Below are 72,089 nucleotides of genomic sequence, written 5' to 3'. Positions count from 1 at the left end.
AAAGCATGGCTCCCAGAAGAAAATTAACTTTATTACTCATAGGAGCCTCTGGCTTTCAGTCATGCAGGGATGCCAGTGCGGCTACAGTACCCGCTCGCAGCACTAAGCAGAATTCGTAAGTACAGCCTGGCACTTTGCAGTGCATCTGTCACGGACGTCTTCCTTTGTTAGGTGACTTATGACAGGTTTGGGCCCTGTGTCCCACTTTGCCTTGTGAGACTCTGGAGATTAAATGTATTTTCCTTTCTTTTGGTGCATCAAAGATTAATGACAGTTTTCCTTGCCAGCAGCTTCTGATTACTCCTCCTCAGGTGCTTCCAGTTTGTGACCACTCCCATCCCCTATTTATGGTCACATCTCTAGGTAGAGGGTCGTCAGTTATTCTGATTCCATTTTTAAGCTAGGCCTGGAGGTGGAAGGAGCTGCTAGAGCCCTTGTAGTCAAAAGCGGTGTAGGCTGTAGTCCTGAAGTTGGACCTTTTCCATGTTGATAGTGATGACTAGTGTCTGTTGCCAGCCATCTCACTAGCCAGGGTGTTTGCAGGGCTAGTGAGAGTTAAGGTATCCATATCGGTGATGGGTTGAAACACCTCATATAGGGACGCCAGGGAGCTCAGGAAACAGGTTGAGGTGAGTACAGGAGGTGTCCACTCACCTCTCTCCCTAGCTGCAGGATCCACCGTTGTTATAGTATCCCCGGTGTACACCTTGTTTGTTGTGTGCTGGACAGCCCCCTAGTCCATATGTGACAGCATCAGTGCAAAGCTGGCTGTCCGTCAACGTACCGAGGCATGCGCTCAGTGGCTGCTCACTCTATCCTGAGCAGTGACTGTAGCCATGGCACTGTATGACTGAAAATCAGTGGCTCCCAGGAGGTATAAAGTTCATCTTCTCATGGGAGCTGCACTTTCAGTACAGCGGCCAAGCACCTTTCCGACACTATCATAGTGCAGATTAACCCCATTTCTGCAGGTTAACAGCGTTATCTGATGTATTTAACATTTTATCTACAATAAGACATTTTTTCAGGAAACCACTTTAATGTTTGGGAAGAAGTTACAAATACAATTCTGATGTCAATGTAGTAGGTTATCAACAGATTTTCCTCTATAAGCAAACATTGATTTCATATAGTGACCTTTATAAACTTCAAAATTGTCTTCATGAAAGATTCCTCCAATCAATACACTTTCTAAGTCTTTATATCTCTCTTTTGCTCGTCTTATCAGTTAGTCACTTGTGGGATGGACACCCGTGTTTATTTGCATGCTGAATGAGAAAATGAGGATCAAAAAAGTACCTATTATGATTTTTAATTTTTTTTTTTTTTTTTTATAGCTCTGGCTTTACTCTTCTGCAATGTTTCTATAAATTATGTTTAGTGAAGATGATCATATTAAGGCACAAAGTGCTGTAATAATCGCTTGTGTGGGAACGTAAGTGACAAATGCTTTATTGGAAATGGCAGTGCTCAAGAACCAAGAGAGAGCTGAGATTTTTACATGGTATATTGTTGCGTAATTGAAATTAAATCATACAGCCTGTATTTTAAAAAAGCATAAACACTGAAATGTCATTTGGCACGCTCATAAAAGTAAATGCACATTTTACATGAATATATGCAATTTTTATTCCTGCAGTGTCTTAATGTACTACTAGTCTCAAGGGACATTTTACAAGCCAGGTTGTAATCACATATCATGCGCATACCAAGTCATAAATGTGTCTCTTGGGCTTTAGATTTTCCAACCTGATGTATGTACACATCCTTAATGTCCCTTTTATAGTATGATATATGATACAGTCGTGTCGTAACTTTCTATTATATTTATCTCAGCTTGTCTACCTAAATCATTAGCATTTATTGAAATGTGGAACTTGTAAGAAGTCAAGGAATTCACGTGGAGTAATAGTTCTGATCATTTACTACGTGTCATAACACAGCATGTTTTTACTTGAAATATTTTGTTATAACTGTGAAAAGATTATTGTGTAGCAATTGGAATATTTTTTCAGACTAGACATAATGTTTACTTAATGCCAGATGTAGTCTGATTCTGCAATATGAATGGAAACTTTATGAGAAAAAGGTGGTAAAAGTTAACAAGGTACAATACACAGCAGAATATTTCTGTCAATATCTGAAATGGCAGTGTGGGTTTAGCAGGGTTACAAATCCTAGTTTCATGTACACCGTACACCGTTTGCAGACAGATCTATTATCTTAAGCACAAAAATAGGGTGTTTGAGTATATATATATATATATATATATATATATATATATATATATATATATATATATACTGTATATTAGTATAGGGGAGTGCAAAGGTGGCTATGATGCCTCATCTCACTCCTGATGTTTTACAGGCAATCTGTCAGCAGGATTTTGCTACCTTGTCTGAGATCAGCATGATGTAGGGGAAGAAATCCTGAGTTCAACAATGTGTCTCTTAAGCTGGGTTTACACACTGCAACATCTCAAACGACATCGCTGTAACGTCACCGGTTTTGTGACGCAATAGCGATGTTGTTTGCGATGTTGCAGTGTGTGAAACCTATCAGCGACCCGGCCCCTGCTGTGAAGTTGTAATCGTTACAAATCGTTCAGGACCATTCCTAGGTCCTTTGTTTCCCGCTGTGCAGCAAGCATCGCTGGAAAGTTTCAGTGTGTGAAAGACTTTGCAGCGACTTTGTTAGCAACTTCCCTTTCAAAAGGCTGCTTATCAACGTCCCCAACAACCAGCTAGGTCGCTCTGCAGGTCCGGATCGCTGTTGCGTTGTTGGCCAGGTTTGCCTGTTTGACTGCTCACCAGCGACTTAGCAGAGACTTAGGGAGGTCGCTGTTACGTCACAAAACCGGTGACGTTACAGCGATGTCCTTTGCGATGTTGCAGTGTGTAAACCCAGCTTTAGATTACTGTGCAGTGAAAGATTTGAGACATTGCATGTAGCTGTGCTGAGAGAGTTACCCCCGCCCACACTGGACTATCACTATATATTTCTATAGACAAAAGCTGCTAATCACAGAAGGAGGAGGTGTCTGACTACAACTCACATGCTGCTGAGACCTACTAATGATAAAGATAAGAGGCTTAAGCTAACATAGCAGGAAAACAAAAGCAGACTGAGCATGCTGTCTTCAGATTATATTGCAGAAAAATGCTGACAGTCCCTTTAAGGGGCACTTTGCCACATAAGGAAATATTAATGTTATAAAGGACACATGGATAGAGATGAGTGAAGCTGAGGTTCGGTTTTCGAACCGAACACCAGCTAAAAAAACAGGGCTCAGGTTCAGAGTTCGGATGCTTTACGTGCAAACTTAACTTGCGCGAGCAACGCTGTGCTCAAGTATGCTTTGTGCTCAGCCCTGTGCGAGCTGCTTGCAGTGATTGAACGGCTTGACCTGGGGGTAACAACAGCATGGTCGGATGTACTGTGCACCAAAAAAAAGTTTGAAAAAGCCTGCCCACTCTACTCCAGAAGTTATCTGTTTATGGCTGGCTGCATGTGGGCGGAGACTCAAACTGCCAATCAGTGTTTCCGAACCTCATCGTGCAAGGTTTGGTCATGTAGTGGTTCGGTTCGTTTGCGGCCAGTGAACCAAACCTCTATAGGTTCGCTCATCTTTACACATGGGTGGTGGGTAGTTCTGTTTCAATTTTTCCTTAAACAAAAGAAATCTAGTTGTTCATTTAACGAATCCCTTAATGCCTGTGTTTTTATTTTCCTTTTTTAGCTTCTCTTCAGCCCCTAGTAACCACCCATGTGTTATGTTATGCTCTCTGTGTGTGCCTCTAGAGCAGTCCAGTCCTCAAGGCCCACCAACAGGTCATGTGATAATTCCATCACCTGTGCAACACTAAGGAAATCGAAATCCTGAAAAGAAAACAACTTCTGTTGGTGGACCTTGAAGATTGGAGTTTAATAACGCTTCTCTAGATAACATTTCCAACACTAGTGGACCCAGACAGAAATGGGCCCCTTTGCAGTCCAATAGCTCATCATAATGCACAATTCCACATACAGGTGTAAATTGGCCCCCTTTTCATTTAGGCATCTTGTTGCACCAATGATGTTTGCGCCTCAGACTTCCAATGAGGCAAAACTGTATCCACCCCACAGCTCATACACGTCAACTTTCAGTGACCGCTTACTTGACCTATAGAGCACCATCTACAGACTCCTTCATAGTTTAAAGATGAATTAATCACTTCATACAGTTTTCACTCCTAACATTATCCTCAATTCACCAATTATTTGCTATCGTGTTTCTCCTGCACCCAGTAATGTTACATGTGCTGACCTCACCGGCTCAGTGTATTGCAGGGTGACAATGAGACATATAATGTATTAATTTATTATGATACAATCTAGCAGTCTGATATATTTATTATTCTCAGTGCAGCTTGCTCTTGTAAATGAAGCACACACATCAAGCAGCAGGCACATCTCAACATAAACTATCTAGAGGAAACTGTTAGAACCAGGTCTTTATGGTCAAATTGTTGCAAAGAAGCCAACAATGAGAACCCTAAACAAAAAGAGGAGTCTTGTTTGGTCGAAGCAACGCAAGAACTGGACTTTAGATCAGTGGAAAACTGTACTGTAGCTTGATGAGTCAAAAATTATAGCTGTTCGGTACTACCCGCCATGTCTTTGTGAGAGGTAGAAGAAGTGATGGTTTTACCATATGTGGTGCCCTGCGTGAAGTATGGAGGAGGAGGTGTGATAGTATAATGGGCCTTGCTGGTGACACTGCTGGTGGTTTATTCCAAATTCAATGCACACTTACCCAACATCACTACCACAGCATTCTGCATTGTTATATCATCTTGTTTGCACTTAGTGTGACCATTTTTGTTGCAACAGGATAATGATCCAAAACACATTTCCAAGCTGTGTGACCAAGAAGGAGAGAGATCCATTGCTGCATCAGATGACATGATCTAAACAATCAGCCAACATCGACCCAAATGAGAGGGTTTGGGTTGAGTTGGGCTGCAGAGTAAAGGCAAAGAAGCCATCAGCACCTCTGGAGTTAAAAGCCATTCCAAGTGACTACCTGATGAAGCTGCTTGCGAGAATTCTGAAAGTGTGTAAAGTTGTTATCAATTTAAGGTTTAACACATATTCTGCTTGTTTCACATGTCTCATTTTGGATTTGCTGCCTTCAGTCTAAATCTATAATGTGTGCTTTTCAATAAGAGTAACAAAACCATTGCATGGACAAGTGTGGCCAAACGTTTGACTACTGTACATACAGTATATCATAAAAGTGAGTACACCACTCACATTTATGCAAATATTTTATTAGAAATTTTCATGGGACAAACGCTGAAGATATGACACTTTGATATAATGTAAAGTGGTCAGTGTACAGCTTGCATAACAGTGTAAATTTGGTGTGCCATCTAACTAACGCAACACAAATCCATTAATGTCTTGACTGTTGGCAACAAAAGTAAGTACACCCACAAGTGACAATGGCCAAATTGTGCCCAGAGTGTCAATATTTTTTGTGGCCACCATTATCTTCAAGCACTGCCTTAATTCTCTTGGGCATAGAGTCCACTAAAGCGTCACAGGAGCCACTGGAATCCTCTTCCACTCCTGCATGATGGCATCATGGAGCTGGTGTATGTTAGTGACCTTGCACTTCTTCACTTTCAATTTGAGGATGCCCCACAGATGTTCAATAATGTTCAATTTCAGATCGAAACTGTCTGTTTTTGTTATATGTCATGTTCATTTTTGCACCTGTTCAGACTGCATGTTGGGATTGCCGTCAGGTTTTTTTTTTTTTGTCTAGATGTTCAATAAGGTCTAGGCCTACCACCTTTACCCTCAATTTCTTTAGCAAGGCAGTGGTCGTGAAGGAGGTGTGTTTGGTGTCATGATCATGGTGGAATACTGCCCTGCTTCTCAGTTTCTAAAGGGAGGGAATCATGTTCCACTTCAGTATCTCACTGTACATGTTGACATTTATAGTTTCCTAAATGAACTGTAGGTCCCCACAGCTGGCAGCATGCAGCCCCAAACCATGACACTCCCACCACCATGCTTGACTGTAGGCAAGACACAGTTGTCTTTATGCTCCCCACCTGGTTTCCACCACACACACTTGACACCATCTGAATCAAAAAAGTTTATCTTTTTCTCATGCCTGATGAAGAGACCTGAGTAGTCTCGAAAGCTTGCAATTATTACCATCTTTTCAGTTAGCCATTAAAAGGTATCAACCACTGAGGACTTCAGTTCTTTTAAACAAAATATTTTTTAATCTTTTTCTCATCAGACCACAGGACATGGTTTCAGCAATCCATGTCCTCGGTCTTGTCTTCCGCAAACTGTTCACGGCCTTTCTTGTACATCATCTTTAGAAGAGGCTTTTTTCTGGGATTACAGCCGTGCAGACCAATTTGATGCCATGTGAGGTGAATGGTCTGATATCCCCACCTCTGCAGTAATGCTCGCAGTACTCATATGTCTATTTTTAAAAGACAACCTCTGGATATGACACGAGGCCTATTCTGAATGAAACCTATCTTGTCATACTGCTGTATGGTCTTAATCACCATGCAGCAGCTCCGTTTCAGTGTGTTGGAAATCTTCCTATAGACTAGGCCTTTTTATGTAGAGCAGAAATTATTATTTTTTTTTTTTTTTAGACCCTCAGAGAATTATTTGCCATGAGGTGCTATTTTGAACTTCTAGTGACCAGTATGAGAGTGTGTGAGAGGGATAACACCAAATTTAACACTCTCCCTATTCACACCAGAGACCTTGTAACACTTACGTCATCTTTTGGATTCAATACTCTTTCTTGATATACTGTATTTTTCGTACTATAAGACGCACCGGGCTATAAGACACCCCCTGGTTTTAGAGGAGGAAAATAAAATTTTAAGCAAAAAATGTGATCATGACACACTGTTATGGGGCGAGGATCTGCTGCTGACCCTATTATGGGGGTAATGTCCCCAAATTCTCTACTAAAGTACCCCATCTTGGTAATGATCCTCCTGCCTTGTATATAATCTCCATCCTTATATATATATGTCCCTCATCCTGGTATAGCCCCCATCCTGCTATATACCGCCATCCTGGTATAGCCCCCATCCTGCTACATAGTATTTTGGAAATCCACTTTTGGCTTTCAACACTGATTGAATCCTTCAGATTAATGCATGTCTCAACGAAAATTTCAGCCCAGGTCTCTTCAACACAGTCTCAATGTTGGGGCATACTAGTCAACTCACTTGGGTATGTATACAGCTTTTTGTTCAATTCTGTACACAAGTGTTCAATTGGGTTGAGGTCTGGGTACTGTGGGGGCCAATCCAGCACTTCTACTTCATTTTCATTAAACCATTTCTTCACCAATCTTTATGTATGCTGCAGATCATTGTCCTCCTGGAACACTATCATCCTTTTCATGCCCATGGTACTTGAGTACCTTGTCTTGTAGGATAGTCACATGTAACTCAGCATTGAGACCACCGTCGATCTTGGTCAAGTATCCAATGCCTTTGCTTGTGAAACACCCCCATATCATCAGTCTTCCTCCACCGTACGGGACAATTTCTTAGTCGTTAGCCCCTTTTTCCCTTGTTTTTTCCATACCCATTTGCAGCCATGAGATGAAAGTCAATAGACTAGGCTCTAATCGCTTCAATTCACCCATTTCTGATCTTCTACTGTTAACTTTTATTACTTCTTTGCAAACTTGAGACAATGCTTATGATGACATTGAAGTTGAAGCTTCTTTACCATTTTCTCAGGTCACCATTCCAGACATATACACTGTGCGTCACATGGTGCTTCCATGGATATCACTATTACAAATCATATAAGCCGCCTCTACTGCCAAGTTTGTTATGACAGAACTTATAGACCTTAATATGAGCCGACTTGTTGACTCCGATATTTTGCTTGGATGGCCACCTCTTGGCTTTGAATGGATAGACTTCATGTTGTTTTCTTCCAACTGTCATGACCTCACATGATGCAGTTGGGCAATTTCTTGGCTGAAGACCATTATCGATGAGCTGGATGATGCTGTTTCTCTTTTCTTGTGAAATCTTCATGGCTCCTCCTTTCAAACCAGTGGCTTTTCACTTGGGAATAAACCTAATAACACAGTGAGCTATTATGGCATGTGAGAGCAAGTTATAATTTGTAGTATACAGGAAAAAATAAATTCCACCACCAGGAACAAAACAGTAAAAATGCAGTAACCTGACATAATCTGCATAATTAATCATATGCTAAATAGTTGCATGTCAAATTTATGTATGAGCCAAGATGATTGTCTATAAAATGAAGTTAAGGCTACTTTACACGCTGCGATATCGGTCCCGATATCGCTAGCGTGGGTACCCGCCCCCATCTGTTGTGCGACACGGGCAAATCACTGCCCGTGCCGCACAACATCGCGCAGACCCGTCACACATACTTACCTGCACGGCGACGTCGCTGTGACCGGCGAACCGCCTTTCTAAGGGGGCGGTCCGTGCGGCGTCACAGCGACGTCACTAAGCGGCCGCCCAATAGAAGCGGAGGGGCAGAGATGAGTGGCCGGAACATCCCGCCCACCTCCCTCCTTCCTCATAGCGGCCGGGAGGCAGGTAAGGAGAGGTTCCTCGTTCCTGCGGCGTCACACATAGCGATGTGTGCTGCCGCAGGAGCGACGAACTACATCATTACTGCTGCAGTACCGATAATCGAGAATGGACCCCCATGTCACCGATGAGCGATGTTGCACGTTTTTGCAACGATGCAAAATCGCTCATCGGTGTCACACGCAGCAACATCGCTAATGCGGCCGGATGTGCGTCACAAATTCCGTGACCCCCAATGACTCCGCATTAGCGATGTTGCAGCGTGTAAAGCCCCCTTTAGTCTCAGGTTCGAATCTGAAGTGGATGGTGAGATATGGAGCCTGAAAGTCAAAAGTTCAAAACATTGCTGCACTTTTGCTTATCTCTGTATTAGAGATTATTCCAAGCATGAATACCTGAGTCAGTGTCCCCGATATAAAACTGAACCTTTAAGAAAACAGTTAAAAACGTATGTCATTGATTGAGAAATTCTTCTCAAATATTGTCTTCAGAGAAGATGTTTAAAAATGTTAAGGTGAATTTGTCAGCAGGTTTTTGCTATTTAATCTGAAAGCAGCATGAAGTAGAGCCTGAGACGACCCTAATCTAGGGATGTGTCACTTATCAGGCTGTGTGCTGATGTTTCCATACAATTAGTGTTTCATCAGCAGGCGATTATCACTAGAGGACTAGGTCTCATGTTCAAACTCGTCCAGCTAAGCAGTGTAACTATCCCACCACTCACTGGTAGCCTCTTGAAAAATGTACAGTGCAGAAATCTGCCAATTAGTGGTGTGGGTGAGTATATTTACGGCTTAGCATTCTTACCACTGCTACATGTACAACGGAGAAAACGGATTCTAACCAGATTATGTCAAGCAGTCCAGTAACTTACACATCATGGAAATCGGGCCCTCTGTCCCTACATCATACGGCTCTCAGATTATATAGCAAAAACCTGTTCACAGATTCCCTTTAAATGGCATTTCAACAAATTTTGTTTGATTAAAAAAGATGTCTGATGGGTATCTTTTATTACTATTTTTTTAATTATTTTTTTAAAAAAAAGCTCAGAATGGCATAAAAATAATTAAGATTCATCTCAGCAAACTCCCTGCTGCTCCTTTTCTCAAGCTGCCTGGTTTGCCAATGGTCTCTACTTTCTGTCACTGGCAACAACAGTGATCTGTTACAACCAGTTATTTATGTTTAGAGTAGCTGCTTGTGATTGCAGCCAGATTTGTTTTCCTCCAAAACACTCTGACATTTCAAAGAACACATCATTTAAAGAGGCAGCCGGGAACAATAGAGAAACACTGGACTAGTCCGGCGCTGTCCTCGACCGGATTCTCTTGGTTGCAGGGGTTTAACAGATCTCTACATACCTACACACATGGAAAAGCCCTGTCAGTCAACTGAAGCTGGGCAGTGAGAATCCAGCCGGGTCTACATTGGACTCATCTGCTTTCTTCCTATGGTTCCCAGATGGATTTTTAAACTATATTTCCTCTAAACTACTCCAGCCTGGTTGCCTATGGTTGGAGAAACATGACAACTTTGATGACTGTCTTGGAGATGTCAGGCTCTGTCCACATTGCAGATTTTGGCATTCCACCTAATGGTTTCTCTGGTGCCTCTGATCAATATAGGCAGACTCGGGCATCTACCTGCTGAGTGCTCAGTCATAGTCAGGCCAGCAAGAGTTAACCTCTGCTAGCCTGCTTGTTAGGCTCCCTTGATCACATGTTGTGAGGAAGACAATCAAATCTGCTCCTCTCATATTTAATCTGGATGAAATCTTCTACCTATGCCAGCTATAGGTTATACTGTGTTTGTCTGTGTGTTTTGGTGTCCCAGACTATCTGAAAAGTGTTGCTTTTTACCTGGAGTGATTGTGGAGTTTATCTGTCATCTTGTTTCCTCCCTGCTCTTGTTTTCTTCTTTATTTTTTATTGTCTTATACCCCTATGAGTACATGCTGTGTGGCAGAGTTTTAGTTTTCCTTGTCTGTCTATTTTTGTGGGTTTAATCTCACTCTTGTCCCGAGTCGCCTGGGGGAGGGGTCATCAGATCAGGGCTGCCCAGGAGCAGGACCAGGAAGGAGACTCAGGTATCTCCACCTTAAGGTGTATCCCTGAGACTAAAGGCCGCTTTACACGCTACGACAGTGCTAAAGCGATGTCGTTGGGGTGACGGAATTTGTGGCGCACATCCGACCGCGTTAGCGATGTCGTTGCGTGTGACACCTATGAGTGATTTTGAATCGTCACAAAAACGTTCAAAATCGCTAATCGGTGACATGCCCCCCTATTCCCAATTATCGTTGCTGCTGCAGGTACGATGTTGTTTGTCGTTCCTGCGGCAGCACACATCGCTATGTGTGACACCGCAGGAACGAGGAACCTCACCTTACCTGCAGCCACCAGCAATGAGGAAGGAAGGAGGTGGGCGGGATGTTACGTCCCGCCCATCTCCGCCCCTCCGCTTCTATTGGACGGCCGCTTAGTGACGTCGCTGTGACGCCGAACGAACCACCCCCTTAGAAAGGAGGCGGTTCGCCGGTCACAGCGATGTCGCTAGGCAGGTAAGTAGTGTGACGGGTCCGCAGCGATTTGCCCGTGACGCACAAACGATGGGGGTAGGTACGCACGCTAGCGATCTCGCTATCGAGATCGCAGCGTGTAAAGCAGCCTTAAGGATAGCATAGGGCCCCCTAGCCTGAGAGTCTGTTTATGAGCCCCAGTTTCCTGTTATCCCTATAGTCATCATGACAGTTATTCAGTCAAATTTAGACATAAACGCCATCCAACTAGAGTGTCCTAGTCCTTTTACGAAGTAGTATCATTTCCAGGGTGCTGCCAAATAGAAAGTGTTGGCATTGGCTGCCAGGCTTTTTAGTAAAAATAATTAGTAGGTAGTATGTGTAAGGCGGCGCTCACATCAGCGGTATCGGATCCGTCATAAATGCGTTTCAGTTCCTTTCATTTACAATGAACTCGCGGCAAGATGCGGTGACATGCGGTTGTGTGCGGTATACACAACCGCATCTTTCCGCGAGTCCATTGTAAATGAAAGGAACTGAAACGCATTTATGATGGATCTGGTTTTGTGGCAAAATACTGCTCATGTGACCGCGGCCTAAGTAGTTTGTAAGTTTTAGAACGTACTGTTTGATAGGGGAGTAAAAGTCTAAGAAAAAAAAAAACTAACGTTGGGACTATGTCGTTATATAAATTGTGGCCTTATATTATAAAATGTTATAACACTTTGCAGTAGATCGAATCAAGCTATTTGCAGTATATAAATTATATTGACTATATTCAGATTATTTATTTTTTCACATCTATTTAGATGCATGAAATGATGAGAGCGTCCAGGCCAAGTGACAGCAATATGGAAATGGATATAATGTGTCAAGCTCCTAATTAATTTAAGCATCAATCAAATGAGCATTATTAGTGACCAGTCATCATTGGGGTTATTGATTTCTCATGTCAGCATTGTTTGCTTACAGAATTATTGTCGATCATTTATTATTTGTACACAAACAATGGTAATACAGATGATCAATACCCTTGATGGAACTGAGAGCGCGTGATAATCATTTGTGTGAATTCTAGAGGTTAATGAGCATTTACTATCAATATTATCATCTGAAATGCAATTTTTGAACTTTTAGCCTTTTGGTCTGGTTTGTAGGGGATGTAAATTAGTGACTGCATTGGCTTTAGTTCATTTGCTGCAATCTTTTATTTAGGGTTCACTATTTTTTATGTTGATTGCTTTGAATGGATCATTAATTATCTCCACATTCAGGTTTACATCTCTCATTATTTCTTGCTGGAAACACACTGCAATAAATGGAATATTAATGCAAGAAATAACAATAGCTTAGAACTACCGAGGAGATTGGCCCATACCTTATTGTCAACTCAAGGAATATTTTTTTTTTTAAATTATAGCAATTTAGGCATAATGTGTCAAACGTGTTATGTACCTAGCTAAAAATAAGTTAAATGGCATAATTGCAAATCTTCAGCATTTGATATTTAATTGGACCGGAGTTAATACACAGTTATGGGCAAAGCTTTACAAAAAACTACCTGGATTAACATTAATTTGGAGCCAATGATTTGATTATATGGTTTATTTTAACTGTAAATCAAAAATAACATAGAATTAAATTAAAGTGAACCTGTCAGGTCCCCTATGCACCCAGAAACATGAGCAATTCTGGGAGCATATTTCTAATCCCTGCCTAACAGTCCCTGTATATACTAGCATAGATATAGAGATCTTTAGAAAAAGTATTTCTATAGATCCTTTATGATATGCTAATGAGCGAGGAGACTAGTCGCAAGGTTGTTAGTTCTTGCACTCATTCCGCCCTCTTAGCATGGTAGCATGCCCACAGGGGCGTGCTAACATGCTGTTCAATGTCCATTGCCTAGCATCATCAGCGGTGACGCGCATACTTGTGTCTGTTGTCACTGCATCAGAAGCTGGGCAGTGCGCATGCTCAGAAGTCCCAGAACTTCCGTCCATGCGCAGTATGAAGTCGGGTGTATGCGTCCCGGCTTCCGAGAGGTCTAGTGCGCATGCCCGGAAGTGAGGTGACTTCTGATCATGCACCCTGCCTGGCGCCTGATGCAGTGACAAAGGACACAGGTTCGCGTGTCACCATTGATTACACTAGGCAATGGAAATTGAATAGCATGTTAGCACACCCCTGTGGGTTTGTTAACCTGCTAAGAGGGAAGATTAGTCACAGGGAAATAACGTCCTTGCGCTCATTAGCATATCATAATAATCTTTAGAAATACTTTATCTAAAAAACTCTTTATCTGTGCTAGTGTACACAGGGACGGTTAGGCAGGGATTAGAAATATACACCCAGAACTGCTCGTGGCTCTGGGTGCATAGAGGACTTGACAGGTTCCCTTTATGAAATTACTTGTTTCCAATTACATGATAATTGCGGATATTGATAAAATGGACATATATTTATGTGTTCTATGTAAATTGATTATGGGTTTATGCAAAGCCATAACTTGAAAAATTCATAAGCCCCAATGTGATGTCCCACTAGCCATGTGTGTCATTTATTACAACTCATAATAGATATATATTCAGGCTGGCTTACTTAAATTCCCCTGTAAGGTGACCATTGACATAAAGGTTTTGCTCAATTTTACTTTAAACATTAAAGTCCATCATAACATTACTTATTGTAGCATGGTGTACAATAGAAAAAAACTTTTATTTTTATGACAATCCTTTATGGTCCATTAATGACAAAAAAGGGGGCAGGCAACAGTTAAAAGCAACTGTGGCTCATCATTCCTCTCTCCATTGTCGGTCCATGTGTCTCCACATAACCCAGTTCTCTCTGCTCTACTTTGCATTGGGTTACTATAGTAACCTGGTGTGGACCCCTTGACATAATTTTTCTAGGCCTCTTGGGCCCTCTAAGGTGATTGTTCACTGCCTGAGCATTCAAGTACTGGTGCATACATCTACCATGAGCTTTCAATACTCTGACCACTTGAATAGCCCAGCTCTGCTATGGCCATACTAGTGTGCACTTATTTGCTGTCCACACACTCAGATCTGCTACCACAAGGCAGTTGTTTGTTCATCTCCACTGTTACAAGTTGCTGTCTGAACAATCAGCTCTACTGTAAAAAAAAAATAAAAATAGCTGCCTGCCAACTTTTCTCGATTGTACTTGTCCATGCACTGAGCACCGCTATACAAAAAAAGTGCCTGTTTCCTCTCTCAACTCTGCTGTTCCAAGGCACTGCGCACATTCCAATTTGCTACAATAATATACACTGATGTGAAAAATAGTAACAATGTTTTGAACTTTTGACTTTCAGGCTCCATATCTCCCCATCCACTACAGCTCCAAATGTGAGGCTGCCTTCATTTTATACTACATTTTTAGACTACCTTCGTCTTTGACCTACAACTATCATATCATATATATGATATCAGAATCATATATATTATATGGTTAGTTATGTTACTGTTTTGCTCCTGCTGATGGAAAAATTGACTTGTTACTTCATACTACAAATTGCAACCTGTTCTCGCATTCCCTAATAGCTCAGTGTGTTATTAGGTTGATTCGTCAATGAACGGTTACTTGTTCGAATCAAGGAGCCACCATGAAAAAGATTTCCCAAAAAAACAGCATCATACAGCTATATTGGCTAAATTGTAAAATTGCCAAACTGCATCATGTGAGTGCCATGACAGTTGAAACAATACGAAATAAAGTTCGTCCATCCATTCAAAAGCCAAGAGATGGACGTCCAAGTAAATTATCTGAGTCACCTAGTTGGCTCATCACAAGGTCTATCAGTTCTGGTGCAACAAACAGCAGTGGAGGGGACCTGTATGGTTCATAATAGTGAGATCACAGACACCCATGGAAGCATTGTGTGACACACATTACACAAGTCTGGAATACTGGTCTAATAAAAGGTGAAGAAGCCTCGACTTTAATATTGTAATAAGAAGCGTTGGCTCGAGTTTACAAAAAAGTATGAAAAATGCACAGTAGAAAATTGGAAATGGGTGATTTGCAGCAATGAGACGAACGTCAATTGACTAGGCTCTGATGGGTGCAAATGGGTCAGGAAAGCTACAAAGGAAAAAGGGGCTAACGGATCAAGAAATTGAAGGAACTGTTAAGTTCAGTGTAGGAAGCCTAATGATATGCTGTTGTTTTACAGCCAAAGGCATTGGATACTTGAACAGGATCGATGGCATTCTCAATGCTAAGCTATATGTGAGTATCCTACAAGACAAGTTATTTTGTACACTCGAGTATTATGGGTATGAAAAGGACAACATTGTGCTTCAGCAGGAAAACAGCCCAAAGCTTATGTCGAGATTTGCAAAGAAATTATTAAATGATAATGAAGTAGAGGTGCTGTTTTGGCCTCCACAGTCCCCAGACCACAGCCCAATTGTACACTTGTGGGTAGAACTGAATTAAAATCTGTATACATAGCCAAGTGAGTAGACCAGTATGCACCAATATTAGGAAAGTGTAGAAGAGACCTGGGATCAGATTTTGGTTGACATGCCTGAATCTGTTCAAGACCATGCCCAGAAGGATTCAGACAGTGTTGAAAGCCAAAGGTGCATTTACCAAATACAAACAAAATAATAACATTTAACTTTTCATAGCAAAACAGTAACAATGCAGTGACATGACAACTATCTGCATAACTAATTATATGCTAAATAGTTGCAAGTCAAATTTATGTATGAGAAAGCCAAGATGATTGTCTATAAAATGAAGGTAGTCTCATGTTCGAAGCTGTAATAGATGGTGAGATTTGGAGCCTGAAAGTCAAAAGTTCAAAACATAGTTGCCCTTTTGCTCATCAGTGTAGCTTTCAACAGTCCCAGATTTAGGGCTTTGTCCTGACTTCCACTTTCATCTCATGATGTCTTCATCACTCTGTAGAATCTCCTCTTCTGGTACACGGGGCCGATATGTCTGCTCTGTTCACACTTAATTCACACACATCTCTTCTTTGCTTGTGATTTGGTCTCACTGGGAATCAAACCCACGACCTGCATCATTGTAGGAAGTACCATATTTTTTGGACTATAAGACGCACTGGACCATAAGACGCACCCTGGTTTTAGAGGAGAAAAATAAGAAAATAAAATTTTAAGCATAAAATGTGGTCATGACACACTGTTATGGGGCGAGGATCTGCTGCTGACATTGTTATGGGGGTAATGTCCCCAAATTTTCTACTAAGGTACCCCATCCTGGAAATGATCCTCCTGCCTTGTATATAATCCCCATCCTTGTATATATGTCCCTCATCCTGGTATGCCTCCCATCCTGCTATATACCCCCATCCTGCTATATACCCTCATCCTGCTATATACCCCCATCCTGCTATATACCCCCATCCTGCTATATACCCCCATCTTGATAAATACCCCCATCCTGATATATACCCCCATCCTGCTATATGCCCTGTATTCTACAAACTACAAAAAACCACAGATTTAAGAAAGGAAAAAATATTATATGTGATCATATCTGTCAATCTATAGTTCCCTCTCATTGTAGTGGATGGGGTAGATTAGAATAAACTCCATGAACATATTCATCAAAAAATGCGTACAAAAAAGTACACATGCAAGGAGTGCTATATTCAAATATATATTTTTTTATTTTATTTTGCAAAAGGTCAAGTATACAAGCAAACATATAAAAACACAATCATGTAACATGAGAATGACGGTATTTTGTGGGGGACTCCTATAAGATGGGAGTAATCACGTGTCCAGCATTAAATGTATAGATGGTAGTAATAAACGACCATCATATATAATGTGATGTGGCAGTAAGTGTCAATAGGTGGAATAGTCCAATTATGACATCATGTGCTTATGGGCAATTCATTAGTAACCAGAACAATGAGGGATTATAGTATCCTACCTATGGAAACGCACACAAGCACAATAAGTGATATCAAAGGTAAAGACTGGTTCAATAAACTACAGCATGTTTAGGGCGAGTCATCAGACTGTAGGACGAGTCGGCTTATTTGTCATTGTGCCCAGCATTCAGACCATCTGATTTTTTCCCTATGGGTGAGTCACCTTATGCAGGATACTTAATCCTTTTACTATCTATGGGTATCTGATGACTCGCCCTAAACATGCTGTAGTTTATTGAACCAGTCTTTACCTTTGATATCACTTATTGTGCTTGTGTGCGTTTCCATAGGTAGGATACTATAATCCCTCATTGTTCTGGTTACTAATACCTAATGAATCGCCCATAAGCACATGATGTCATAATTGGACTATTCCACCTATTGACACTTACTGCCACATCACATTATATATGATGGTCATTTATTACTACCATCTATACATTTAATGCTGGACACTTGATTACTCCCATCTTATAGGAGTCCCCCACAAAATACCGTCATTCTCATGTTACATGATTGTGTTTTTATATGTTTGCTTGTATACTTGACCTTTTGCACAATAAAATAAAAAAATATATATTTGAATATAGCACTCCTTGCATGTGTACTTTTTTGTACGCATCTTTTGATGAATATGCCCTGTATTCTGTGGCACAGAAAAAATAAACGTGTATACTCACCTTTCCTCCCTCTAGCAGCATCGCTCGTCCTCCTGTGTGTGTCAGCAGCAGCAGCGCCGATGACCTATGTGGAGCCGGTCACCAATCCCTGCAGCATCGCAATGTCCTCCTGGAGAGCGGTGAGCACAGTGATGACGTCATCACTGTGCTCATCGCTCTCCTCACACATCAGCAGGCTGGCAGACAGAAGGACATCGCAATGCTGCTGTGAACGACCGGTGAGTATACCGTACTTATTCACTGCCACCCCGCGCTGATGATGATGCACGGGGGGCAGTTAATATAGCCACACGTGATCACTCCAGGCTGTAGTTGCCAGGGGTGATCACGCTGGCTGGCTCGTTACTATTCACACACCCCCCACCCATCATCGCACCCACCTGTCAGTGTGGGCTTCAGCTCTGAGAGATGATGGGCGGGAGGATGCATGCAAATGAGATGAGCGGGCTCATGTGGTCACGGCAGGCGCTGATACAGCCTGCGCATTCCGCCGATGACCTGCTCCACCGCAGCACCCTCATTCCTTGCAGCCCTACATTCAGACTTTAAGGGCGCTCTCACACATCCGGCTTTTCGCCGGTTTGCTGGTTCCAGCGCACAACAGTACAGTGTATACAGTACAGTGGCAGCGCGACAAGCTGCGGTCACATGCTGTCATGTGACTGGAGCATGTGACCTGGAAGTTACATTGCTGCCACTGTACTGTATACACTGTACTGGCATGCACCGTAACCGGCAAACCAGCGAAAAGCCGCATGTGTGTGAGCGCCCTAAGACGCACCCTCAAATTTCCCCCAACATTTGGGGGAGAAAAGTGCGTCTTATAGTCTGAAATATACGGTAGATAAAACTATGAACCAGAGCCTACACTCACAGGTATCAGCTCATATGTGTGTATTTCTATGTTCCTGTATTCTAGAAAAAAAGTGTTTTTTTTCCTTTAAAATTAATAAAAAATGATGAAAGTACATTATATTAATGTTTTGGTTTTTTTTCAAGTAATAAACATAAAAATCAGAAAATTATTTGGACAAATTTCATGTCCCTGTCATCCTAACATCCCATACAATGCCGTGATTCAATTAAATGGTGAAAAAAATGACGTTATTAATTTTTCTCCTATTAAATCCATAAAAAAATGCAATAAAAATGTTACACCGAGGTCGTGTTCACATATAAATACGTTTTGTTTTTTTTTACTTGGTTTCTGCAAGTATTCGCATCAAATCTTACCTGATTATTGTAATTTTGCTGAGTTTTTTATGTGTTTTCCCCCTTATTAGATGTGTTCTTGGTGCCAATGTGAAGCAGCGGTTTAATGCTTTTTTAATACCACAGAAGAGATTTGATTCTCACTTAAAAATGCAGGTGTTTATTTTTTCAGGCTCCAAGTAGAAACTTCTAGAGAAAAAAAGCACTAAAACCACACAGTTCAGCATTGTCCAAAGCAGGAGCTTTTATGAAAATCATGTCTATTTTGCTTTCATATATAGGCCGTGTTCACATGTAGCGTAAATGCTGTTTTTTTCCAGCTATTTTTGCACAAAAATTGTGCTGTGTTTAACTGTCCAAGCAAAAGGTGTGACTTGATAAAAACGTTACGTAGTTGCTGCTGAACTTGCGTTTTTTTTTTCCCTAGAGGCTTCTATATAAGCCTGAAAAAATGCATGTAAAAAACTACAGTTACTTTTTTAAATCCATAATCTCAAAGCTCTTCTGCACTATACATACCACATTAAAATGCAGCTTCACATCTGCACCAAAAAAAGTTTCAATAACGGGGAAGACTGCAAAAAAAGCAGCACAAATGAAATAAATAGAGAAGACACCTGCAGAAACCATAAAAAAGACGTTTTTATGCAACATGTGAACATGGCCTTACAGACACAAAACAATGTGTTTATAGTGAAGCTTTCATAAAGATGAGAAAGTTATAGATGCTATGACTATGAATGAATGAACAAAAACTAAATCCATAGCTCCCAACTAGAGATGAACATGATGCACAGATGGCTATTCAAAAGCATGCCGGGGATAATGGAAGGTAAGAGAGCTGCAGGCCTCCCGTCCAGCTGCTAGGTATCACTGGCATGGATGCTGGACCAGAGCCCCATGAATCAATTCGCTCATTTCTTGTCCTAATCTGCCCAGATACAGCTGGACAGTCCCGATTTGGCTCTACTTCCTGCAGTCTTGGCCATCTGATAAATCTTACTCATTCCTACCGCCATTTCTGACATCTCCTCCTGCCAGGATAGAAAGAAATGGTATGTGGGTGTTGCTGGGGTATGGTCAAAATTTGCAGCAGCATGCATAGTGCGCTTCATAGTTTGTCCCTCTTTCTGTTTTATAGGAGTTGTGTGGCATGCAACATGGTAACTGCCTTTAGTCTTAGCTGCAATGTTCCAAGGCACTGTCCACACACTCGACTTCTGTCTCAGGTTTTTCGTCTTTAGGTGTTGTCTGCATATTGCTACAACAAGGTTCTTGTCTTCCATTTTTGCTCTGCTGTTTCAAGCTGTGGTCTACACACTAGGCTCCGCTCTAACAATGTGCCTTTCTTTTGTCCCATCTTTGGTGTTCCACGGTGCTGTCCACTCATTAGGCTCCACCACCCATCTGTTGTCTCAGGCCTGTTGGACCATGGTGCTACTACAAAGTGACTATCTACAGTAGATGACTGTACTGTTCTGAGCGGTCTGTTCTCATATCCAGCCTTACCAATTCTCCCTGTCCACATACCTTTCAGCAAACCCAGCACCACAGCCGCGTGTTTCTCCAAATGTAAACTGCCTGTTTCAGCTCCACTACCTCTACACCTCTAGTCCGTGCTGCTCTCCCTGATGTCTTTGGCGAAATTTAGACTGAAATCATGTTGTGTAAAGTGTCTGTTTAATGTATGCTCTGGAATAGCTCTGAGGCATAAATGTCATATGTATCCCCATGCCTCTATTCACATGACAGTTTAAGATTGCCATCAGTATACTTTTTCAGCTACATGTGAAGCCAGCTTTGTTGTTCCATCCTATAGAAAAAAAAAATAGTGGGGTATTAATTTTTTTTGGGGGGAGCATTGCAGTTTATTGGCGATATACACCATGGTATGGCTAATCATTAGCATCAATTGTAGGTATACGTCTGAAGCTAATAGCTCAGATACAGATCTAGTCCTCATTTTGCATTCATAACTAAAGATCTGGACTTGTTTTGCATTTCACAAGTCAGAGAAGATTGACAGGTCTTTAAAAATCAATACATATATCCCTTTAATGCATTTGTTTAAAGATGATGGTGCTGTCATCCTTTCACACTTGTGACACATTTATGTGACTTGTAACCAGAATGTTCCCATTGTGCTGATATTCACGCAGCACCTGTCATAGCCACTCACGGCTTCTGCTTCTACCGACGTGTCAATAAGTTGGCCCATAGGTAAACTCCAGTGCAAAAACAACTGTATACTCTGAACTCCATATACAAGAATCTCTTTTTATGCATAATATTGATGCAAACTTAATCTGATCATTTTCAGGTTCTTGAATATTAACAGACATCATATTATCGTGTGGAAAGAGAAGTGTTTCCTCATTGTGAAGTGATCCAAATTTGTTACAAGGAAATGCCACCGGTTTACTAGTGAATACAATATTTGGCCGCGGTAAATGTACAGTCCGAACCAAAACGCCTGTAGTATTTTACAGCATGATAGAAACACATAGGGTAATCTTGAAGTGGGCCCTAAAGATCTCGGAGATTGTATTATTTTTACTTTGCTCGACAAGATGTTGATTTATCTGGAAGAGTTTGAGGTCTTTCGAGTTGCTTTGTGAGCCGCATTGAATTGAAGTCCCATCTGGCACTGAAGTGCCATAGAAAAAAATTGTAGGTATAATTGACACAGTAAACCTGTCAAATACATAGAAGGTCATGGGAAATATCAGCCATGATATAAAAGGCTAGTTGTGCTTGACTTTAAGTCATGTGCACTGGGACAGAATGTGTAGTACTTAATGGAAGAGAGATCATAATATCCAGGTATAAAATACACCAATATCTACAAAAGGCTACTGTACTGAAATACTGCTCCCTGGGCATACAAAGAACAGTGCATCTTATTTATTGAGGAACAAACCAGGTAATAAAACTTGCAATGTTCTTCTTATTAAATCTGTTCTATTGGAATCTATGTAGGATTAAGGCTGGATTCATAATTTGCATACATTAGATTTTTTCGCTAAAAATCTGCAGTGAACCCCGCTAGCTGAAAACTGCTACCCTTTTCACTTGAAATAAGCTTGCCCTAAAATAAAGGGTACATTTACAGTCTTTCTGCCCAATGTACGCCTTATACATTATATTGGAATATTGGGTAACCCATATATTTTGTGTTCTTGCCTTGTTCTTGTGTTCATCTTTTTTATATCCCGTATTTTGATATGCCTAATTTTAACATGAATTAATACAAGTATTGCTGTCTTTGTATTACTTTGTCTTTCTAATCTACTGTTTGGTATAGGTTTATACTGTACTACTTAAAGAGTAAATCAACAAGTCTACAGACAGGTGCTCTTTTTCTACCACTTGCTCACCAGGTAAATAGGCCCTAAAATCATGGAAATACCATAGGTACAAAGTAAAAAAGGAATATCCACTCGCAATGTCCTATATAGAGACTCAAGGGGGCTTTACACGCTGCGACATCGCTAATGCAAAGTCGTTGGGATCACGGAATTGGTGACGCACATCCGGCCGCATTAGCGATGCCGTTGCGTGTGACACCTATGAGCGATTTTGCATCGTCGCAAAAACGTGCAAAATCGCTCATCGGTGACATGGGGGTCCATTCTCAAATATCGTTACTGCAGCAGTAACGAAGTTGTTCCTCGTTCCTGCGGCAGCACACATCGCTCCGTGTGACACCGCAGGAATGAGGAACTTCACCTTACCTGCCTCCTGGCCACAATGCGAAGGAAGGAGGTGGGCGGGATGTTACGTCCCGCTCATCTCCGCCCTTCCGCTTCTATTGGGCGGCGGTTCAGTGACGCTGCTGTGACGTCGCTGTGATGCTGAACGAACCGCCCCCTTAGAAAGGAGGCGGTTCGCCGGTCACAGCGACGTCGCCGGGCAGGTAAGTAGTGTGACGGGTCTGGGCGATGTTGTGCGGCACGGGCAGCGATTTGCCCGTGTCGCACAACAGATGGGGGACGGGTACCCACGCTAGCGATATCGGTACCAATATTGCAGCGTGTAAAGCCCGCTTTAGTAAAAAAAATTGAAAAAAATATACTTTAAAAAATCATCAAATAAAGAACAAAGAAATGGAAAAAAAAAATAAACTAATACATATATGTATGTAAAAACAAAAATATATATAAAACAAAATTACACACATTTGGGATTGTTGTGTCCGCAACAAACCGATCTATAAAATTGTCATACTACTTAACCCCTTCAGTTAACATGGTAAACAAACAAAAGTAGCAAAGACTAGAGTTGAGCGCGGTTCGAGGTTCTCCAGTTCGCGGTTCGAGTGATTTTGGGGCGGTTCTAGATCGAACTAGAACGCGAGCTTTTTTGCTAAAATTCGATAGTGCTAGATACGTTCGAGAACGGTTCTAGCAGCAAAAAGCAGGGCTTTTTACAGCTACAGTGTGCAGGAGCCATCACTGGCAGCCTGCCAGAAGCTGGTAACCAAGATAAACATCGGGTATCCAAGCAAAGCGCTTTGGTTAGTAACCCGATGTTTATCCTAGTTACGTGCAGGAAGCCCACACTTCCCCGCTCAGCTCGCTCCGCCCCCTCCTGCCCGCGGCATGTACACACGTACACACACACACACACACTCTGCACACTGCGCTCTGCACACATGGCCCCGCTCGGCTTACCTGCGGTGATGAAGTCCCGCCATCCCGACCTCAGCGCTGTCACTGTCCTCCATGGCCGCCGCTTGTCACATCACCTTCTCTCGCTTCCGACCCGAGACTGACTAGCGGTGACGTCACGGGCCTCTTGCGATACTTGGCTGTGAAGGCGGCGGTCATTGAACTCAGTGACAGGTGCTGTCAGTCTGCTGGAGATCAGCGCAGGTAATGTACCTCGCTGACAGCAGCACTTGTCATCCCCTGCAGTGACCTGGGCTGACCTATTGATGTTAGCTCAGGTCACTGCATTGCTCTCCCAGCCAATGGGGAACATTCTGCTCTTCATTGACTGGGACAGTGTGGATCGTCATGGCAACCCCTTGGATTACACCAGACCTGGATTTGTTTCTCTTTCTAATAAATTGGTTAAAGAGGGAATGTTTTGGGGAGTGTTTTTTCAAATAAAAATGTGTTTGTCGTCTATTTTTTTTTATTACTGACTGGGTTGGTGATGTCGGGTATCCGATAGATGCCTGACCTCACCAACCCCAGGGCTTGATGCCAGGTGACATTACACATCTGGTATTAACCCCATATATTACCCCGTTTGCCACCGCACCAGGGCGCGGGATGAGCTGGGGCGAAGCACCAGGATTGGCGCATCTAATGGATGCGCCACTTCTGGGGCGGCTGCGGCCTGCTATTTTTAGGCTGGGGAGAGTCCAATAACCATGGACCTCCCTAGTCTGAGAATATTAGACCCCAGCTGTCTGCTTTACCTTGGCTGGTGATCCAATTTTGGGGGGAACCCTACGTGTTTTTTTTAATTATTTATTTAATTTAAAATAACAGCGTGGGGTGCCCTCAGTTTTGATTACCAGTCAAGGTGAGGTTGCCAGCTGTGGTCTGCAGGCTGCAGCCGTCTGCTTTACCCTAGCTGGCTACAAAACTAGGGGGAACCCTACGTCATTTTTTTTTTTTTTTCCATTTTTTTGGCTAAATACAAAGCTAAGCACCCCTTAGTGCCACATGAAAGGCACCAAAGGGTGCAAAATTACAAAATGCAGGAGAGTGGGACATTACATGTCTTTCTGCCATTATAATGACAGAAAAGACTGATATGAAGTGCACAAGCACAAGAAAATCACCAGAGCGCTCTACGCTGTGAAAAGCAGTAGAAAATGGCACTGGAGTGAACATGTGACCGCCTCATGTAGGATGAAGCTATGGATCCTGGGTATATTTATGCATTTACCCTCCTTCAGTTTTTTTGCAGTACACAAAAAAAACGGAAGTCACGCGGATGACAAATGGACCGTCTACGGAACGGAAACGGATGCCACACGGATGCACCCGTGAAAAAAAACGGACTGTTTTTTGCAGACCACAAAAATGGATTGGTCGTGTTAATGTAGCCTAAAGCGGGCTTTACACGCTGCGACATCGCTAATGCGGAGTCGTTGGGGTCACGGAATTCGTGACGCACATCCGGCCGCATTAGCGATGCCGTTGCGTGTGACATCGATTAGCGATTTTGCATCGTTGCAAAACAGTGCAAAATCGCTAATCGGCGACACGGGGGTCCATTCCCAATTATCGTTACTTCAGCAGTAACGAGGTTGTTCGTCGTTCCTGCGGCAGCACACATCGCTGCGTGTGACGCCGCAGGAGCGAGGAAACTCTCCCTACCTGCCTCCCGGCCGCTATACGGAAGGAAGGAGGTGGGCGGGATGTTACGTCCCGCTCATCTCCGCCCCTCCGCTGCGATTGGGCGGCGGTTCAGTGACGTTTCAGTGACGTCGCTGTGACGCCGCATGGACCGCCCCCTTGAAAAGGAGGCGGTTCGCCCGTCACAGCGACATTGCCGGACAGGTGTATGTGTGACGGCTGTGGGCGATGTTGTGCGGCACGGGCAGCGATATGCCCGTGTCGCGCAACAGATGGGGGCGGGTACCCACACTAGCGATATCGGGACCGATATCGCAGTGTGTAAAGTAGCCTTTATTCTGATCTGCCGTTTATAAACAGCAGGCAGAAATAAGTGAATAGCGCCCCCCGGCGTCAGAAAATCTCCGGGGTTTCAGGGCTAGCTGAGACCCTGGAGATCATGATTCAGGACGTTTTTTCCGGTTCCCGCTCACGTGATCACAGGTATACACCGTACACCGATGATCACGTTACAGTAAATGACAGCGCCGGTAAAAAATTATTTATCTCCCATCTGGCATGAACAAACACTTCTTCTCCACTTCTCCACTTCTTCTCCACTTCTTCTCCACTTTTTCTCCACTTTTTCTCCACCTCTTCTCCACTTCTCCACTTTTTCTCCACCTTTTCTCCACTTTTTCTCCATTTTTTCTCCACTTTTTCTCCACTTCTCCACTTTTTCTCCACTTTTTCTCCACTTTTTCTCCACTTTTTCTCCATTTTTTTCCCACTTTTTCTCCATTTTTTTCTCCACCTTTTCTCCACTTTTTATCCACTTTTTCACCATTTTTTCTCCACTTTTTCTCCACCTCTTCTCCACTTTTTCTCCACCTTTTCTCCACTTTTTCTCCACTTTTTCTCCACCTCTTCTCCACTTTTTCTCCACCTTTTCTCCACTTTTTCTCCATTTTTTCTCCACTTTTTCTCCACTTTTTCTCCATTTTTTCTCCACTTTTTCTCCACTTTTTCTCCATTTTTTCTCCACTTTTTCTCCATTCTTTTCTCCACTTTTTCTCCATTTTTTCTCCACTTTTTCTCCACTTTTTCTCCATTTTTTTCTCCACTTTTTCTCCACTTTTTCTCCACTTTTTCTCCACTTTTTCTCCACTTTTTTCTCCATTTTTTTCTCCACTTTTTCTCCACTTTTTCTCCACTTTTTCTCCACTTTTTCTCCACTTTTTCTCCATTTTTTCTCCATTTTTTCTCCATTTTTTTCTCCACCTTTTCTCCACTTTTTCTCCATTTTTTTCTCCACTTTTTCTCCATTTTTTTCTCCATTTTTTTCTCCATTTTTTCTCCCCTTTTTCTCCCCTTTTTCTCCACTTTTTCTCCACTTTTTCTCCGTTCTTTTTCTATGGTCGGTCTAACCATTAGCTCTGCCATGCATAGTGTAGCTCTACACCTACTGCACATGTTACTTTATGATTGACATCTCTTTCGTACCAGAGCTGTCTAAGCCTACTCTGACCCCATATTTGTCATTACTATATTGTCCTTGTACTGTATTATGACATTTGTATCATGTGTTTCATTTCTTGCTGTGTTGCAATTTTTTTGCTGCATCCCAATTGTACCTCTACATTGTTCGAGTTTATGTTATTGTTCTCTCACTCTTATGTGATACTGATTATTGTCATTTTTCATGATTACATGCAGATAAGTCCAATCTGACGAAGGCTCAGGCCGAAACGTCATTTGTAACTTGTTTTGGACAAAAACATATATGCTTATGAAAATTTTTTTTTTCTTAATACGGACCAATAAAGAGTGATTTTGCATTACTATCCGTTGTGACTTACCGCGGAGCGCTACGTCATTTTTTTAAAGATTTATTTTTACAGCACTGTGATGTCCAGCAATCAAAATACAGGGAAGCCCATTTTGTTTTTAGTTATTTAAATAAATAATTAAAAAAAATATATATGGGCTCCCGCTGCATTTTTTGTATTGCTAGCTAAGTGTAATCCAAGCAGCTACTGGCTGCTAACCCCCACTGCTTGGTGTTACCTTCACTGGCAATGGAAAATCCAGGGAAGCATTTTTTATTTTTTTTGCCAAAAAAATACAAAAAAAGGACGTGAGCTTCGCCATATTTTTGTATGCTAGCCAGGTATAGCAGGCAGGTGCTGGAAGAGTTGGATACAGCGCCAGAAGATGGCACTTCTATGAAAATGCCATTTTCTGAGGCGGCTGCAGACTGCAATTCGCAGCAGTGGGGCCCAGAAAGCTCAGGCCAACCTGTGCTGCAGATTCCAATCCCCAGCTGTCTAGTTGTACCTGGCTGGACACAAAAATAGGGCGAAGCCTACGTCATTTGTTTTCTAATTATTTCATGAAATTCATGAAATAATAAAAAAAGGGCTTCCCTTTATTTTTGGTTCCCAGCCGGGTACAAATAGGCAACTGGGGGTTGGGGGCAGCCGTACCTGCCTGCTGTACCTGGCTAGCATACAAAAATATGGCGAAGCCCACATAATTTTTTCAGGGGGCAAAAAACTTCTGCATACAGTCCTGGATGGAGTATGCTGAGCCTTGTAGTTCTGCAGCTGCTGTCTGTCTGTATGGAGAAGTGAAGACAGCAGCTGCAGAACTACAAGGCTCAGCATACTCCATCCAGGACTGTATGCAGAAGTTTTTTGCCCACCAAAAAAATGACATGGGCTTCGCCATATTTTTGTATGCTAGCCAGGTACAGCAGGCAGCCACGGGCTGCCTCCAACCCCCAGTTGCCTATTTGTACCCGGCTGGGAACCAAAAATATAGGGAAGCCCGTTTTTTTTAATTATTTCACTTATTTCATGAAATAATTAAAAAACAAATGACGTGGGCTTCGCCCCATTTTTGTGTCCAGCCAGGTACAACTAGGCAGCTGGGGATTGGAATCCGCAGCACAGGTTAGCCCGAGGTTTCTGGGCGCCTCTGCTGCGAATTTCAGTCCGCAGCCGTCCCAGAAAATGGCGCTCTCATAGAAGCGCCATCATCTGGTGCTGTATCCAACTCTTCCAACAGCCCTGGAGCCGGGTGGCTTGTTGGGTAATCATGAGTTAATACTGGCTTTGTTTTACTAGCCAGTATTAAGCCAGAGATTCTTAATGTCAGGCACGTTTGACCCGGCCATTAAGAATCTCCAATAAAGGGTAAAAAAAAGACACCACACAGAGAAAAAATACTTTAATAGAAATAAATACACAGACACATTAGAGACTCCATCTTTATTACCCCCTGTTAGCCCTCCACGATCCATGGTCTTCTGTCTTTCTCGTTCAACAAATGCAGCTCTGCTCCATCACTGCTGCATGGGGGAAGACGCTGCTTCCCGTGGAGCATTCACTTCGTGAAAGCTGCACGAGAAGCAGCGTGCAGCCTTCACTCTGTGAGTGATCAGTGCTGCTAGCGGTAACAGCGGTAACGCTGACAGACGCTTTACCATAGCAACGGTGCTCCCGGAGCCGCGGTTAGCGGTGATTTCACCGCTAACTGCGTTGCTATGGCAACGGTGATCTCCGTTAATGACCGGCTGTGTCAGCCGGTCACTAACGGAACGGGGAGTCGACCGTGTGCTAGAACATGTCGCCGGTACACGGCGATACACAAATGTGCACCGTGTACCGGAGAGATGCACTCGCAGGTCCTACATGACGCGTCATAGTCATGTGACCAGTCTGTAGCCAATGAGATAATAGCCACGTGACTGGTCACATGGCTATTTTGACGTCACGATAGGTCCTGCATCTCTGCTGGCAGTGCCGGTCACCGGGAGGATTCAGCGATCATCGGATGGAATAGCGGCAGGAGACAGAGTGCAGGAGGGATCGCGGGGACCGGTAAGTGTTATGGCAATGTTTATTAACTGTATGTGTACATTTATAATGCATTTTATGTGTTTGTGATTGCCTCCCATTATAGCCTATTGGTTCGAGTTCGGTTCGTCGAACGTTCGACGAACCGAACCCGAACGGGAGCTCCGTTCGGCGAACCGACCTCGAGCCGAACCGCGACCGGTTCGCTCATCTCTAGCAAAGACTATATTGCTTCATCATACAGCTGACAAAAAAAATGGGATAAAAAGCGATCAAAAAGTACTCTTAAAACGACATCTTGTCCCACAATAAACAAGTCATGATACAGCTCTGTTAATGAAAAAATAAAAAACCTATAGCTTTTAGAATACAGCAATGCAAAAATATTTTTTCCTATAAAATTGTTTTTATAATGGCAAAACATAAAATAAAAACAATACAAATGTGGTGTCATTGTATTCGTAGTGAGCTGAACTACAAAGCTGTCTTATCACTTTTCCGACATAGTGAGTGGCATAAAAACAAAAAAAAATAATTCCTGAATCATTGTTTCTTTTTGATTCTGTTTCTCAAGAAGCAAAACAGAAAGCGATTAAAAAATATTGTGTACCAAAATGCCACCAATAAAAACTCCAACTCATCCTGCAAGAAACGAGCCCATCACATGAAACTGTTAGCAGAGAAATAAAGGAAAACTATAGCCTTCAAAATCGGGTGATGCAAAAATCCTTTATTTTGTAAATGAGTCTTTTAGTGTGACAGTTGCCAAACCTAAAAAGACCTAAATAAATCTGGTATCACTGTAATCGTACTGACCTAACAAATAAAGCTGCCTTATCACTAACAGTCATGGCCAAAAGTGTTAGCACCCTTGAGATTGTTCCAGAAAATGAATGTATAAATGAACACGTTTATTTATTTTGTGTGTATTGGAACAACACATTAAAAAAAATAAAAAACAGAGAAAAAAAAGGCAAATTGGGCATAATTTACCACAAAACTCCAAAAATGGTCAGGAGAAAACTGTTGCCACCTTTCCAAAATTGTGGGTAAACACCTTTGTTTCAAGCATGTAATGCTCGTTCCAACTCACCTGTGGCACGATACACGTGTGGGCCATAGTAAAATCACACCTGAAACCAGATAAAAAGTTCACTTAATCTTTGTATTGTTGTCTGTGTGTGCCAGCCGAGAACACATGTCCTGTAATCATCCGTTAGGAGGGATCCTGCAGAAATCCGTTGAGAAAAAAAGTTGTGCAAACACAACTTTTTTTGTTTGTTTTTTATTACAGGATTTGATTCAAATGGAAGATAAATAGCAATGCATTAACGATTAATGACTCCTATGTTAAAAAACTCATCCGGCAGTCATCATTTTGCCAATAAATCTCTACACGATCCATTCTAATGGATGATTACAGGACATGTGAACGCAGCCTAAGCATGGACAACAGAAGAGGAGAAGAGAACTGCCTGAGGACTTAAGGCCCCGTTACACGCAACAACGTATCTAACGATATATCACCGGGGTCACGGATTCCGTGACGCACATCCGGCCTCGTTAGCGACGTCGTTGTGTAACAGCTCCGAGCGAGTGTTAACGATCAAAAATACTCACCTTATCGTTGATCGTTGACACGTCGTTCATTTTCATAAAATCATTGCTGTTGCAGGACGCTGGTTGTTCGTCATTCCTGCGGCAGCACACATCGCTACGTGACACCGCAGGAATGAGGAACATCACCGTACCTGCGGCCGCCCACAATGAGGAAGGAAGGAGGTGGGCGGGATGTTACACCCGTTCATCTCCGCCCCTCCGCTTCTATTGGGTGGCCGCTTAGTGACGCCACTGTGATGCCGAACGAACTGCCCCCTTAGAAAGGAGGTGGTTCGCCGGCCAAGCGACGTCGCTAGGCAGGTAAGTCCCGTGTGACTGGTCCTAATGATGTTGTGCACCATGGGCAGCAATTTGCCCGTGACGTACAACCGACGAGGGCGGGTGCTTTCACCAGGGACATCGCTAGCGATGTCGCTGCGTGTAAAGCCCCCTTTAAGAACCAAAATTGTTGAAAAATATCAACAATTGCAAAGTTACATGTTCATGTCCAGAGATCTTGATGTTCTTTTTTCTATGGTGCATAACATAATTAAGAACTTTACAACCCATGGCACTGTAGTTAATCTCCCTGGATGTAGATGGCAGAGAAAACTTGATGAAAGGTTGCAATGCAGAATATTCCAAATGTTGGATAAGCAGCCTCAATCAAGTTCCATAGAAATTCAAGCTGTCCTGCAGGCTCAGGTTGCATTACTGTCAGCACAAACTATCCATTGACATTTAAATGAAATGATTGGCTATGGCAGGAGACCCAGGAGGACTCCAATACTGACAGAGAGACAAAAAACTAGACTGCGGTAAGCCAAAATTCTTCTTGGAAAGCGTCTTGTGAACAGATGAGACAATCAATTCTCTTCTTGGTAAAGCACATCATTCTACTGTTTAGCGAAAATGGAATGAGGCCAGGAAAGAAAAGAACACAATACCTGCAGTCATATATAGTGGAGGTTCAAAAACATTTTGGGGTTTGTTGCCTCTGGCAGTGGGTGTCGTTACTGTGTGCAAGGAATCATGAAATTTGAAGATTACCAAAGGATGGTGAATTGCAATGTAGTGTCCAGTGTCAGAAAGTTGGGTTTGCCTCCTAGAACATGGGTCTTTCTACAGCACAATTACCCCAAATAAACATCAAGAAGCACCCAAAAATGGATGGAAACAACGCGCTGAAGAGTTCTGAAGTAGCCAACAATGAGTCCGGATCTAAATATCATTGAACACCTGTGGAGAGATCTTAAAATTGCTGTTGGCAAAAAATGAGTGGTCTAAACTTTCAGTTGAGAGGTGTAAGAAGCTTGTTGATGGTTATAGGAAGTGATTACAGTTATTTATTCTAAAGAGTGTGCATCTAAATATTAAGTGGAGAGTGACAACAATTTTGTCTGGCCAAATTATGAAGCTTTGTGTGCAATTCTGTCCAATTTTCCTTTTTTTCTAATTTTTTGTGTTGTTCCAATACACACAAAGGAAATAAACATGTCCATAACAAAACATGTATAATGGTAATAATTTTCCTGGCGAAATACCGGTAGTTGATTTTCTTTAGCAATTTTAAGAGTGCCAACACTTTCGGCCAAAACTGTATACCGCAAGGTGAACGCCATAAAATATAGTAATAAAACCAATTCTTGAACTGCTGTTGATTTTTTTTATTCTGCCTCCCAAAGATCATGGTACAGAGCCGCTCACATTTATCCTGTGCCCTACACTTAGTGCTTACGCCGAGGATTACATTTACATCTCTGAAAAACGTTAAGACAAAACCAATGAAAAATTCACTGCAATGAGGCAGAGGGAGTCACTTTGACCTCCCGTCTGGTATGTAATCCGGCGGTGTCCATCTTTTTACCCGTGAAAAAGTGCGGTCAACAACAGTTTTGTGCACCTTTTGAAAAGACAGACATCACTGAACTGAGGCCAAACGTAGTCTGGAGTAACTGTACTGCCTCATTATAGTGAATGGATTCGTCGGGGGTTTCACCTGAATCACGTATATTGGAGATGTAGATGGAAACCCTGATGTATGTGCTCAGCATAGACCACAAGATAAATGTTAACTAATCCAAAAAATATGAATATATTTTATTTATAGTCATAAAACACACTTATTTTCTCTATAACTATCAGAGTTAACCCTACCAATAGTAATTCCTTAGGTTCTCTTAAATAATAACACAATAGGAAATAATAAATAGCCTCTTTCAAATGGTAATAATTAATATAGTAATGGGTGGTAAAAACCTACCAGAAGTACATATCATAAGGGTACATATGAATAAATATAACAACAAGAAATTACAAAGAAAATTACAAGAAAATGCTAAATTTGGGGCTAAAACAATATTTTTGTGGGAAAAGGGAAAATTTTCATTTTTTCCTTCCATATTGCTGTAGTTTCTGTACAGCACCTGAAGGGTTAATAATCTTCTTTGATTTGATTTTAGGCAAGTTGAGGGGTGTCGTTTTTAGAATGGTGTCAATTTTTAGTATCTTCTGTCATATAGATCACTCAAAGCCACTTCAAATGTGATGTGGTCCCTGAAAAATGATTTTGTAACTTTTGTTGGACAAATTAGAAATTGCTGATAAATGTTTAACCTAATTTCCTAACAAAAAAAAATGTTTCAATAATAGTAGTGATGTAAAGTAGACATGTGGGAAATGTTATTTATTAACTAATTTATGTGATACAACTCCCTGGTTTAGGAGTTTGAAAATTGTTAAATTTACCAAATTTTCGACAAATTTCAAATATTTTCACAAAAAAATGCAAAAAATGTCATTCTAAATTTACCACTAATATAAAGTGTCACATATATGTCACAAAAAAACAGAATCACTGGGGTCCGTTGAAGCTTCTAGAGATATTACCTCATAAAGTGACAGTGGTCAAAATTGGAAAAATTTACCTGGTCAGTAAGGTTAAAACAAGCTGGGTGGTGGGTTAACCCCTTATCGACTGCGGGCAGTAAAGTTACGTCCTAGCCTTCATAGTATTAATCCCCTCCGGCTGTGGGCTGCCAATGGGGATCTGCGCACGAATTGATAAAGACCTCTAACCAATGTTTCAATTCTTATCTATGGAAAGATGTTCTTTAGTGTTGTCTTGGTCTTGAACAACTCTGACCTTGAAAATTATCTGCTGCCTTCCATGACCTTCTGCTAGCCTTTTGTATTGAGTAAACCCCTTGAGCTTTGACTTTCTACTTGGCTACACTGTGGACAAAATGAGTGGAGTAGGGTCTCAGCCGGTATAACTGAAAATGACACAAGCGAAGTATCCACTCACTTTATGTGGTTGTGTGTAAAGCAACCCTGAATTAAGCCTGTAAATCAGCTGTTGCAGAAACCACGAACCTAAGGCCCTATGCCCACGAGAGAAAATACCTGCAGATTTTTCTGCAGGTATTTCCGCAGGGTCACCCAGCAGCTCCCCGGAATCAGCAGCTATCCATTTATGCGGGTTTCATGCGGAATTGGTGCAGAAAACCTACGCAAAATATGCGGAATTCATGCGTTTGTACTGCGGATTTCCCCCCTGTATCTCCATAGGAGAAAGGAGAAATCCGCCAGACAATCCGCAGGAATAATTGACATGCAGTTCTTTGCAGCAACGGAAATTCCGCAGCATTTTCCGCAGGTGCAAAATCCGCAGCATATAAATGTCGCACCCCAAATCACATAGGATAACATGGGGAGTCTGTGTACTTGCGCAAACCTGTGGATTTATCTGGAAAATCCAAAAAAATACGCAGGTTTTCTGCAGCAAGATCCACAGGTATTTTCTCCCGTGGGCACAGGGCCTAAGGCAGTAGAAGATCCAAAAGCAGACACAGAAAAATGATGGATTTTCTACCTGGCTAACCCAGCGATTTAGATTTTGCCTTCTCCCTATAGCTCAGATTCCACTGCCAGGGTGAACACCAGGGTTTCTTCATTGAATTGGTGGCTGACTCCCACCTTGCTATGCATCCCAATTTGGGATGTATTCCACCTGTCTAGATTTTGGCGATTGGTAACTGTTCACATTCAGTCATCAGGCCCTGTCCACAGGCTTTTTACTTCATGCAGCATTTGCCTGGACCTGTCCCGCCCACAGCCATGATTCAGTCATGGGTACGGGATTGAAATAGACCAGGTGAGTGCTGCTAAGAGCAGTTCTACTATTTCATATGTGAGGCCGTTTGGCACATTTTATAAAAATATTTTAGTGTTAGGACTGCCCCTACTGAGATTGCCGTGGAGTGGCGGGGTGGCTCAAGAAATTGCAATTTTTTGCCAAAAATCTCATATTTATAATAAGTACAGTTGGATTTTTTAGTGCTGTAGTGCACATTTAGTGCTAGCTTTTTAGTTTTTGCTTCATTGAACACCAGGGTTTCATAGAGTTCATTACTTCTCAGTGTAGCCCAAGTTAATTGCCTTTGCATCTCAAGGTGTCCAGTGCTTCTATATAGGCCTTGCCTTGTCCTAGTTGGGAACACTTATTTAGGAAACTACTAATAAAAAAGACTAGAACACTAAAAAGTACAAACTCCTTCACATTAAAAGTAAAATGTTCAAATTTAGTGCAGAATTACTGAAAAGCATGAGCAATGGGACTCACTTTGGCAAGACCTAATATTCCTACAGCACAGGCTCAGCTCTGCAAATTAAATTCTGGTTAACTGTAACAGTAAATCTTAAAATACCCAATTAAACTAAATATTGAACATCTCATTTATTCATAAAGCGTGAATTACTAATGTATTACGTTTAAATGCAATTTATTAAAAAAAATATATCTCTAATTACTGGAATGATTTTCTTGATCAACATAGCTGAAAATGAATTCTGCTCTCAAGATCATAGAGGAAGGAGAAAAACTGTTTATGAGGCTCTTGTGCCAAGCTGAGGAAGGACAAAATGAAGAATTGTGTCTGTAATAAGGTCTGAATTAGCATTCTACATTCCCTAATGATTGAAGCTAGTAAAATGATTAATTTTCTGCAGCATAAAAGGTAATTGTGAATAGACAAATTGATTACTATTTAACTGCTGCCATAGGAGAGGTTCACATGTTTATAGTTGAATGATCCTTTTTTTTAATAACATGGGATTATGATAGTAAATTCATGTTCTAGATGAAAAGTTAAATGTTCTATTTCATTCTGGAAAATACGTTTGTTATTATGACCTCAAGTATAAGCCAAGTAAGGAAACATATCATCATGTGCCTAAAAGTTGCGCACTGAAATAAAACGGTTTAGAGTCGTGCCTTGCAAATGTCCACAGTTCTTTGTGTTCTGGATGATGACACTGCTTGACCGCAGATCAATATTTTTCCAGTTAAGGGTTTTACAGGTTTAGAAAAGCAATTGCTGTTTTCTTCTGAAAACATTGCCATACCTGATCTCAGGTAGTGTTTGGTATTACAGATAAGCCCCATTCATTTTGATGGAGTTGAGCTGTAATACCAGTCACAACCTAGAGGTGGCACTGTCTCTCTGAAGAAAGGCAGCCATGTTTTTCAGTGTTGCCATCGTGACTTTTCATTTTTTCTGGGCGGCTTAACAAAAAATCAGACAATATTTTTTTTACGGACACATTGCAAAACCGTAATAAATGATTATGATTAGGAGTAATCCGGGTCTACAGCCCCTAATTCTGATATGAAGATATTAGCTGCATTCACTGTAAAATGATGATAATTACAGACAGAATGATCTATGTAAGTTTTTTCAGCTTCAAAGAAATCATAGACATCTTAAATTTTCTTTACGGACAGTGCAAAAATTACCAAATTGTTATTGGCTGTCCTGGAATTTCAGGACGGGTGGCAAACGAGATGCTTTTGTAACCCTGGACAACCCCTTTAAATCCTTCTGGTTGCCTACTAAACTTGTACCAGTATCTCATTGATACCTGCCTTGAACTGGACAAATCTTCAATTTTCCCATTCTGCACTACGTTCAGGACGTTGTCTGTGTGTGATCCGAGACAAATATAAAAGCACAGGGTACAAGGCCTTGGAGATTGCGGAGTGCTGATAAACATGACTACTTCTATGGGAAATGCAGCTCCTATGAGGGAAGGCCCATTAAGTAATTCTGCTATATCTGGATTACTGGGAAACCAGCCAACATTACAGAAAACAGCTTCATTTTGTTTCTTGACTGCTAAGGTCATGCCAACAATGAAAGAGATAATATGTAGATCATAGTATACTACATCACAGAACAGGCATTGGCTATGAAAGCAAATGGCTTTACAAATGGAGCACTGTAGCATGGGATTGGTCTCTGCCAGTGAGTGGATGAGATTAAATAGTCCCAAATACCCAGAACTTTATAAAGCAGCTATCATTCCCTATTATTGGGTAAGACAGGTGCACAATACCTAGTAATTGTATGCCTGCCCTGGCACATATGATCTTATTTTGGATCAGCAAGATAGACTCCATTTATTTTTTCCTTACTACTTGTCCAATCTGTGGTTGCCAAACATGGACAGCCATATTATGTAACAGCTTTATACTTATATACTAGTCATATTTGTCATGTATACTACACTGGTCATTTTTATATTTCTGACAAGTGGGTTTGTCAGAAGAGTCCCTCTGTCTACAACATGGTCGACACAACTTTCACGACCTTCTAAGTACACCAATGTCCAAGCCTTCTGTATCCATTTCAGTTCTTTTTGAAGGAGAGTTTCCAGATGATGGTTTTGTAACAAAACAACGTCATTCAGTGTATTTTATATCATGGTTGCCCAAATTATAGCTTGTCTTTGACACATCACTTTCAGATATTTTGGCTGTTCTGACATCAGCCAGTGTAAAGAGGCCTGTGGACTATGTAGTGAATCACAGGACATGGAGACAAGCGCTTTTATTGTGCTGAATAAGTAGTAAAAAAATAATATGTTAAGTAGTCATATGGACAACACCGGAGCAGTCCTTGGCTTCTGCCCAACATTCCTGAGTGCCAGTGCTGATCCTGGACAGACCATATAACAATAGCTGGAATTTTGTCTCTAACATTAGGCATTTCATTTTACTTTCATAGAAATGTCTTAAAGAGTAACCATTGTTAGTTTATATTTCATAAATCAATAGAACACATGAAAATAAGCAACTTTGTAATATTTCTTATTAGACAATTCTGCTTCTTTCTCTGCCAGAATTGAACAGTCATTATCAAAATTCTGAATTCTGAAGTACAAATCTGTATTCAGTGAGGACTTTCCCATTACTGAGATAGGAGATGAGCACTGGTATTGATGAAATTCTATGATGACAGGAGGAGGGAGAGGCTAGAGGCAGAAGGAGGAGATAGAGTCAGAACTCAACCCTCTCCTCCCTCTTTTATCTCAGTAATGGGGAAGTCTTCACTGAATACAGATTTTACTTCAGGATTGAGAATTTTGATAATTACTGATCAATTCTGAGAGAGAAATAAGCAAATTTATCTGATAAGATATAGTACAAAATTATTTTTATGTGTACTATTGATTTATGGAAGAAAAAAAAAATTGAAACGCCGTTTAAGCCTTAAGTATCGGCTATTTTTTCATTGTGTCTTGGAAACGTGAATTAAGAAAGGTTTTTACCGTATTTTTCGGATTATAAGATGCTCTTTTCCTCCCAAAAATTTGGGAGGAAAATGAGGGGTGCTTCTTAAAATCTGAATATAGCTTTACCTGGGGGGCAGCCGGGTGCCTGTGTGCGGGCGGCAGCCGGGTACCTGTACCTGCGTGCGGGCGGCAGTTGGGTGCCTGTACCTGCGTGCAGGCGGCAGCCGGGTGCCTGCGGCTGCGTGTGGGCAGCAGCCGGGTGACTGTCGGTGCCAGCTACCTCTCTGTGTGGGAGGGCGGCTGTGCGGCAGGTTTCCCAGTTTGTCCACGGTCCCAGTTTCAAATGATGCCACCAGGAGACAGCGCGTGCGCAGATGGAGCTCTTGGATGTGAGCTCCATCTGCGTATGCGCCGCTCCGGGCGCCATCATTTGAACCGGGAACGCGGACACACTGGGACACTCACCGCACCATTCTGCTGCACCACTCACCCGCCGCCTCTGCCGCTGCCACTACTGACCTGCCGCGCCTGCCGCCTTGGACGCCGCCGCACCTGCACCCTCTTTTATCTCAGTAATGGGGAAGTCTTCACTGAATACAGATTTTACTTCAGGATTGAGAATTTTGATAATTACTGATCAATTCTGAGAGAGAAATAAGCAAATTTATCTGATAAGATATAGTACAAAATTATTTTTATATGTACTATTGATTTATGGAAGAAAAAAAAAATTGAAACGCCGTTTAAGCCTTAAGTATCGGCTAATTTTTCATTGTGTCTTGGAAACGTGAATTAAGAAAGGTTTTTACCGTATTTTTCGGATTATAAGATGCTCTTTTCCTCCCAAAAATTTGGGAGGAAAATGAGGGGTGCTTCTTAAAATCTGAATATAGCTTTACCTGGGGGGCAGCCGGGTGCCTGTGTGCAGGCGGCAGCCGGGTACCTGTACCTGCGTGCGGGCGGCAGTTGGGTGCCTGTACCTGCGTGCAGGCGGCAGCCGGGTGCCTGCGGCTGCGTGTGGGCAGCAGCCGGGTGACTGTCGGTGCCAGCTACCTCTCTGTGTGGGAGGGCGGCTGTGCGGCAGGTTTCCCAGTTTGTCCACGGTCCCAGTTTCAAATGATGCCACCAGGAGACAGCGCGTGCGCAGATGGAGCTCTTGGATGTGAGCTCCATCTGCGTATGCGCCGCTCCGAGCGCCATCATTTGAACCGGGAACGCGGACACACTGGGACACTCACCGCACCATTCTGCTGCACCACTCACCCGCCGCCTCTGCCGCTGCCACTACTGACCTGCCGCGCCTGCCGCCTTGGACGCCGCCGCACCTGCAGCCACTGACCCGCCGGACCTGCAGCCACTGACCTGCCGCGTGTGCCAGCAGAACCTCTGCCTTCTGTGAGCCGCTTCACCACCATTGCTGCCCCCCTCCAGTAAGACAACACTAAAACAACACCGGAGTATAAGACGGAGCCCATTTTTATTTTTTTTTACCTTTTTTATCTCTAAATTTGGGGTGCGTCTTATAATCCGGTGCATCTTATAAAGCGAAAAATACGGTAATTTACTTAAAGAATGTGTACATTTATTGAGCAGATAAAAACACAAGTTTATAAGAATAATACCTCACACAGACATCTGTGATTTTTCTTGTACCTAAAAAGACAAATTGTTGTTCTTCACTGTTTTACATCAGTTGCACCAGTGTTTGGTCAGTGTGTCTGGTTTTACCATTAGGGTTTGGTCATTGAGTCCGTTTTTACCATCAGTGTTTGGTCATTGAGTCCGTTTTTACCATCAGTGTTTGGTCAGTGAGTCCGTTTTACCATCAGTGTTTGGTCAGTGTGTCTGTTTTTACCATCATTGTTTGGTCAGTGAGTCCATTTTTACCATCAGTGTTTGGTCAGTGAGTCCGTTTTTGCCATCAGTGTTTGGTCAGTGAGTCCGTTTTTACCATCAGTGTTTGGTCAGTGAGTCCGTTTTTACCATCAGTGTTTGGTCAGTATGTCCGTTTTTACCATCAGTGTTTGGTCAGTATGTCTGTTTTTACCATTAGTGTATGGTCAGTGAGTCCGTTTTTACCATCAGTGTTTAGTCAGTGTGTCTGTTTTCCCATCAGTGTTTGGTCAGTAAGTCCATTTTTACCATCAGTGTTTGGTTAGTGTGTCTGTTTTTACCATCAGTGTTTGGTCAGTATGAGTCCGTTTTTACGATCAATGTTTGGTCAGTATGTCTTTTTTTATCATCAGTGTTTGGTCAGTAAGTCCATTTTTACCATCAGTGTTTGGTTAGTGTGTCTGTTTTTACCATCAGTGTTTGGTCAGTGTGTCTGTTTTTACCATCAGTGTTTGGTCAGTGAGTCCTTTTTGCCATCAGGGTTTGGTCAGTGTGTCTGTTTTTACCATCAATGTTTGGTCAGTGAGTCCTTTTTGCCATCAGTGTTTGGTCAGTGAGTCCTTTTTGCCATCAGTGTTTGGTCAGTGTGTCTGTTTTTACCATCAGTTTTTGGTCAGTGAGTCCTTTTTGCCATCAGTGTTTGGTCAGTGAGTCCTTTTTGCCATCAGTGTTTGGTCAGTGAGTCCTTTTTGCCATCAGTGTTTCGGTCAGTGTGTCTGTTTATAACATCAGTGTTTTTCTCATGTGAAAAAAAAAAAATGAAACAGAAAAGCTTCTGTAATTTATTGCCGTGTTAATCTCGGACAGGGAACAGATCACTCTCTCATGACATTCGTGCACTCTCTGTGATTTTCACTGATTAAAGACTTGACTGGAAGATTTTGATCTATGTTTTGGGTCAAGCGGACATGTTTCCTTGATTTTTGAGGACCACTTGGCACTCAAAAAAACACAGATGTTTGAACAGTACCGTAGACTATAATAGATACAAATTCTATCCGTAAACATCACAGAACATTGACATGACTCATCTGAACGAGGCCTTAAATGTAGGTGCTGACCTGGGCACTTGATTAGCATCAACATATGGTTATTGGGATCAGAACAAGTGATACTGCTCCTGACAGATGGACACAAGGTTTTTGGTGGTCACAGGCTGTCTTTTTCTTCTTGATTTAGCAAATCACAAATCCATATTTTTTAATTATTTTCAAAAAATAATACAAAAAGACTACTATATGTACTATGTATTACATATATATACAGTATTTAAATGTGTGTGTACTATAGTATAAATACTATACTAAAACCAATTTTTCCATGCTCAAGATTAGTAGCGCTATATTCTGCCTTTTATGATCAAGATATGTGAATATATATAAGAGATGATTCTGAAGAGTATTCAGTATATTGAGGTCTTTCGATTATATGCAATATATGACTATAAAATATTTATGAGCATTTTTTGTCACTGTTAGTTATGATGATAAGGACACATTCTATAATATCTATACTCTGTATGTTTATACTATTTGGGTAAAATCATGGGCCATATGTAGCTAAGTTTCTAAGATTCCTACAATTGTACTATTACAATTTTGATGAAGTTAAGGCTGTGGACTAACTGGTAGAGTCACAAACTGAAGATACTTCTCCTTGACACAGAAACGTTCATTGAATGCAATGGCAGCCAGGATCGGGACAATATAGAAATTTTGTATTGCATCACACTTTGTGCACAGATCAGTGAACCGCTATTATTGAAGAAGCATTTCTACATACATTTGCTTCTATAGAAAACTATTATTATTGTATCACAGTTATACACGACTATTCACCACAAAACAGGAAGAAAACCTTAAAAAATGTACTCAAACTTTTTTATTCCTATTATAATCTGTCCATTAAATGATTTATTTTACCAAATGCATTTTTCTACAACAAATAATGCATATAAAGTGAAAAACAGAATGTAAACTTGGCCTAAATTATTGAAAAAAATTAAGGCATATTTGGTAGTTTTTCCCATTAGCAAATTTTGGGGCATGGTATGGAAAATCTTTTCCTTATTTTAGTATTGATTTTAACTATATTCCTTGCCATGTGATTCCTCCTAATATTATTTTATTTTCTATTTTGTTTTATTGTAGTTTTTTACTGTTGATGTTCAAGAACACTGGTATAAACAAATATTGTTCCAATGCTTATCACATAGAGTTAACTCTTTTCAGTGTCTCAGACAACTGAAATGTGCTTATTTATTATTATTATTATTATTATTATTATTATTAATATTATTATTAAAGTCACATATTACTATGGACCTAGTTGTATACAAATAAAAATACAAATAAAAATGAACAAATCCATATATATATATTTAAGTTTTTATTTTACTGAATATTATCTGGGCTAACCAATAGCAAAAAATAACTATATGAAATTGATAATAAAATATTGGGTCATGAATGATAGAATGAAAATCAAATTCACGTTCTTCATGATGTAATTTTTCTTGTTGTACTTGTCATGTTTCCTAGGCTGTATAGATCATATTTTTTTTATAGAAAAAATATACTATGTATTGAATTTTTATCTTATTATTCATTATTTTTGCTATTTATCTTTACTATATATTTTTGTGAATTGTTGAATACCTTTAGAATTTTTTAACCATTTTAAACTCTCTTGATTGTAAAAGTAATTTTATTATTTTCATACAAAACTATAGTATTCTATAAAAATAGCCCTTTATTATTGTATGAATCAATGTAATTTTGATTATGACTATTATTATTACCCGATATCTATTTTTTCTGTTACTAAGCAGCAGGAGTACAGTTGAATTTTAATATATTGTAGTTTTATCCGAGTGGAACATGAAAGTATGGTGAATATTAAGGTGGTAATAATTTCGGAAAGGTAAAATATTTCACACTTTGTTTCAGTCTTGAAAGCCGCACAAATATTTCTCTATAATAGCTAATGTCCCAAATGCTTTTATAATCTTTCTAAAAAAAAAGAAGTAGAAAATGTTATTGTTCTAAATTATTGTTTTATATGTTGTCTTAATATTATTGCATTTCTGGACTAATGATATTAAGGTGTGTTTTTTTCACCTTTAAAAATAACTGACAAAAATATCAAAATAGTAAATTAATACCTTATTTTCTAGTAGGCTAGATAGTAAATAGAAAATAAAAAAGTTGTCCATTAGGGCTACTAAAAACATTAAGCTATAATCCCCCCATCACCCAAAAGTAGCATTGTTACTTGATATTTTATATAATTCCTGAATAGTAAGATAAACCTGTCATTCTCCCAGTTATCATTATTATGGAGGTTTTCATTTTAAGGCCTGGACGTATGCGACTTTTATTACTTCTACATGTTTCATCTATTGCATCACACAGAACTGAGTGTTTTTTAGGCCTGTAATAAAATGGAAAATTGAATACTTTGTAACTAAATACTGAAAGGAGCGAGAAACTAAAATAACCCTTGTAGATCACTGTGATGCCATACAATTCTGTAAATAGCATTGGGCTCTCCTGTCATTTGGTTTTCACATTTCATACAATTAGCAATACCATGATAAATCATACCATCATAAGGTCTTGTACACGTTGAGTATTTGCGGCATTTTTTTCCCGTTCGTTTTTCTTGTAAAAAAATGATACGTTTTGCAGTCCCAACATAATGAATGTAGTTTCTAAAATTTTATCCATATGATGCATTTTTTTTCTTGTATTTTTAAATCATCAACGTGTTTTTCAGACCTGAAGCATGTCAATTATTTCAGGGTTTTTTACAGCGTTTTTCACGCATTCAAATTTAGGCCTAAAACAAAGTAGGTAAAAATGTATAAAAAAGCATGGAAACACACATAATGTACACAGCATTTCTCCTGCTAACACCTGCATTTTTCATGAGCAAAATAACACTGCAAAAATACCCTGTGTGAACATAAACCCTAATAAATTCAAAGTAAATAAATAGTGTATTCATTGTAGATTGTTTTCTATATGTTTTTTATATACATCGGCCTATGTTATTTATATATTTTTATATACATCGGCCTATGTGATTTAAATATTTTTTTATACATCGGCCTTTGTGATTGATATATTTTTTTTATACATCGGCCTTTGTGATTTATATTGTTTTTATACATCAGCATATGTGATTTAGATATTTTTTATACATCGGCGTATGTGATTTAGATTTTTTTTTTATACATCGACCTATGTGATTTAGATACTATAGATATATACATCAGCCTATGTGATTTACATATTTTATATACATTGGCCTATGCTATTAATATATATACTCCCACTAATCGCATAGGCCGATGTATATAAAATATATAAATCACATTGGCTGATGTATATAAAAAATATCTAAATCACATAGGCCGATGTGTATCTGTGTGCATATATATATATATATATATATATATATATATTTTATTTTTTTTAATTAAATCAAATTATTGAAATTGTTCTAGCATATAGAATAACATTTCTTTACTGTACTGCTTTTTATATTCGCTAGTGTAAACTGTACTGGTGCATACATTACTAACTCTTTAAACCTAACTAACCACAGTAGTGCCATTTTCACAAATATGAAATGACCTGAATTTTAATTTATTGTGCATTTTTTTTCAAGAATTTAATACAGTAAAGTATCTCTGAAATGACCACCCAAAATTACACTGAAAATTGGTCTTCTAAGAGGGTGGCTTTCCAATGGAAGATGGATGGTATTTATAATATATGGTGGAACTAAAAATCTGTCAATGGAAAGCTGGTCTGAATAAGGAGTTGGTCTTGAGAAATGTATAAATCACTAATTGGTTATGTTTCACTTTAACTTATTGATGTAAATACTTTTATGCCCCAAAATGACAAAAGTATTCTAGGAGTGATACCTTTGTACTAATACTTTTGTCATTTTTGGGCATAACAGTATTTACATCGATTTTTCTGGCTAACACAGTATCACAATATAATTTTGTATTGTACATTACATTAACTGATTAACTCCTGAATAAAAGATATGTGTTTGAATCCATAAAAAGGAATATATACCTTAATAGATAATATATTTGCAGCCATAAATTTTTTACTATTTTGTAATATATGAAAAGCATTGAATTATTGTAAATAATATAAGTAAGTGAAAGTGGAATACGATTGGATGCAATATATATTGCCAATAAAACTACCAGCTAAAATTATTTTAACAAGATATTAAGATTTCCGCATCTCTTACACTTCTGCTAGGAGAGATAAAATATGGTAACCTAAAAGCCTAACAGGGAACTGTATAGTATATATTCAATGTTGTCCATTATTCTAGTCTTTATCTACTAGAGCAGCAACACAATAAACAATTCCTTCTAGCATTTTATTCGCTTCCATGGAGAAGAGCCCCGACTCGGAATGGTACCTGTTTCAAGTCCACAACACAAAACATTAAAAAAGGTTCCACAATCATAATTTCCAGGCCCAAGTTTCAAGCAGTTTATTACCTCTGAATCTTACTGCAGTATGAAAATATGTTTTTATGTTGTTTTTTTATATCAATCAATGTCACACGGAGTAAAACAAATCTAACGACACTGGAGGCCAATATAATTGTCAACTGTACCAACTTTGTATATATTCTTGTTTCCCAATCTTCAAGGTAAGTGGAACATCTCACAAAAATGACAAAGAAAGGAAGAATTAAACATTGCTGTCATTTACTGTTTCTAATAAGCCTTTTTGACATATTAAAAATATAATTTGCGCATCTGCAAATGCTTCTCTATTCTTGACTATTAAGTCACACATTTTTATTGGTTTATGCTGAAAATTTTTGTCTTAAAAAGCCAATAAATAATATGGAATTGCAGGGGTCTCATGAGTAAACTGAACAGTATATAAGTTTTTATTTGACTACAATCCCTCAAATTCTATGCAATATATATATATACAGTATAATACAAAGTGCTTGTTACCCACTCAATACTGATTGTGTGCATATATAATGGCATAGGATGTCTATCATACTTATTCTTTATTTCTGTATCTCTTTCTTTTTCTTAATATACAAAGTTGACCATTTCACCAAATCAATGAAAAAACAAAAAAAATAAAAATAAATACATAAATAAATGTAAACTATGAGAATACGTGTTCTGGTTATTAACAATTCATTTTCTCTTTATTGATGCCACATAGGGAGAAACAGAAATAAAGATTTGAAGTTATTCTAGAGAAAGTTCTTTATTCTGTTAGGGATATTTTTTGAAGTGGCTTTTTTTTTATAAAGGACAAACCATTATTTTTTTTTATTTTTTTTTTTCTTTCATTATATGTGACTTTGACCCCCAAAAAAAAAACATTCCTTCACATATTTGGTCACTTTTTTTTTCATATTATCAACAAATTCCCTTAAGTACAAAATACCAAAAAGTGCAACAATATAAATAAGAGTTTGCGAGCACAATATACAAACATTACCTTTTATTGTACAGTGAAGTTAACATTTTTGTTTTTTATTATTCACAGCTTCCTATGATGTGAAAACTTTTATAGTGAAAAAGTTTTGACTGTGAGTGGCTTTCCAACCATCAAACTATTTCTCCATACCTTTTCTCTTTTATATTGAATGACCGTCCACGTAGCAGCTACAAATATTTAAATAAAAGGATTTGATACAGACAGATACTCGCACATGTATAGCATGCTATCGTCCAAAAATAAAATGTCACAATTTTGCCTGCATTGGAGTAAACGTCACTGGAGTACAGCAAACAAAAGTCGCTAAAAAAGGTCACAAATTCGGATGTACCTGGCTGTACAAAATACCACTGAAGAATTGGGCTTTTTTTGGGTACCCGCATATTGTTATTATAAATATTACAGACTAAGATACTGTAATAATACACAGCATTTGGGAATACTAAAATCCGATTATTTAGTACAGTATTAGAATCCTTACAAATAGACTTCCAATTGATATCTAATTTGAACAAAGCCAGCAATTATTTTGGACAAATAAGTAATTTTTTTTGTACATAAGTTGAATCATTTCATATCAAACACAAAACAGATTTTGGGCGCCTGTGTCCGCTTATCCAATGAACTTTGATTAATGTTTAAAGAGGGTATAGTCCATTCCAGGCAGTTTAACTGCTGAAAGTACCATGCACAATCTCGAAAATACATCTCTGCAGCATCCAGAAGTCATTTTTTGTATGGGAAAGGGACAGGAGGAATATGGGTTAGGTCACTGTGATAAGTTCAAAAACCTGTACATCAAATAGTACAACACTTGAGGAGAAGAGTCTTGTTTTGTGTTCTCAATTGCACTCAGTTTATGCCAATTTCCTTGGTTTCCTCAATAAACCTTGTGAATGGTCGATTTACAATAGAATCAGAACCCACTTTGTCCATACTAATGATAGGGGGGCTGCTACCGGTACGTGTTCGGTCCATCTCCCTGGACATGTTGCCTAAAGGTGGAATCGCGCTTCCACCTAAACTGACCGGGAGCTGGGGAATGCCTCCGTTCTGTATAACAGAAATTTCATTGTTTTTCATAGCCAGCCCATTTGTGATAGCAGCAGCGTACTGATTCCAAAAACTAGGGTCGACATTCATTGCTCGAGCTGCTAAATCTTTCTGAAACATTTCAGAAAACTTCAGTGCATCACCTCCTAACAAAGCCATGGGATTTTCCACAGAAAGTCTACGACCGCGTCTTGCAGGAGCATTATTCCACATGTGAGTCCCCATATGGACCTACGCACAGAAAAGACACAAAGAAACAAAACATATAGGTTTTAGTGCATTCATTTTATACAATGTAAATAAAGGAAATAAAATGGGTAATATATGAATTATAGACCATACAATATGCAAATATGTCGACACATCTAGGATATCTTAGAAGAAAAAAATGTCTATGAAAGACGAATTCAATAATATACCATAACTGATAATACATGTAAACCTACGAAGTAATATCGATGCCTGAAAATGCGAATTGTGGACTTAACTATATAATTCTATATATTAATTCTATAAGTTCAAATAAAATTCCTTTTATGCCCATGGGTTTTCATACTATTAATGTAAAAATAGTCCTGGCCATTCTTCTAAATGCAATTACATAAAGTAGCCAGGCCAAGCATAACTATGTCTACCACAGGCGTTCCTCTTCTACGAAGGTAAATTGTGAGTTGAAAAAAACATACAGTAGCAGGCAGCACAAACAAAGATCATTTTATGGGGAAAAAAAAAAATAAAACTCTTTTCAAAACCTCCAGAATAATAATCTAAATCATGCCATGGCTTGTTCAATATCCAGATGGCTGAGGAAACCTGCCTTATACCTAGAGGGAGTTGGCAGCTTGGTGAACCCTGTATATCTAAATCCCATAAATATTTTATTCTCTAATGGTAAAAAAAAATATTATTTTATCATTTTATCGACTAGCTGCATATTTGAGACCTTTCCACTTGGAATAATTGTGTTTTTATACTTTTAAGCAGTCAGAGGCAAAAACAAAATAATTAAAGCTAAAAAAAACCAAGAACCACTCAAAAAATCAAAATGTTCTACTCGTTCCATGCCTGTATATCAAGGCACCAATGTTTTTTATGTCATAATTCACACACAAAAATACTTTTAAACTTTTGCAGGCTAATTTTTGTTTTAAATATCCATTATAAGAGGGTAACAGCTCCAGTCAATTAGGTGCTGACGGAATATCAAGATTCCAGATTCTAGGGGAGACTACGATTGTCAATTATTCCTAATGGAAGAGTCCAAACTGCTTAATGATTCCTACACAGTTAAAAAAATAATATTTTTTGAAAAGCACTATAATTTATCAAGCACCATGGTGTTGCACATTTTGTCTACCTAATCAATTAACGTTGTAGACATAGTGCTCGGTCGGATTCATCAAACAGCAAAGGTTCGATCCCACAAATAGGGCATAGTCAAAAACAATCCAAAAAGAAAATGTTACTCTGATCTACAGTGTTAATCTAAAAAAAATATAAAATATATACAGAACAAACTCAGTATTACAAAAGACAGAGTAAGAAAGAAAATATTTTAGTGAGATATATATTTAGTGAGATATATATAGTGAGATATCTATTTGTATATATATATATATATATATATATATATACAAATAGATTATCAATATGACCTGTGCATATTTTATATCATATTCTTGGGTGAGTGCTAATAATTTACATATCATTTTGATTTCCATAGCTGAAAATCAAAACAGATGTGATTTTTCTTTTTTACTCTGTGACAAATAATCATTTGTTGAGAAAAACAACTATTGCTAGAATCAGACATAATCAGTGATATTACCATCAGTCCTATAAGTATTCACTATAATGCGCTCACCATTAGGAACATAATACATGTGGTAAATATGCCTCTGGGGTGTTTTGCTACAAGCAGAATTGTCTAGATATTAAGGGCTTGAGGATTTAAGTCATTGTCATAACAAAACTGTTATATTTTAGATAATTAACCTTTAACTGTTTCACCTACTTGTTTGGAAAGTATAAATTTCATAGAAAGCGTGAATATATTCACAGGGCCCTAGTAAACTGCAAAGTTTACAAAACTAAATTGAAATTACAGCTGCATATGGTTTATAGACTATATTAATGATCGTTCAAGGGCTCATCTGCAGCATGTGCATACAGAGTTCTCATACTTTCAAAGCATTTGGGCACAACTATGCCTTTTATTCCTTGGCAGCCTTTAGAATATGTTATGTCATTTGCTTTATGAAATGACAATGACATTTCAGTCTATACAAAATCTTAAACTTTGTAAATGTAATTGACTGACAGCTCTTTTCCCCAAATTCTTTTTGTTTTGTAGGACTGGAGAGATTTCACCTTACCTTAAGATTCCCTTTTGTGGTAAATGCTCTACCACAGATTGTGCAACCAAATGGCTTTTCACCAGTATGAGTACGTTCATGTATCTGTAGTGCACTTGCTGAAGAGAAGGTCTTCCCACACGAGTGACAGTTGTGTTGCTTGGGAGTTCGTCGTGGAGGGGGTGCCAGCATAGGAGTGATGCCTGGACTCATCGCTGTCTGTGGTGCAGCAGGAACCTGGATTCCAGCTGGAAGGTGAGGACCTTCACCCAATGAGATCGGCTTGGTGTGACCATTCACTTCCAGTTTGATCATGGCAGGCGCTGTGCTGGTGACCAGGCTAGTAGTAGTTTGGCTGGGACCTAGAGTAAAGTTGGGTTCAAATAACTGAGATGGGAGCTCTTTCAATTTGTGTGTCAGTAAGTGTTGTTTTAAATTACCCATAGTGGAACACCCACGATTGCAGATTGTACAAATAAATGGCCGTTCTTTAGTATGGCTGCGGTAGTGAATTTCCAATGCACTTTTGCAAGCAAAAGGCTTGCCACAGATATTACAAACAGTACTTTTAAACTTACCACGTTCTCTGCTCAGGAACAGCAGGCTAAAAGGGGCCTCTTCTTTGATGATTGGTCTCACAGGATTGGTGGATGTCAGATCCAGTGCACCTTCATTTTCTGGGGCAGGTAAGGGGCTGTCTGGCTTTTCTGTCTTAAGCTGTAATTCGGGTGGCTCTTCTTGATTAATTATATGGGGAGATTTGGATCTGATGCTTTCGCTATGACTATGTGCAGGTGACAAAACCTGCATTGATGAAGAGGTCTCAGACATTGCAGGACTGCCTGCACTTTGGCTCTCAAGATCTCCTGCAGCCGATGAAGAATCGTTGCTCAAGTGATCACTTTCCCCCGATCCATTTTCTAAGGTTTTTAAACCAATAAATTGAGGTGTATTCATTACAGAGTCCATCATTTTCATCTGATTTTCTAAAGCAGCAATACTTGAAATAACAGTGGGAGGTGAGGAAGGTGATGACTCGCAGTATGGTATCAGTGGCTTTGAAGAGTCATTTGTATCTTTCATGTCTAGATCATCATCCATAGAATCATCAAAGTCCTCATCATAATTACTTAGTGTCTCAAAATTCTTCTCGTCATATGAAAGCTCAGAGTCCATTGCATCTTGGAAGCCCTCAGGTAAAGGAGTATTTGGAATCTGTCCACCCATATGCATACGGATATGTTGCTGCAGGACAACAGCATTCGTAAACTTTTTCTGACAAATGGGACATGAATGTTGAACTCTTAATGGGGGTTTTGCCCGATGAACACCAAAATGAGTTTTCAAGTTTCCCTTAGTAGTAAAAGCACGTCCACAAATTTTGCATTTAAATGGTCTCTCTCCTGTATGGGTTCTGTAATGCATCTTAAGAGCACTCTGACAGCTAAGCACTCGGTGACAAATGACACATTGATTTGGATCTGTCATTTTTTTATCAATGTTCTCAACTAGTTGTTGCAGTTTTGATGTTTCTGATGTTTGCATAGACTCTAGAAGACCACCGAATGGAAATTTTGCTTTGAACTGATCAGGCATCGATGGAAGCACTGGATTTGGGAGGCTTGTTGATATACTGGTATCTGTTGGCGTGGGAATAGATGTTGTGATAGGAGAGGAAATCTGTCCACTTGCAGGTTGTTCAGCTGTTCTTACAGCTGTAGGAGGAAGGGCAATGGGTTCTGTTTTTGGGACAGCGGTTGTGACTGTTGGAGCAGATTGTGGAGATTCTGCTGATGTTACCATGGATGTTTCATTGTGATTTATGATTGGAGACAAAGAGTTGCATTCACTTGATGCAGGAGATGGCCTTTGAGGTGATCTATTCATTGGGGTAATGCTTGGGGAATCACCATAGCTGTTAATACCTGGTATTGTTGGGGGAAGTTGCAGCCCAATAGATGTTGATATTGTTGGTAATACTGGCTTGCTATCTAACCATGTGGTTACTGGCTTTTCAGGAGGAAGAGACATCCCATATGGTATTCCAGAACTAGTTGGAACATTGTCAAGATATTCTGGAACAGGATATGGATTCATCTGAATATGGGGATACTTTTCTTTATGTCTCTGGAAATGAACTTTCAAATTGCCTTTTGTGGAAAACCGATTTCCACATATATTACATTTAAAAGGCCTTTCACCTGTATGAGAGCGCAAATGGATCTGTAAAGCACTATCACTTCCAAAAACCTTGGCACAAAATCTGCATTTATGTTTAAAAAATGGGTCCTCAGAAGTAGACTTGGTCTCAAACACTGATACATTCGGTGGCTTTCCCTTACGATGTTTCATAAGTGCAGAAAGGGGATCTAATGCATTAGCAGTTGCAGCTATGCTTGCTAATGGGTTGGGGAAGATCACACTATTTGAAGAACTCTGAGGTAGAAGTGGACTTGGCAAACTAGAAGGTGAGGTGAGGATATTTCCATGTCCAATTGATGGAGGAGTAGACGAGCTCTGAGGATAAGTAGTACTGATCGTTGTATTGGGCACAGGACTAGGCGTTACTGATGTTGATTTAGCATTTGTTGATGTGCATGTTTCTGTTGTTGGACAAGAGACAGAACATGGGATATTTGGGGTACTTGCCCCAGAGGCAGGTTGTGAGGTGTGTTGTGGATTTTCAAATGACGGTGATTGGTTGCTAGACACTGATCCTGCAAGGTTAGCTGGGACTACAGGTGTTAACTGAAGGCTTGGATGTGCCGTGAAGGTTTGCAGCTGATTAGGTGTTGGAATTGGAGGGTTTTGTGTTGCAACTGAAGGGGTCAATGGAGGACGTAGTGGCTGGCGATTCATCAGTGCGACCTGACTGCGTATTTGTTCAATGAGTTGCAGTTGGTGGATCTGCTGCTGTTGCAGTGCCATCAGTTGTTCTAGAATCATTGGAATTGCCATAGCAGTAGCAGCCGTGGCAGCACCTGTACCACCTATGCACCGTGCACTCTGTGAAAACTGGGCAACTGCCACTTTTGTACTTTGAAGAGTCTCTAATGTAACATTAGTGTTTGGCATGTTGTAATTAGTCATGGAAGATGGATCAGGTATCTGAGGTAGAGGAGTAGAAGTGTTTGAGGCTTCTTGATTTGGAAAAATTTTTTCTTCAGTGGTTTCAACCTCCATGGGTTCCTCTTCCTTCTCTGTTTCCTTTAGATCACAAGTATCATTATTTTCTACTGGGACAGCTTCCTCTGCAGTCTCGCTCTCTGCGTGATCACTTGAAGAGCTTGCAGGAGATGGCTCGGGAAACTCTTCAGAGGCTGATGCTGCTACATCATCATTTACAATCAGCACAAGAGGATTTTTAGTGCAGGTTTTCTTGTGCTCTAAGAAGTCAGTCCATTTGAAGAATTCAGCACAGCATTTTTCACAAACATTGGTCTCCTCACTTCCACTTCGGCTTTCATTCCCGCTATCCCCATCATCTGGTCCTTCCCCAGGTACTGCTAAAAGCAAATGAAAAGACTGCATAAGCTATTAAGCTGAAAGATAAAGTGTTCTACATTTGAAAATTTTGCACGAGTAAAATCAATATTTTTTATTTTGTACAAATTACCCCACTTCAACAATTTTCTATGACTCCTTTTACCTAGCTAATATTTTTCTTTGCGCAATCCATCAAATTATGAAGCTCTATCAATTGTGGATACTGCTTCTTAATGAAATTCCATAGAAGCCATTGATTTCCAATATTTTCATACAATTCACAGCAACCTTGTCTGTTGGGTACAAATCAAGCTTTTGATGGGCTCATTAGGATTCCCCTTTAGCATCAAGCTTCCTAATTTCCAGCAAAATTATAGATGCCTTTGCCAGTTCAGTTAACATTGCTAAACTAATCTGTAACCTTCTAAACTTGAAGCAGTGCCTAACAGCGAACTGAACCCCTCTTATCCACATAGATAGGTTTTATCCTTACCCATAGCGGAGATGTATTAAACTCCTATTAATCTATACAATATGTATAATAAGAATATACTTTAAGGATATTTCCAAAAAGGCTGCTGCTTATATAAATATATATATATATATATATATAAACTCCAACCTATCATGTAAGTAGGCTAACTATTAGTAGATCTGGTTGTGTACCTATATGATCTTAATTACATCACTAAGAATTTTTAAAGACTTTTTTTCAAAAACATATATATATCAAAGTTCATTATACGCAAACTGGTTCCCAAGATGTAAATAGATACATTCTAAACACTTGACGTGAATTGTATTTACGCCAGAAAAAAAAAATAATACCTGACACTTAACTGCTAGTCCTCTACAAAAATAATTGATGCTGTCAAATGCCATATTTCGTTAGCCGGAAACTAAAATTACATGTTATTGCGACACAGCATCGAGATCACAGATCTGTGAAGAAACTAAGAATTACATATTTAAACTACATTTCTGCTGACATGTTTAAACATAAGTATTCTGCAGTCAGACACACGTTTTGTACCTATTTTCATCTATTCTTATAGAAAGGCTCTGTAAATTATATGCTTGTGCCATTGTAGAAAACCCACTAATTGGTTACACATGTTTAATTACTGTTGTAGGCAGTCACTTCCTCTGACTTGCGTTACCCTCTTGTGCTGAATAACAAGCATGTTTAATGAACAGAATTCTAATTCACACCTGATCAAATAAATAGCTGTGCTGGAATGAGAAATGAGCATATAAAAAAACATTTCTAAGGTTCGAAAAGCTGCTGGGTGGGAATGCCCCCTCATCACTCGCTGACTTCATATTGCTTTTCTGCATATTATAGACATATTCATTTTTATCGGCTGACCAGGCAGAGAGTAGTAATCAGAATCCATAGTGCTGAGTGGTAGATAGATAAATGATACCTGTACTGCAGATATGAAAAATAGTATTGCGCTGAAATGTATTAGTCTAGAAGCAAGGTTTGTCAACTTTTGCAAATTCTTTAGTGCCATTTTATATATATATATATATATATATATATATATATATATATATATATATATATTTTGACCATAACTACACTATTCATACAGCACTTTATTATATATCTTTAGAATACAAAAAAGAACATTTGGCAAAAATATAAAGCCATACATACAGGTGTGTATGTTTCTACATACTAAAATAAAAAGCAATACAAGTGTGTGTGTGTGTGTGTGTGTGTGTGTGTGTATGTATATGTATAATATATATATATATATATATATACATATATATACATATGTATATACATACATACAAATGTGTATATATATATGTGTGTGTGTGTGTATATAACTGAAAATAAAAAGCACTACATATATATATATACATATGCAAAAAGAAGAGGCAATAGACACATGAGTATATATGTGTGTATATATATACATATATATATATATATATATATTATAGAAAAATCAAATGCAATACACATGTGTACGTGTGTGTATGTGTATACATATACAAAAACAAAAATGCAATGCATATATATATATATATGTCATATATATATATATATATATATGTCATATATATATATATATATATATATATATATATATATATATATAAATATATATGTGTACATGTGTGTATAAGTGAGTGTATGTATATATATAAATATATATATATATATATATATATATACACACTCAACAATTAAAATTAAATGTGTATATACACACGCACACACACACACACACATACATAAATGGGTGTATATTTAGTTTTTTTTGTATTCTAAAGATTTTACCAATTATTGTAGAAACCCTGCAGTTAAAGTCAAAATTACAAACATTTTATCTGCCTTTAAAATATCAGCTCCAAAATACATTTATTGATTTAATGGAAGAGAATAAAACAAACAGAATTAAAATAGTTCTTTGTAAGTACTTATTCATTAAATTGTTGGTAGAAAAAAAAACATTTATTTTCTGTTTATTTTAAAATGATTAGTATTAGTCTAAACTAATTTATACTACAACATGACTACAAATTACAGTTTTCAATTGCCTTTTTCAAATATCTTTTTTAAATGTAATATGAAAAATAAGAAATGAGACTAAACAACTAAATATTAACTATATAGGCTATTTTTTAAAATTCAGAATACTAAATTGTAAATATTACTTTTTTACAGTTTTATTTTTCTATTTACTTTGTGTATAGAATTTGCTCTTTGCATATACTAAAGATATGTATTTGTGTTTTTATGTGTTTTCAATCTTTACCCAAACTATATGCTTGAATTTGATAAAATCCTGGTTAATAAAATCTAGATAATAATTGTATACATTGTTTGTTTGTTTTTTTAAGAATTCAGTATGTGTGGTGACGGGAAATAATCATTAATGATGAACTTTAAAACTGCACAAATTCTATCTACAATTCCCACAATCTATCTGAGGTGGAAACTATCTTACTCCCCCCAGTATACTCTGGGACCCTTTCTCCAGTCCTGTTCTGTGTAGTAATGGGAGCAGCTGTGGAGCACTTTTTTTTTTTAATCAAACACACTATCATGTTCAGAATCGGTCACTGAGAATTGGCTTTTTTACAGCAGTTTAAAAATACAAGAGGCATGTTTCTCTTCAAGTGGTTTCCTGTAGAATTGGATGAATTAACACTGCCTGGCTTGTTTTGATTTTTAATGTATTCTGGTGAAACAGTAGTGTGCTGAATTACCTCCATGAACGTGAACAACGTAAATTATCAGCTGGAAACATTATTTTCTTCCAATATCAATACTACTAAGTGAAAAACAAGAGGATAGTAAATGCTTAATATGTATGAAATAATTATCCAGTCGGAACAATAGATACAGAGAGAAAGAAAGAAAGAAAGAAAGATAGATAGATAGACGGATAGATAAATAATGAATAGGTAGATATGGGATAGATAGATAGACAGATAGATAAATAATGAATAGGTAGATATGGGATAGATAGATAAAGAGACGGATAGATAAATGATGGATAGATGGATGGATGGATAGATAGATGGATAGATAGATAAAGAGACGGATAGATATGGGATGGATAGAAAGCTAAAGAGATGCATAGATACATGGATGGATGGATAGATAGATAAATAGACAGATAATAGATAGATAAAAAAATAGACAGATAATTAATATATAAATAGCTAAAGAGACAGATAAATGGATAATGGATGGATAATGGATGGTTAGATACATAGATAGGTAGATAGATAAATAGATAGATAGATGGATAGATAGAGCGATAGAAAGAGATAGATGAGATGGATATATATTAGATCAATAGATAGCTAAAGAGATAGATGATATATCCAGAGAGATACTAAAAGTGAATTGAGATTGTGAGCCCCAGCAATGGTAACGTATGGAAAATGCTGAAATATGATAGCGCTATATAAACAATGCAGAATAAAAAAATAGATAAAAAAAAGAGTAAAGCCAGTAAAAAAGAATAAATACAACACAACAAATATAAATACATAAAACTCCATAATATTAACAATCTGCCTCTTATCTACAACTCTGTACAAAAGAATATATATAGCATAGAGGTCAGTCCAGGAATGACAGAATTAATTAGCAGCCCATCTATCTGTAAAACACATACATTATTATTCCATGCAAGCAGCATTGCTCCGATCTGGGGCGGCCATTTGAATGGCATCTTGTAGAGAACTTGAATTGCAATTTTGTTTGATGTGTAACTTTAAGAAGAGTAAAGAAGTGCTCGGCCAATCCAGATATTAAGATCTCCTGTATTCCCCATTAAGTTAAGTAAAATTTGAGTAAGTGAGAAGTGTTACACACACCGGAGAACACTGTGCTTAGCAGACCTGTTTAATATTTAATTGCTGCTCCTATCCCTAATGGACTGAAATAGGGATATCAGGTCGAAGCTGCAATTTGTTGACTTATAAGATGCATTTTTTTGCAAATTTTTCAATATATGTAAATAGGACACTTTTTAATGGGTTGCAAATATTTTACTGAATAGGACCACACAGGGCATGCCTTGTAGGAAAGAGGATAATGCACAGGGTGTATGCAGATACTAAATATAAGGCAGCATGTGCCTCACTGCTCGATGGCCAGCACAGAAAGCTGGGATATGTGCATTGAAGGAGAATGTTTCATTATAATAATGAACAACCATCAACAATATGTGTCATGGATGAGGAAAGGATAGATGTGAGATAGATAGATAGATAGATAGATAGAAATACATAGAAGATAAATATATATATATATATATATTTATATAGATAGATAGAATAGATAGATAAAGAGATAAATATTAGATAGATGAATAGATAGCAGATAGATAAAGAAATAAAGAGATTAATATTAGCTATGTAGATATAGATAGAAGATAGATAAACAGATATAGAGATAAATATTAGATAGCGAGATTATAGATAGATAATAGAGAAATAGAGAATGATAAAGAGAAAAATATTAGAGATTTAGAGATTATAGATAGATAAATATTAGCTAGATAGATGAACAGATCATATATAGATTTGTTGCTCATACATCATTGACCTATTTAGCACATACTAGAAATTACACTAAGAAATAAGCTGCCAGTTAATATTAGTAACAAATTACATCTGTATTATTATTTTTTATTTTTAATAAAAGTCTTATTTTATTTCTTGTTGAATTATCAGCTCTTATGTTGACATTCTTCTTCCCAGATACACAGAACACTTTTACATCTAAGAGGTGAAAAATTGGATTTTTTTCTATATATATCTGGAGACATCTGTATTTCCTTTTTCTGTATTGGACCGACAGCCCAGACCTTGGATTCATCTCCAATCAGTTTATCAAGCAGGTTTACGAATCTACTTAACACGGTGAGGCATAAATGTTTCTTATTTTATTTTACTTTTGCCTCTAATTTTAAGATGATCAGTTTATAGTAATAATACATGATACGCCCTGACGGTTGTCTGTTGTACCACGGTAAGTAACATAAAACATGTAATAACATTGGAGTTGAAGTTATAATGTTGAATCCAGTTGATCTTGTTGTGTGGCGGTCTACGTGAGCAGAGTGGCCCGTGTACAGAAAAAACTGCCTGCTGTATACTTTTACTTTTCGCTTTAGCTCCTAGTGCTCAGAATAATCTTCCTTCCATAAAGCAGTGTATAGGAGCCTCATGTTCCCCTGCAGGGTATATAGGTGCATACATGACATTATATTTCTTATGCTCCAAAGAGTCTTTCCTATTTCTGGGCTCATTTTACTGAATTCTAAGAAACTGTTTGAGAACATTTTGTTTTCTTGCAAATTAATTCTTTTTAACTCTTTATGATGGCTGTGATTCCCATAAAAGAAGATGAATTATCACATACAGAGCCCAAGCTGTGAAACAGGAGGAGACAAATAGAGACCCCTACTGTGTTCAACAATGTAGTTGAAATTCCAGACTCAATAGAAATTTTTGCCCTCTTTCAAACGCCACAATGGCTGCCATCATGACAGTGACCAGTGGAGGGCACTATTGCTATGCATAATCTTATAGACTAACATATTTAGATTAATCTATTCAGTGGCCTAAATCTCAGAATTTGTTAAGTAACAACCACCTGTGGCATAGTCACCAAATGTCTTCTTGTCTTTTTTTCCCCTTCTATTTAGTTCTGTAATCATGAAAGCAATCCATTAGCTACTTAAACACTGCGCATGGAGACGAGCTTGGCATCTCCAATATGATTAGCAAATATGCAGATTACACAGCAACATGCGTGGGTAACTGTAAGAACGTGGCTTTATTTCACTTGGGTTTTATCACTTATTTAATTGCAGGTCACAATATCAAAATTAGAACTTTTTGATATAAATTCTTGGTATGTACAAAGATAGTAAGCCAAGAACAATATCAATTCTAAGAAAAAAATTGTTTTTATCAATGATGGAAATTTCTAGTTTTACAATAAACAATTCAGTAACTTTAAATGAATTTCAGCTTTAAATGAAAAATCTATGATTTATAAATTATATTCTATCGTTCTGCTTCTCTTTCTCTTTCATCCTTTGTCATATAATCTATAAAATAAATATTTTAATTTAAAGCTTATTACTTATGACAATACCTTCAGGGAACACAATATATTAGATACAGCTTCAGGCTCCCTATTAAACGAGACTCTGAATAATTTTAATTAAGTACAGTATGCCACGTAAATGACTCAGAAAGGGGAAGTTCACTGCAAGCATGGGTCACAGTATACAAACCCCCCAAAAAGGTTCAAATGACCCCAACTAACTAAATAAGTCTTCTGAAGCTTTTAGGTGTATGTCTCAGTGAGTATGACGTGAATAAAACAGATTTATAGAATAAGATAAATTGTATCAAGATTTATTTTTAGGTTTCTCATAGACTAAAAAAGCTATATAATAGGAATATATATTAACAAAATAATATATATTGAAATGTATGTTTATGTGTGTGTGTTGTGTGTGTGTGTATATATATATATATATATATATATATGTTTAATGTGTACATGTGGGTGTATATATAGATATATAAATATATAATGTGCATATGTGTGTATCTATATATGTATATAGATATATGTACGTGTATTTGTGTGTGTGTATATATGAGTACATATGTATATATATATATATATATATATATATATATATATATACACACACACACGTGTGTGTATAAATATATATATGTATAGATGTATATATAATGTGTATGTATGTGTATATTTTATATACATATATAACAATATATACATGTGTATGAGTGTGTGTATATATGTGCACATTTATATGTGTGTATAGATACACATAATGTGTATTTGTTTGTATATATGTGTACATTAATATGTGTGTGTGTATATATATGTATATAGATATACTGTATATAGTGTGTATGTGTGTATTATATCTATATGTGTATGAGTGTGTGTACATTCATACGTGTGTGTGTACATGTGTACCGACCTAAATGGGCATTTGTGTATATGTGTACGTTTATATGTGTGTATGTATGTGTGTATAGATATTATAGATATTTATGAGCATTTGTGTGTGTGTGTATATATATATATATATATATATATATACATATATATTTTATATATATATATATATACACACATGTGTATGTGTGCGTATATATACATGTGTATGTGTGTTAAAAAATGTGTGTGTTTGTGTATAAATATATACATGTGTGCTTGTATATGTGCACATAAGTGTGTGTGTGTGTATATATATAATATATACAAATATATATATATTAAAAAAAAAATATATATATATATATATATATATATATATATAAAATATATCGTGTTACCAATATACCAAAATCTACACTATGGTCACTAATATTTACAAGTCCATATGAGCAGAAACATTTCACTAAGTGCACATTTATACTCAGCAGTTCTCGAACCAAATGACTTCCAGTTTCCAAAGTCCTATTCTAGAAGATGGACAAATAGTGGTCTGTGCAGCATGCAGGATCTGTAGGTAACACTCAATTCTAGTGTTAACACTTATCACAACTGAAGCAACCATGCTGCCAAGGTCAACTGCACAGATGTACTAATTGTATTATGAGCTTGACATCTAGTGGCCACCCCTGGCAGGGCAAAACAGGCAAAGGTTAAATCAGCCAGCCTTGTCAAAGCACTTCTAAACACCCACCCTCAGGGACAAGCCATTGGAAACCTGTTGGCACTTCATGCAGTCCCACCTTTTCAATGTCACCAAACAAAATGAATCTCCAGTGTATGCCGGGCATTAATGTTTAGAAATAAGACACTAATAGGCTGTCTTGAAAGAATTTAAACAGGGTGATATTAGGCACTAAAAAAAAATAAACATCAACACAACCTGCAAAAATATATATATTTCTATATTATACAACTGGACGCTAAAAGAGTATTAATTACAACCAAAAAATCCCAAACAGCATAATAAACAATAGCCGCAATCTGTGGTGAGACTTCTGAGCTTTTATTCTAGGCCTTCTTAACTGTACACAGTGAAATAATTCTAGAAATATTAGCTTATTTTTAAAATTGCTGAATATTCTAAACAAAAATAAAATGATGTTCTAATAATAAGAATATTTCTACAATACAAATTTAAAATCAATCTTGTATTATCTATTTTTTCCTTATTTTTTTTTTGCCTTACAGCAAAGGTTCAACTGTAAAATGAAGTGTCCTTCTGGTCACGAGATCAATAGGAAGAATACTGGAGGATTAGGAGTATATGACGAAGAACCTGACCCACTTTTGTCAGATTTCCCTGTTACTTAAATATGAAACTAAGCACTTGGTTAACAAATTCTTATTAGATAATGAAGGACTTTTCAACTCTGCACTAGCTTGTGACTCCACACCACCCATCTAAAAACAATCAAAGTTTTTTTTAAGGTGAAGACTATGGCTTCTCATTGCCATTCAGCATTCATCAAAGACTAAGAACGGTGGTCGACACAATCTGTACCATAAACTGTTAATGTGTGACGCAGGCTTCATCTTATAACTTGCAGAAAAAAACTAAATTATATACTAAAAGCAACAAAAAGTGCTATTCAGACTGCTGACCTTCATCACATACTAATATTTTGTGGTAGGTGAAGAAAAAAAATCTATCAAATTTTATCCAGTTTTGACTCTAAATTTCTAACTTCATATTTTAATCCCTAAATTCATTATGTCATCAATATAAACCAAATACATAAGAAAAGACCAAATCTTAAATATTATTTAACAAACTAAATTGGACTTTGATCTGAGTAGTTCTTCGCTGATCTATATTTAATTAAATTGTTACATTAAAATGTTAAAACAAATCAGAAAACTATTACATTAAAATGTTAAAATAAATTGGATTTAACTCCAAATAATTTATATCTTTCTTAAATTTCTGTTAAATAACTATTAAATTACATTTGGGCTTATTGTGATATTAGTTAATTTTAAATAGGATATAAATGAAATATTGGACCGCAATAAATGATATTTTTCGGAGAATCTATCTACAGATGGACACTTATTAATTGGGACAAACGAGACGTAGGTAAATAAATGATGAGAATTAATATTTTATAGAAATTATAATGTTAGCTGGATTTAATTAATTTGCCACAATATAGACTGGACACAATATGGAATATTGAATTACAAAAATACATTTTATTAGGTATGGAACAAGATAATTCTTCTCTAAGAACCGCTATCTGATAGTATCTTCAAGTAGTAGGGTTTTATAACTATCTCAAAAAGTTTATTCAATCTATGTAATTGGTAAAAAGTAACTAAATAAGTAAATATATATACATATATATATATATATATATATATATATATATATATATATATATATATATATATATATATATATATATATATATATTCTAAAATGTTAATAGATTTTAGTGATGTCTTGCGCTGTAGCTAATGGTTGATAGTTGGATTTTTTGAAGATTTACTGAAAGGAGATTTGAGGCTATTCAGACCCCTCAATAAGTTAGCTTCAAAAAATCCTGGCTGGGCTGCAATGTAGACCCTTTGATGGAAAGGCTGTCTTTCTCATTCCGTAGAAATCAATCCATTCATTTGATCGTGTAGTCATTGAGTGCAATACAAAACAAACCAAGTGTAAGAAATGCTAAGTGATGAAGTAAACAAAAAAACATTTCCATGACAAAAACCTCCTTTTTCACTTAATCTACAGACCATATGCAAGCGTTTCTTTTAGCATATCTCCTTCTCTAATCTCTAGTGACACAGCCACATAGATAAGACTCACTGTTCTCCATAAAAACAGCTTCCAAGAAAGATACTTTCTTCCCAAATCCAGGAAACTCTTCTGAAGGCTGCTCACAATGGCTTGTTCTGTTTAACGGAATAAAAGGGAGCATCTGGGATTCGCAGCCTCAAAGGACAAGCACCAAGCAAGGCCTGTCCTCCCCAACACCTCTGCTCTATCATTAGTGAGCATGATAGGGCTACTTGGAGGCAGGAAGCCCCACAGATTATCTCTTTTCATTTTAGGAAACCATACACAAAGTCTCATCATCCCAGTGAACTTCATCAGATGGGACTAGGAAGTTTTACGCAGCTAATATAAATATCAGAAAATAAAATAATTCTTAGCGACAAATGATAAAACTTGATCAAAGGAATAAAAAAATAAAACCGGTAATTGATAAAATTAATAAAAAGCTGAAAAAATGTAAAGAAAAATTCATGAGCTTAGGAAAGTGTTCTGAGACTGTTCGGACAGTACATCCAGGAGCTCCTCTATGGGATAGACCACCCAATCCCACCTCCCCCTGTCCCTTGTAACCTTTTAACCACATGCGGCTTACAAAACAGCCCCCTACCCAAGGGGTCCCCTCACCTTTGGCTGAACCTGGGAGCAGCTCCCCAGCAGAGAGGGCAGGGGCAGGCATGGAGTGCGCCTCTTCTTGTGTGTGCATCTGAGACATCAAGAGAATGCACGATGTTTCCGGAAGGCTTTCACAAGCCTCGATCTTTCTCCATCCCCAAAACAAGATCAGCAGAGCCCCCTCCTCCTCCTCCCTTCTCTATTCCCCCAGTAGTTGCAGGGAAGGACACAGACTGGGATGGTACAAGCTCCTGCTGATCACTGGAACTTTCCCTCTCTCTTGTATCCTATGTAGTCCTTTATGGAGAGGTCACTTACACCTATTGTAGAGGGCACTCCCTCTGCCACCAGCACCAGACTCTGTGCCCCCTGCAGCCACCACTGTCTGCTTTGCAGGTGCAAACTCTAGAAAAAAAAAGTAAATATTACATCCCAAACTCCAAAAAGACTTCTATTCTCAGTATCCTAAAATGTTACAAGGCAAGAAAACAGCTGAGATGTCTTGTACAGAAGTAGCAGAGCTGAATTTGTCATTGAGCAGTTTCTCCTTTTAACTTGACAGGTGAATCATACAGTCGTATGGAAAACCACTGATATAATAAAGTGTTATACTGAATGAGAAGCTTAGCTCTGCTATGTGTATATAATAGTATAATGGAAACCTATGGAATGATAATCTTCAATGCTATAATATTAGAATTATTTATAATGTCCCGCTACTAGTCTGTAGAATGAGTATTTGGGCTCCTATACTTTTCCTATAAAAGTGAACCCGTGGGAAGAAAAGTCCATTTTAGAAAATAATAGGTGCCCCCCCCTCCCATTACTCACCGGTGCTGTCAGTGAGCACCTCAGTGCCGCCGATGTCCTCGTCCGATTTCAGGTGCTGGGGCTTGGCTTGCTTACGACGAGACATGCTGCTGCTGCTGCTGGGAGCTGGGACTCGTCGCTGCTATTTTGCAGATACATCAGTGGCAAATAAAAAAAAAAATAGTTCACAAATAGCAGAGTTGGAAAATGAGGGGAATGAGCCGGTGCCGGTGCGGAGCCCACTACGCATGTGCCAGTATAATGGGGAATAATACACAGCGATTATCGGCTGAGGGCGGGGGATGAGGGATGGGCTCCGGCAATTAGCTGCTGTCTCTCCTCCCGGGCACACACACAGGCAGGAAGGTCACATCGTCGCCAGGTCCCGGGCACATGCCATGTTTGCATGACCCCTGCTGTCCTTTGTGGTGTCTGTTGTGTCTTCTAGGGATGTGAGGAAACTTTGTGGCTGTGTCCTCCCGCCCTGTCTCCTCACTCTACTGTCCCTACTCCATGTACACGACTTCAGCTCTCATCCCCTGCACTTCTCCTTTACTCTGCCCTGTCGCACATCAGCAGATCACATCGGGACGATCATGTTGTACGGATGTATGGATATAGGTGGCTGAGTACTGGATTGTTTTCCTGAGACACAATCTGGAGGGGGTGGGCTGCTAGGGACAATGAATGTGATGGAGGTGACAGCCAGGAGCTCTCCAGAGTTAGATGCTGACTTGTCCCTTCGTCGTCCCGTCCCTGGCTGCACAGCCTCCTCTCTGGACCCTGTGAGGAGCACACTCACCTCTCACAGCTGCCAGGGAGGGGGTGGGCTCTGCTGTGGGTGGTGGAGGCGATGGGAGGGAAGCCAGGTTAGGAAAGTGCAGCACTTGTACATGTGTCGCCCTCCCTCTCTCTCACACGTCCTATTCATGATGCTGAAGTTGGTTTCTTATTCAGCAGTTCCTTATTTGCAAATGAATCATTTATTTAGCAAAAATTATCATAGTGATAAATTGAATTGTAAAGCGCTGCGGAATATGTTGGTGTTATAGAAATAAAGATTATTATTATTATTAATAAAATAATGCACTGAGGGGACAGCATTTGAAAACCGCTTTAAAGCAGATACAGCTGGCACAAAACCTGGCATCAAAGTTGGTACACGGGTGTATTTTAATGGGTTAAATGACTTTGGGCCACTAATCTGTCATTGAATTCACACAGGAAGGGATATCCTGCTTAAGATTCAGTTCACTCCTGGCTGGTCCAGAAGATTTCTGGGCATAAAAGCTGGCATCAAAGTGGGCAAACTATCACTTTTCACTGATAGCTAATCGGTGTTTTTAGACCACAAATATAACACTGAAGTCATATAGGTAGGGATGATGGTCATCAGACTGAGTTCACCCTAGACTGACCCCAATAGGTGCAGGGCATAAAAGCTGGCATCAAAGTGGGCAAGCAAACAACTATTCTGTATTTTTCCTGACCTTTTCAGTATTTTTCCTGGGCCTTGGCTTACTGATCTTTCAATACCAAGACGCAGATAGGGTGGCCACAAATTAAATTAAATTTACTCCAGGCTGGTTCTGGGTATAAAAACATGAATTAAAGCGGGCAGTCGCTTTTTTGATTTGAATAAGTAACTGGTTTGCTCAAAGGGTTAAATGACATTGGGCTACCGATCTCACACTGCCAACGCTCAGAAAGAGAAACCCCTTGTCAAAATGAATTTATTCCAGGACGGGCAGAACAGGTTCTGGGCACAAACGGTGGCATCAAAATGGTAGGACAGTTTTAACTGATTTGAAAATGTGTTAACTTTAAAGGGTTAAATAACTTTGGTTAATTGATCACACCCTGACAACCAACAAAAGGGGATACCTCATAACAAATTCAGTGAATTCAGTTCTGGGCATAAAACTGGCATCAAGGTGGGCAGACAGCCACTTTTTACTGATCTGAATATACAACTGGTGTTTTATAGTATTAAATAGCTTTATGCCACAGATCCAACGCAGAGCCAGGGACACCCGGCACCAAAATCAGACCACTCCAGGAACAGACCAAATGTGATTAGTGCATAAAGGATGGCATCAAAGTAGATAAGCGACCACATGTCACTGAATAGCATAAGTAACTGATGTTATTAAAGGGTTATGAAGTTTAGGCCACTGATAACACAAAGCCAGTGGCCAGATCGTGGAGCCCCAGCATCAATTCTAGGAGATTCCAGGTCGTCCTACACTTCTTCTGGGCATGAAAGCTGGCATCTATATGGGCATATGGCAAATTTTTATAGATCTGAATCAGTAACTGTTGTTTGTAAAGTTTTATATCACTTTGGTTTACCTCTTTTAACACACCATTTATACAACTTATGTAAGTACTTGTATACTCCATTTGAAGCCATCTTTGATGTGTTTTAGTCAGTCTGGAGTGACCTGACATTGATGCAGGGATTTCCTTTCTGTGTGTTTGCAGTGTGAGATTAGTGACCCAAAGTCACTGAACCCATTAAAAAATACCCTTGTGTAGCCTGTGATGACCATTTGTGTAGCTATATTTATAGCTGTTTTCAGGTGCATTTACCCCAGGGCACCTCACTGCAGTGATTTTTTTTTATTACTATGATAACTTTTGCTTAATAATAAACCTATAAAATAAAAACAAGATATTTTTGTAACAAAATCAGCACCAGTATCCACTACTACTCGTCCGACTCCTCAGTGATTGACCAGCACCGCATGTCCACTACTGCTCGTCCTCAGTGATTGCTCAGCACCAGTGTCCACTACGGCTGGTCATCACTGATTGACCAGCACCGCATGTCCACTACTGCTTGTCCTCAGTGATTGCTCAGCACCAGTGTCCACTACTGCTGGTCCTCACTGATTGACCAGCACCACATGTCCACTACTGCTTGTCCTCAGACTGGTCAGCACCAATGTCCACTACTAGTTGTCCTCAGACTGGTCAGCACCAATGTCCTCTACTGCTCGTCCTTAATGGTTGATCAGCACCAGTGTCCACTACTGCTCGTCCTTAATGGTTGATCAGCACCAGTGTCCACTACTGCTCGTCCTTAGTGACTGATCATCAGCTATGTCCACTACTGCTCATCCTCAGTGATTGATCAGCACCCATGTCCACTACTGCTCATCTTCAGTGACTAATCAACACCAGTGTCCACTACTGCTCATCCTCAGTGACTGGTCAGCACCAATGTCCACCAGTGCTTGTTCTCAGTGACTGATCACCACCAGTGTCCACTACTGGTTGTCCTCAGTAACTGATTAGCACCAATGTCCACTACTACTTGACCGCAGTGAATGGTCAACACCAGTGTCCACTACTGCGCTTCCTCAGTGACTGATCAGTACCATTGTCAACTATGGCCTATCCTTAATCACTGATCAGCATGTGTCCACTTCTGCTCATCCCCAGTCTTTGATTAGCACCATTGTCAACTATTGCTCATCCCCAGTTTTTGATCACCAACTGTCCCCACTACTACTCATCCCCAATCCTTGATCTGCACAATTGTTCACTACTGCTTGTCCCCAGTCTTTTATCAGCACCATTGTCCATTACTGCTTATCCTAAGTGACTGATCAGCACCAGTGTCCACTGCTGTTCATCCTAGCTGACTGACACCAGTGTCCACTACTGCTCGTCCTCAGTGATTGAGCAGCATCATTTTTCACTACTGCGCATCCTTAGTAACTGATCAGCATGTGTCCACTACTGCTAGTGCTCAGTGATTGATCACCTCCAGTGTCCACTACTGCTCATCCACAGTGACTGATCTGCACCAGTGTCCACTACAGCTTGTTCTCCGTGATTGATCACCTCCAGTGTCCACTACTTCTCGTCCTCAGTGACTGGTCAGCACCAGTGTCCATTTCTGTTCATCCTCTCTGACTGACACCAGTGTCCATTACTGCTCGACCTCATTGACTGATCAGCATCATTATGCACTACTGTGCATCCTTAGTAACTGATCAGCATGTGTTCACTACTGCTCATGCCTAGTCCTTGATGAGCACAATTGTTAACTACTGCTCGTCCTCAGTCCTTGATCAGCACCATTGTCCAGTACTACTGGTCCTCAGTGACTGATCAGCACCATTGTTCACTACTGTGCATCCTTAATAACTGATCAGCAAGTGCCCACTACTGCTCGTCCTCAGCGATTGATCACCACCAGTGTCCACTGCTGCTCATCCCTAGTCGATCATCAACACCATTGTCTACTACTGCTCGCCCCCAGTCCTTGATCAGCACCATTGTTTATTACTGCTCGTCCACAGTGACTGATCAGCATCAGTGTCAACTATTGCTCCTCCAGAGCCTTCGATCATTTGATCATTACCAGTGCCACTACTGCCCTTTCTCAGTCACTGATCAGTACCAATATCAACAGTACTGCTTCTCTCCAGTCTCCATTCTCTACACCATTAACTGCTACTATTCCCTACTTGTTGTCTTCAGCCCCTGTTCAGGACCACCATCCAGCACTGTCCTGTCTAGTATCTACAGTGCTGCTCCTCTCCAGTCTCTGCTCAGCACCAGTAACATTTACTCCTGTTCCTCTTCGGGCTCTGTTCTATGGGTGCTGTGTCCTCTTCAGTACTTACTAGAAATTGAATTTGTGTCTATTACAATAAATATATCAGAAATGATCAGCTACTATACAGGACAACTCGGTAGAAGTGTCGTATGGTTTATATGTAAGCAAATATCTAATATAAGTGATTCAGAAAGTAAAGATAGCAACTACTCAGCATATAACTGATACGTGAGACAATTCCTCAACTAACAATCATTTAGATTCATGTGAACCAAACCTTTAAATTGAATCTATAGATACATGGATAAACTATGTTTAATAACGTGAAGTTGACAATTACTTATACATGGGACAAGTTCTTAATGTAAAATGTAATATATACAGATATAACTACCAAACTTTTAATATTGAATATACATTGGGAAACTCCTTAACTAGCAATTCAACACATGTACATATAGCAATGGTATAAACACACACATAACAACCAAACCTTCCAAATTGCAGAATAATGCACTATGTATCATAATGTGGAGCTAACAACTACTTAGCAGATAACTAATACATGGACAATTCCTTAAAGGGAACTTGTAAGCAGATTTTGACCTTCTAAACTAAAACTAGCACCTTAAGCAGTTCCTGTGCTGCATTCTATAAAGGTGCACGTTACCCCCTGAGCCCCCTGTGGACCCCACAAATATCTTCAAAAAATCTCCCGCCCTGTATGTAAATTGTCCGATCCGATGGGTGTCCTAATCTGTGCCTGCTGTCCGGCCTTTCGCCCTCCTCCTGTGCTGATTGACGTGGATGACGCCTCGGACGCAAAATCTCCATGTTCCCGCCTTGTACAGGCGCAGTTTGCTCTGCCCTGTTGCGGACAGAGACAAAAACATAGGTGCGCCTGCGTGAACCGGCGAGTTCTCCGCGCAGGTGCGAGATTTTGCCCGGTGATGTTGATGACATTACCCGCTTCAATCTGATGGACTGCAGTGATCACAAGAAATCCTTGCTAAAAGAGAATATTCTCACACCAGAGGAGGATTGGAGGGGTACAGGGGTTTATTGGCAGGTGAGCATATGTGTATATAGAGTGATGTCTACAGCTACTCCGCCGCACCTACAGGAGCAGTTCTTTATATAACTGTGAAGCGAAACGGGGGTAAGTGCATTATAGATGGAATAGTTTGGTCCCTATGTAAAAATATAGTTGATAAGTTGTCTCATGCATTGCTTACTCGCCCAGTAACAGTGACTATGGGGCCCACTGCTATCCTCAATCACACATTTATCTGTGCTTCTATATAATAATGCACTGGGTAGTTTGTTGAGTGAATGATCAGATGCTGCTCTTTTCTGCACATAGTGAATAATGTAATGGGGCCAAATACTGCTCATATTATGGGGTAAGTGGCTCATTCCACCAGAGAGGCCCACCGGGGAATTGCCCTGTTCTCCTGTGGGCCAGTCCGAGCCTGATCCATTGGTTTACTTATTGTGGAAGGTTTTGGCTGCTATGTTGATATATTAGGAATTGCTAGTTTAGGCATTAGCAATTACTGTAATCAGTGTATAAGATACTTACTGAGTAGCTGTTGGCCAGAGTTAAAGAGAAATAATACATCCGTTTATCTATACATTTAATTTGGTTGCCTTGTGGTATATGAGGAATTGTTACTAAAGGATTTGCCCTCTTAGTTACTCATTGAGTAATAGTAGTCAGTTACTTATGATGGTGCATACAAATATATCTGTATGGTATTAGGAATTTTATTATAAATACTGTTAGAATAAAATAATTTTAATTCTATAAAGTAAGATAATATCTGCTTTAAAGCAGATCAGTCACCAGATTTCACAATATAAACTGCAGACATTAATAATTATTTGGTATGTTAGACCCGATGAGGCTGGTGTGCTTACTTTGAAAATTCATGTCTGTATGTATTATCCTTTCTGAAAGTTATAACATTAGAATTAAGGGCCCATGTAAAAATGTAGTGTTCTTAAAGTGATTAAATCAAGTTACCACTAAATTATGTTCTATTGATGGACTGGTAGGAGAAAGCTAAGTACTGCACTCGGCGATCCATGGCAGTCCCATACAGAAGAAATGAGCACATGTACTAGACCTCCTCTCCATCCAAATGGGACTCTTCAAAATACTGTTGT

At 39.1% G+C, this 72,089-nt stretch overlaps 1 protein-coding gene across 5 annotated transcripts; it reads right to left on the bottom strand.

The window, feature by feature from the left end:
* Positions 1 to 45,936: 45,936 nt before the first annotated feature.
* Positions 45,937 to 66,095, bottom strand: SALL3 (spalt like transcription factor 3). 5 transcript variants are annotated; one of them, XM_075314643.1, is made up of 5 exons: positions 65,369 to 65,439; positions 64,550 to 64,942; positions 50,702 to 53,629; positions 50,145 to 50,485; positions 45,937 to 48,000 (listed from the first exon to the last, which is right to left on the bottom strand). In XM_075314643.1, exons 2-5 carry the CDS (start codon positions 64,635 to 64,637, stop codon positions 47,569 to 47,571), a joined length of 3,789 nt encoding a protein of 1,262 aa, XP_075170758.1. In that variant the 5' UTR covers positions 64,638 to 64,942; positions 65,369 to 65,439; the 3' UTR covers positions 45,937 to 47,568. The 5 variants fall into 5 exon arrangements, with proteins under 5 accessions (XP_075170758.1, XP_075170761.1, XP_075170759.1 ...); XM_075314646.1 differs by having other exon boundaries at positions 50,702 to 53,626; XM_075314644.1 differs by lacking the exon at positions 64,550 to 64,942 and having other exon boundaries at positions 65,369 to 66,095.
* Positions 66,096 to 72,089: the final 5,994 nt, after the last annotated feature.

Source organism: Anomaloglossus baeobatrachus, chromosome 6, assembly GCF_048569485.1.
Source record: "Anomaloglossus baeobatrachus isolate aAnoBae1 chromosome 6, aAnoBae1.hap1, whole genome shotgun sequence".
In the NCBI taxonomy this organism is placed as follows: Eukaryota; Metazoa; Chordata; class Amphibia; order Anura; family Aromobatidae; genus Anomaloglossus; species Anomaloglossus baeobatrachus.
The sequence above is the reverse complement of the archived record's forward strand: the minus strand, read 5'-3'. Positions and strand labels throughout refer to the sequence as shown.

Excerpts from the sequence above, each read along its gene's own strand:
- SALL3 (XM_075314643.1), bottom strand. The coding sequence starts at position 64,637 with ATGTCTCAGATGCACACACAAGAAGAGGCGCACTCCATGCCTGCCCCT. Across the intron at positions 53,630-64,549 it reads GCTCCCAGGTTCAGCCAAAG|CAGTACCTGGGGAAGGACCA; the intron begins GTGAGGGGACCC and ends ATTTGCTTTTAG. Across the intron at positions 48,001-50,144 it reads CCACAAAAGGGAATCTTAAG|GTCCATATGGGGACTCACAT; the intron begins GTAAGGTGAAAT and ends TTCTGTGCGTAG.